Genomic DNA, 72089 nt, shown 5'->3' on the forward strand with positions numbered 1-72089 from the left:
CAAATAGTGTATTGATGACAATTACGGAAGTTTGTCGAGACGCTTTGTTGCCTGGCACCACCACTTTATAACTCGTGCTGAAGATGTAGTGGCAACATCTCAGTATTTTTCTAATGCTCTTACTGTGATGGTCACTGGGATGTGAGTCATAGGCTCCAACTACAGCGACCAAAATTAACCAGGTATCCAGACACCACAGTCTGAAATCTATTGCTACTTTTGCATCCAAACAAGGCTGTCCACTGGTTGCTCCCAGTCAGTGACTGAGTGCAGCAGGATGAAGACAGAGCTGTTCCTAGGAGATGAGGGGCTCCTGATGCTTGGCTCACAGCTCCCCGGTAACCTCGCCAACGGAAGTAGTCTAAAATGCTTCCCCCGACGTTCTTTCCTTCTGCCCTATTCATTTATCTTCTTATTCTCTCTCACAGGTATTTCCTCTAATAGAATCCTTTCACTTTTAATTTAATTCCCTTTTGGTGTCTGCTCCTCTGAGGACACAGACTAACATGATCAATGAAATAATGTTCATGTTTCCATGTCTCTGTGGCTTAAATCCATCTCTCTCTCTCTCTTCCCCGCCCTCATATTTTTGTAATATCTTCTAGTATAAAAGTAACACATGTTCATTAAAAAATGCAAAAATACCCCATTTATGCTCCATTCTGGTCTTGAGAATTCAATAATAGTGGAAAAATATTTGTGTCACAAAAAATCTGTCTTACCCTAGCATGTCTTGGGAACCACAGTTAAAAGTCCATTCTCACAGTTATTGGCAAAATAAACTCTGATACATCCATGCTATGCATCTGTGAAGAAATAAAAATTCAGTTGTATTTCTTGCAGGGGAAAATGTTCACGTGCCATTAAATTCATACATGCGAACACAGAAAGTCTGAAAAGATCAATACTAAAATGCTAATTTAACATTAGGGGTAGTTATTTTGGCATTTTTAGGTGCTTTTGTTTTCATTTTTTCTTTTTGCTTATCTCTGTTGTCTGGATAGTAAAAAGGGGAGCTATTTTCTTCCCCTCCTACTGTCAAGCACCTCCTTGGAGGTACCAATTTTAAGGCAGATACTCTATGCCAGGTACTCTGTTGATCTGGAGAACACAGCATTGATTGCTTATCAGCTAAGTCACAAAGGTAACAATTAACTAAAAGTTTTGGTTGGCATACTGTAAATATAGTATGACATATCTCAGTGTAAAATGCATTTTTCAAAAAATATTTTCCTGTTAGGAAATATGGTCTGTATTAGCACATATCAGACTAGAACCAGAAGTATTCCTCCTAATAGCATGGTTTTCTGTTCCCAAAACACCAGTACACTTCAGTCTGGTATACTAAAATTGAGTGACTCTGGGGTCCCAGACCTTTCATTAGCTAGATGTGAGACATCAGACAAGCCCTAACACAGCCTTTCTTCAGCAAGCTAGATGATGACTTAAAAGGTCCCATTCAACTTTTTTTTATTCCATGCTTTCAAATAACCATTTTTGCTATTTGAATTGGTGATAACAGCAGGTAGAGACTTGTGGTAAAATGTTCCCATCCTTTTTATTTAGGGACTTGTTCCATCAAGCAGAAGCACCCTTGAGCTAGCTGAAGTAAAGGAGTTTTATGCTAAGTTTGCAGTGCACAATCTTATAAGCATCCAAGGACAAAAACCAGAATGCATTGGTTTAGAACTGGAAAAAATTAAGGTCATTTATCTAAATTCTCATGTATCTTAAAAGAAAGCTGGAAAGAAAAAAATCTATTGGCACTTCTGCTAAATCCTCATTCTTTGGTTTCGCTAGCTGATGAGGGGTACATTATTAAATTTGATTCATTAAACAAATTGAGAAGGTTGCATTTGCTTTTCTCCAGAAGTCAAGATATCTATGTATTCATGTATGTATATATGTATGTATTATCTATCATCTATGTCTCATCTATCTATTTATCTATTACCTATCATCTATCTATCTATCATCTGTCTATCACCCATCTATCACCTATCTATCATCTACTATACGTCCCTCCAGAAGCTCAGTCATTCATTTCCCAGCTGCCTAGAGGCTGGGAGTGCTGAGAATGTTGTCAGCGTATGACTCACGGATGAAGAGTAGCTTCACCCAGGATGACATCCAGTTCCCATTTAAAACTTGGTTAGGAGGAAACAATCTTAGTGAGGATGATCGATCTAAGGTCCAAGCATATAGGAGGATAATTGACAGTATGATGAAAAACTTTCCTTTAGGGTCATATTCCACAGCCTAGCAATGCTACTTAAACAAACATCCCAAAGAACTAATTAAGAATGTGCACAGATACTAGCTAACAAGATGTTTATTCAGTTATTCAGTATGTTCAGTTAAGAAACAAAGTGAATCCCTAATAACACGACAGCTTGCTGTGTAACGCTTGCCAAGGAAGTGTTCTGAACGAGGTAGCATTAGCTATATTGACATGAGAATGATCTCAGTAAAGAGCTGAGTGAAGAAGGTAGGTTACGAAACAGTATGTATAATAGGCTCCTAGTTTTATTTTTTCAAATCATTATGTAAATACATAGGAAATAACTGGAAAATTACATACAAAAATACTAAAAGTGATTACCTCATTGTGGTGAGTGGGATTAGGTAGGATTTTAATTCCATTATTTCTTATTTTATACATTTATTGAATGCTTTATAGAAAATACGTGTTTACTGTATTATTGGAAGACCAACAAAATAATTTTCAAAATAAATGCCTTTAGTTGTTCTCTGTCATAAAATGTGTTAATAAACATTGCAAAATAAGGGTTTTTGTTGATGAGAGTAACACAACTCTCAAAATATTCCCATTTCAGAGATAGAACCTCAGCTTTTCTCTCCATATGTTTATATTTACCGCCTCTCACACGTATTTAGGTGGAGAAATCTTTTTTTTATTTCTTTTTTTAATTTATTGGGGTGACACTTGTTAATGAAATTACATAATTTCAGGTGTACAATTCTGTATTACATCATCTATAAATCCCATTGTATGTTCACCACCCAGAGTCAGTTCTCCTTCCATCACCATATATTTGATCCCCCTTACCCTCATCTCCCTCCCCCCACCCCCCTTACCTTCTGGTAACCACTAAACTATTGTCTGTGTCTATGAGTTTTTGTTTCTCATTTGTTTGTCTTGTTTTTTTGTTGTTTTTGGTTTATATACCACATATCAGTGAAATCATAGGGTTCTCTGCTTTTTCTGACTTATTTCGCTTAGCATTATACTCTCAAGATCCATCCATGTTGTCACAAATGTTCCTATATCATCTTTCCTAATGCCAAATAGTATTCCGTTGTGTATATATACCACAACTTCTTTATCCATTCATCTATCGAAGGACATTTTGGTTGTTTCCATGTCTTGGCCACCGTAAACAAAGCTGCAATGAACATTGGAGCACACGTGTCTTTATGTATAAATGATTTCAAATTCTTTGGGTAGATACCCAGGAGAGGGATTGCTGGATCATATGGTAATTCTATTTGAAATATTTTGAGGAACCTCCACACTGCCTTCCATAGCGGCTGCACCAGTCTGCATAGGTGGAGAAATCTTTAAGTGAGAAAAATAAGTTTTTAGCTCTCACACGAAGTCCACTTCCATATTTGTTATACTATGCTTAATGTGGGCTGATGTTCAGTTTCATAAACCAAACGGTGGCCTGGTTAATCCTTTATCGATTCATCAAACTGATAAATGTGCTGATTAAGTTTTTGTTTAATAATCAGTATGTGACTTCAGTTAAATCTTCAAAGTAAACAGTGTTTAAATTTGTGAAGTTGTCTCCAAATTCTTATTACATTGTTTTGCACTTTAAAAAATAGGTTTTACATAAGCATTTTTTCTCCTTTTCCATAGAGAGTTCCATTTGTAACTTCCCTCCCCCACAGAATTCCTATTATGCTAAGAAGGTAGACGAGGCTAGCAGTGCCTTTTAGTGGCTTTTCCTAGTTTCTTTAGTTTACATCTATGCTAACCATCTTAAGGGACAAAGAGGTTTGTCTTTCCTACAGCAGCAACACACCCTGCAGATTTTATTGATACCCTTGTGTGGGTGGATCTCATGGATTCCTTTCTCTGCTGCCCTGCGATAGCAGTGCAGGCAGAAACACTTTCAGGGGGAAATGGGTGCCCGTACCAACATTCTCATTAGTCCTATTCTTCCATTCTCCCCTGGCTTACCTACATACATCACTTCTGTGTCCCCATGGCTCCAGAGATGAAATTGAATTATGTGCTTAATTATCTGGATGAATGCCACATGGATATTACCCCTTCTCTGAGAAGCAGGAACAATGGTATAGCAAAAGGAGATTTAACTCTTACGCTTTATATTGTTCCTCTACATTACTGAATGGTGGGTGGACGAGTGCCCACAGTTGCCTTTTCCAGGTGCAGAGTTTGCGTGTGGCACCAGTGCATTAGCAGGCAGAGAACCAGCTGCTTGGGTCCTTCCTGATCCTCCCTCCTCAGACCCGTGGCCCTCTTCTAAGCACCACCAGCCAGCAGACAGGCTTGGCCTCAGGATCCCTCAGAAGCCCGGGAAGTGAGCCGAGTACCACACCCACAGGTGTAAAATAGTTGGTGCTGACTAATTGGTACCTAATTGGTCATAACAGGAGAAAGAAACTGTTTCTGTTGCTGCTTTAAAGGGCCCTGATGAGAAGCACCATGGCACGGTAACCAGAAAACAAAGATCCAGACATTGCCTGTCTTTCCCTTTTATTTATTTATCATTATTATGATTTATTTTTTTAGAGTTTCTAGCTAAAAACAGAGCAGAAAGTCTTCACTATTAAAAAGAACTCATTACAATTTTCCATATCCTACTTTTCTAGATTGTTCAAAAGTCCCCCTTCATCACAAAAATTCTTCTGCAAACAGTAAACATATAAAAAATCTTTTAAATACTCATTTCTTTTGCTTACCTTCTTAGAAGCATTATATTTTCAATCACATTTTTAAAAATCACTAAGATTCTAACAACAGAAGTCAAACTAAAATAAAACATATTGTGCAAAAATTAGGTGTTTTATTTGTAATATGGCATTTATTTTACAGTGCACACATTAGGTCAAATTGTAAGAACAAAAGCATAGTTCCCCACATGGAGCTCTCACAGAGTATGCACATAGGCCACTCTGAACACGGTAAACTTTTTTGGACCAGCTTTCATATACCTTCCATACCAAAGGGAATACCTACCACTATGGCTTGTCGTGGCTTAAAAAGAAAAACTGAAGCATATCATTAGGAAAAATGCTGCAAGATGTATCTATGAAGAATGCTGTAGTTGTTAAGGCAGGGGGCGTGTGCCTTCCGCAGGCTGTCTGGGCAGTGCCTGGCCTCACCCTGAGAGGAAGTCTCTGTTTTGGAAAGCAGTTAGCTCACACTCTTTTGGGGTTTGTTCTCTTTTGGGCACTCCTAGTTTTAATGTTCTTCTTGGGGCTGGCTGGCTTGGGAGCAGGGGGCTTCCCCTTTGGTTTCAGAGGATTGCTACGACTGGTGCGCCCGCTGGTTTGCTTCTTCTCCTGGATTGTCCTCTGCTGTTCGCGTAGTCTCTCTTCCCACTGCTGGGAGGCAATTTGTAAACATGACCGTCCAGTACATCTCACCCCTGTGTGCTATCAAACTAATATCAGAATTAATGAAACTGTTTTCACTGTAGCATACCAATTGTGATACCAATTATAATAGCTACTCCAAATGCTGAGTATATAATGGAGTCTTGACATGCATTTGTTTCATTGAAACTCACAACAGCCCTTCTAGGTGGACACCAGACTCATGACTAGGGAAGAAGCTCACTGAGGTTATTTGCAAAAGGTCACACAGCTGGTAAATGTCAGAACTAAATTCAAGTTCACTAGTCAGACTCCAGAGCCCAAGGCCCTAACCATGCAGCTTTTCTTATTCCTACATGACATTCCTACACAGCGAAGCCTTCTTTAAAAGGGTTGATGTGGCTAAAAGCAGAAATTTATCCAGCCCCACTGAAAATCAGAGGCCTCTGACCACACTTAGGAATTCACTTAATTCTGTTACACCCAATGGAAGACAGAAGCCCCACCTACATCTAGTAATACACTCAAGTGTTAGCTTCCCAGAGAGGATGGGAAATCTGGACAGTTAAGTTTCCTTGATAGAATAGGATTTACTATTCATAATATAAATAAATACTATTTATTTAAACAGTTGCATGTAAGAAAAAAAATGAAAGATTCCATTTGAACAGACATTGTTTTTTTATTATAACACACATCCCCACTTGTTAGAGTATATTTCAATCAACAAAGAGTTTGAGCATTGTTCTAGGCATGAGAAATACAATGAAATAAAAAAGACGGTCCCCACCCTCCTAGGATAGTCTAAAAAAGTAAACTGATTACTGCTATTGTATGGTAATATCTTCAGATACTTATTGAAATATATTGTAATATTTTCTGCTAAAGTGAATGGTCCAAACAGCTGTGACCCTTGAAAGCTTTCTTTCCCCTCAGACCCCTATGGCACTTCTAATCTACTGTAGTCTTGGAAACCAGATAACTAATGCAGCCAGAATTTTCTGTCTAGTAAGACTAAGTGTGCTCCTGAGTAGCTCGAGTTTTTAGCTCAGATGTAATAGTAGTGTTTGGATCTTTTATTCATAAATGCACTAAGTAGGAGAGGTTGTGTTGATTCTCCATAAGTCAGTATAATATAAACTCTCCCCTAACCAAGAATTTTTATTCATGCAAACCAAGAAATCATAGGCAGTAGCAGTACCTTTGTGAACTTGAAAACACAAATTCTCCTGAATGTATTTAAACATATTTTCAGGAGAGGAGATGCTTTAAAATTTTCAAGCTAATGACCTTATTTCTTTAGTTGTGGTATGACTTCACATCTCTGGGCAAACAAATTATTCTAACTCCTGTAACTGAATTACCAATATTTCTTTGATGTTACCACTAAAATCACAGATACACAAAATAAAAAATCATTACTTTTTGTATATAGTTTACTTTGATAAAGGTTTAAAATTATTTTAAATACAGGGGAAAGATTCTGCTTTGTACAGCAGTCAGTTTTAGAACTAGGTATTCACACCCCTACACATATATGTCTGTTTTAATCCCTCTGGATATTTCTTCTGCCCAAGTACCTGACTGTTTGCTAAAACAATTAAATACAATATAATAAAGAAACCAAAAAAAAATAAACAAATTTAATCTGGGAATAACCAGTAGGTCAGTATTGAATGCAACCAAATTGGTCTTTGAAGTTGAAGAGAGATTTACAATAAAAATTCCAAGTGAGAATAGCTATACTCATAACTATTTATTTGAAAGACAAATACTGCTACTACCGATGGCTCCTATGATAGCCTGGAGATGAAAGAATGAGAAAAATACCCAAATTCTACAGAATTTCTTTACATGCACTTAAATCTATATTCCTAGTATCGCTAAGTATACTTACTATGGATCTTTTACTAAGTTGATCTCTCCATTTTTCAACTAAACAATTTTCAAGAAGCATCATCCTGAAAAAGAGTAATTTATCTTAATAAGCAACTTCTGATTATGAAAGTAAAAAGTTTAGAAATACAAAAATTAAAAAAAAAAATCTTCAATAGCCATTAACCCTACAATCCGCCATTTATACTTTATGGATATATCCTTTCATTTTTCCTTGTATGTACTATATATTTATTTTTAGATCACACTGTATATTTAGATAATATCATACATTTCCTTTTATCATTGTATTATATGCATTTTCTGATGTAATTAGAATAATTCAAAAATATAAATTTAATAACCAAATAATATTACAACTATGGAGATCCATAATATATTTTACTATTTATTTACTCTTGAACCTCCCTCTTTTGCTTAGCTATTATTGTCAGTGTTGCATTGAATATCCTTGTATATATTGTGCACCGGCTTATTATTTCCTTTGGACAGATTTCTGAAAGTAGAATTACTGGGTCAAAGAGTTTATATATATATAAACTCAAATATATATATTTGACCACACTTTGTATATTAGGGTTTTCAATGCATACTGCCACATAATTTTCATGTTTAGATTTATGTACATATATTTCTATATTGCAGTCTTACTGTTTTAAATAGTAACTTTACTCTTGAAGGAGTAGTTTTCTCAATTTTTATGTCTTTTTATTTTTATTTGTGATTTTTATATACATGCTAATATGTGGTCCGATTTGTATACTGACATTTTCCCTTGGAGTTTCTTACATTACTTTTATGTTTACAAAGTATCGTGCCATTCATATAACATATATTTATTTACCTAATTTTATCCTCCTTGATTAAGTTTTTAAAATATCTCTTTAATCCATTTGAGATTTATAGTAGTATAAAGTGAAAATATGTAGCATTTTTCCAAATAAAAATATTTGCAACTTTCACTAAGTAATATTTTCATTTCCTATTGATTTGTGATGTTTCTTACATTATGTAAGTATTTTTTATGTATTAGAATCTGTTTCAAGACTTTTTCCTCTGCTTTGTTTATCTTTATGTCTACTCTTGCACCACATTGTTTTAAGAAGTGTAGCATTGTACCGATTTTGCATATCTCATAAGGCAGATTTCCTCTCATCTGTTTTATTTTCAAAATCTCATTTACATGCCCTTACTAGTTTATTCTTCCAAATGATCATTGTGTCATTTGTGAAGACATAAATCCCAGTTGTCCACAAAATTTTTTACTGGGATTTTGATCAGAATTACATTAAATTTACAAAACTTGGGAAAGATGACACGAAAGCTATTATTTAATTCATTTTTAATCCATTCTTCTGTCTAAGTAGAATTTAATCCCTAGCAACCTGGTTTATCCCCAGATCTCCACCTAGTACGGTAGCAGATAGAAACACCATGCAAGAGACAAGCCCAGAAATTCAACATTCCTCTATTCAGCTTCTTTAGAGAGGCAAGATATAAGTAGAACAGCTTTAAAACCAAGAGCACAAGTTGGTGTATGTGGTATGAGGAGGGTACCCAAGTACAGATAGAACACAGAAAGTTTTCAGGGGAGGTGAGTTTCAAAAGTTTTTTTTTTTTTTTTTTTTTTTAGAAATAGAGTTTTGAGCTGTATCTAGAAGAAACAAACATATAACCATTAGTGACAGAGAATCAAAGGGAAGACTTGTTAAATAAAAATAAGTAATTTTGCTGGAGAAGTATATTGTAGCAAGTTATGGGGCTCATCCTGGAACCTGTGCTGTAGTTTTTGATTTTTACAATATAAGGAATGTACTAATATATAAAAAATGATGCTAAGGAAAGAGATGTGGGGAGACACAAACAGCTGGAAATGTGAGTATATATGAGTGATTATGCATGTATGTGTGTATATGTAATACTATAGCAAATAAATATGCAAACTAAATGTATGTAAAGGAAATGTGGAAAACTATAGTCTCAAATGGTTTTTACTTGATCTGTAAGTTACTAAACAGCCCTTAAAAAATTCAGTATTTGCCACACTAAGATGGATTTGAATAATTTGAAAAGAATTGGTTTTACTCAAAGTAATTTATCTGCCTATAAGTTTTTGAAATCATTTAAGGAATTATGAAATTTATTTTTAAAGATTCCATTCAAAAACTCACATTTCTATATTTCCTTAATTCTATGAAGAATTCATTGATACTTAGGATATATGGACATCCCAACAAACGTATCTGTTAAAACTGCTTTTCAAAAAAGCTGGTGCTGTTTTGGTTTTCGTTTTTTAAACCATGACTGCTAAATGGGATTCATGTTTTCGTAACCTGTGTGTAGTTTCTCCTGCCCGCCATGCCTACCGTGAGCGCCACTCGTAACACATGATGAGAACGTCCTGATGGGGCAGTATGTGAGGACACTGGCAGGAAGAGTTCGTAATGAGTGGGACTTGAGTTCGCGGGATGGGTGATGAGGACTTGAAGATCTCTTTCACATCTACCACTGTTGTTACTTCATTACAGCCACTCCTCTGCACAGCTTTTATTTTGGCATGAATGACTGCAATTTAAAAATCAATATAAATGTTGTTGAAGCCTTTGGAGAAAAATAGGGATGGTGCATTCATGCCAACTCTTGAACCTCTCTTAAGGAATCACTCCTGTAATTATGGTCATGTCCGAGCTGCCCAAATGCAGGCAGAAAGCCCACACAATCATATGGTAAATGTAAGGCCTCCCATATTGTCAACATTGTCTTCAAAGTTCTGACTCATGCTGCAAGACATAAAAGTAAATTGACAAGCAGGCTTAGCCTGGCTTCTGCCTTTGAGTCAGCGACAGCTCCTCACTGGGCTACAGATAGGGTTTGATTAGAGAATTCCATAGATCCTTCTCAGGCCTAAAATTCTATAATTCTAAAATTAGCTTTCCCCCACCCCCCAAAACGTTATCAGAAAATTTAGTTACACAGAATGTCAATAAAAATTTCATAGAAACAAATATTTGTTTATACTCTGCCTTGTGATGATTTGAAGTGAGAATCATACACTCTCAGATTCAGAAGCCACTTTAAAGTTTGTGGTTTAATCACCCATCTGAGGCTTGAACTTCCTCTGTCCCAGAGGAAGTTATTAGAGCAATAACACTTTAGACTGGAAGGAGTCTCTGAAGATCACTGTTCTCAATCCTTTAATTTCTGAGACTGTCAAAGTGAGGTCTGTGGTTAGTGGATATAGAACTGTTATTACAGATGGCTGTGAACGTCACTGTGTCTGATCACACTTTACATTCTGGCTCTTTTGGTCCCTTGCTATTACTGCCTGTCATGGAGTTGTAATCAGCCTAGTAAGGATCTGTCTTGGATTCCACCCTAGGAAGCTGGTTTATGAAGGAGCCAAAGGATTTAAATAGAAATGGTTTCATCGTCAAAGTAATTTTGAGGCTATGACACCCCAGAGAACAGAGTGAGAGTAAAACTCAGATTAGTAACGAAGTCTGGATAGTGTCAGATGAGGGACTAAGTAGATCAGATTAAGATACCATATCTACATAGAATGGTTTTAAATAACAGAAAGCTGCTAGAAAAGAATGTGTATTTTTTTTTTTTGGTTGAATTACCCACATTGGCTAAGTATGATTCTCAAATCTGACAACCTAAAGAAAATATTATTTTTTCAGACTTTTATATTGTCATGATCTTCTTACTTTCATGTGTATATATAATGTAAAGATTCTTATGATATAAAATTTCAGTTTGAAATATGGAAAACTAAGTAAATAAAATGAACATTTCCCCCCAGTTTTTGTTATTTCAGCAGAAATAATTTAAGAAATGAAATGAAACATAAAATAGCCCAAATAGATATTTTAAAAGAACATATTTTAATTAAGTTTACTTTCAAGTGATGATAGTACAATTAAATTTACTTAGAACATTCAAAATAGAATGATTGACTTATTTTTTGAAGAAAGTGCTGACTGGTTTTTTCCCCCAGTAAGAGTGAAGAGGCATTTAAGCTATGTTAATACTTGTAGCCATAGTGTCTTGTGATTAACACTTTCCTATCATCTCTTTAAGATGTTAAATATTCACAGCTATTTATAAGTATAAAGATACAGGAGCAGGTCTTAATTCCTGGGCCTCTGGGTCTCAGATAATGATTCCATGGGTCACTCACCCATCCTTCCAGCAGCAATGAAATCTTAGTAAGAGAACAGGTGAGCTGTGCTGTCCTGGCAGAGCAGCACCTCTCACCAAGGCAAGCAGGGTCACGTCAGATGTGCAATGGGAGCCATATCACTGTCCTCACCTGGGTAATTTACTTTGTGTTTATTAGATTTACCCAGAAAAACAAGAAATTTTACAGTTGTTATTGTGCCATCTGAAACACATATAGTTAACTAGAAAAATCACCAACTGTCTTCTTTACTTTATGACTAGCAGACCTGGCTTTGTAATGTGCCAGGTCCCAAAGTGAATGGTCTCATCAGACTTACCATAACTGTAGTTTTTGCTCAGATATGTTGCCAGAGTTGGCTTCACCTTTTTGCACTTGCACCGGTCTACAGAAGGCAAAAGAAAGACAAAAAGTTGGAAGAGGGTTCAGAAATCACTCTAGGGAGAAGGAAACGGAGGCTTGAAGATCAACTCACCAGGGCTGAGGCGTTTACAGTCAACGTCAAGAGGCCTTTCCTGTACCATCATGTCTGGTGTGATGTCGACCCACTTGGCATCTGAAACACACACAGGGCCACATGGGTGTGGTCAGTGATTTGGTCTGTTTATCCAGCTAGAATAAGGAATCATCTGGAGACATAAACTAACAGCATCACAAAAGATAATACTAAATTGTAAAAATGGCTCGTGATTGTTGACTACTTCTTTCATACAGAAATCCCTGGGCTTAGGAAGAAGACTTTCAGGTCAGGCTGCCTATCCAGCACAAACTGATGTTAACCAGCCAACCGGGACAAATTATGTCGTTCCTTCTCAAATCCATGGTAAAATGTTGATTTTCTGAGTTGACAATTTACACTAATCAAAATAAGCAGAATTTTTTCAAATCCCACCTCACATCTTGCAGTGCAGAAACAGTCCACAGCTACATAATCCAAAACAAGCACAACCCTTTATCATTTATATTATTTAAGCAACAAATAGGTTTTCCTAGAACTCTGAACTAGAGAGGTGTTTCGATCTTTTCCTGATCTCTTCCTTCATGTTTTGGGCAATGCTCTGAGGTAGAACTTGAGAAACAACTAAAGCAACACCGTAATCTCTTTAAATGTGCAGCAACCAGGGTCAGGGATAAAAGGATGCAAAAATATTCTTAGGTTTCATTTCACCAAGTGGATTTAAAGCTGCTCCTTCTTCCTGGAAAAGCAGCAAAATGACCAAAGAGAAAAGAAGGAAATGGAAGATGAGATCCAGGTAACTAAGATGTCCCAGATGTTGACTCCTGGTCAAAGACCATAAAATACATTACAATTTTCCAGGGTGACTAAATTTACAAACTGCGCTCCTGGTGGGGAGTAATGACTGGAACTGCTTCTTCAGCAAGAGCTTTCAAGAGCAAACACTAAATGGAGAATCCTGGTGGGATTGTTTTAAGCGTTAAATGGTACGTGAAAAGTGTTTAACTCTAGCTCCCAACCACCATAAGCCCTACACTCTTCTTTGCTACTGTTGCTATTACCATTCCGTTATGACTGTAAATGAAAACGTCCCCACTGGCTCACATTGTAAGCACCACCACCACCACCATCGCCCCTCATGGGACTTGGGGGTCTTCAGCTCCTGAAATTCCTGTAGAGAAACCAGACTTTTCCGGAAGTAAAGTCACCAGCCCTTCCCCATTGCTCTAACCCTCGGAAGTGGGGGGGCGCTGACCGACCACCCGCGGGCAGCCGTGAGTGCAGCCTCTGGGTTCTCATGGACGGCCAACAACGCCCCCTCGCCACCCCTCTGTCCTTCCCCTGGCCTCACCCTCCGGGAGGTCAGTGACGATGGCCTCCGGCGAGATGCACACGCCGCGGTCGTACACGGGCAGGTCGTCGCAGGCCAGGCTCTCGGGCCAGCTGTGGTTGTACATCTTCATGAGGGGCTCGCAGTCGTCGCGCGCGCGCTGGCACACGGACTTGCAGGGCTTGATGGGGTCGTGCAGGAACTCCAGGGTGCAGATGGGCGCGTACATGGCGCAGAGGAAGAAGCGCAGCACCGCGCTGCAGTTCACGTCCACCAGCTCCTCGTACTGCTCGATGGCCAGGATGGCGTTCTCCTGCGTGCTGTGGTGCAGGTGGTTGGGCATCCGCGTGATGTTCCAGGGCATGCGCCGGCACATGGGGAGGCGCACCGCCTCGCACGGCGCGCCGCGCACGCCCCGGGCCAGGCGCAGCCACAGGCACAGCGCGGCCAGGGTGGAGAGGAGCATGGCGCTGTGCCGCAGCGCGACCCCGACCGGCGGAAAGGGCCCTTCTCGGCCCGCCTCTCCAGCCTTTCGCTGTCCCTTCTCCGGGGAGGAAGTCCTCTAGGGCACAGGACTCCCCAGGCTCCCGTCGGCGGCGACGCGGGGCCGCTGGCGCGGGCCGGGAGTGTCAGCAGCCTGCAGCGCGGAGCACGAGCGGCGCCAGCCCTCGGCCTGCGGGGCGCGAACTCACCGTGGCAGCTCCGCTCCCGGACCCCGCAGCTCGCGGCGCAGCCAGCCTCGGCCATTGCGGGAGCCTATTTATCCCGACACCTCCCCTGACGTGAGCTCAGAACGCTCCCTTGGCAGCCGGAGGCGCGGCGCGGGCTCCCCCTCGGCCGCTCCACCCCCAGCCCTCTCTTCGCAGAAGCGGTGACATCATCTCCAACGGGCCGCAGCCCAGGGCTGGAATTCTGCATTCCCCCAAAGTCCCTCCTTTTTAGTCTGGCCAGTCCTTTTCTCTTTGGACCAAGACAAAGAGCCGCTGGCAATCGTTTTCGACACCGGATCCAAGAGGGTGCAAGAAAGGGTTTCAAGAGAGGAAAAGACGCCCTTTTGAGTCAAAGTTGAACTTTGCGGCCTTCTGCCTTGCAGGTTCCCCAAGTACAGAGTTGAGGGAAATGGGAACATCTGCTGCCCTTTATTTCTGAAACATACTTGATTTCTCCAGTAGGGGGCATGAGACGAGCTGAGTAATGAGAGTAGTGCGGGACCGGGAGAAGTTGTTGGCAGAGGATGGACACATTATAAAACAAACCACTCCACCCCTGCCTCACGTTTTATGGAGTTTGTTGTTATCGTCATGGCTAGTACACATTAGTCTGGGCTCAAGTTTTTCCAGAATGACATTTGGTCTGTACCTGCACCAGGAACAGAACTACCTGAAATTGCAATAGCATCTTCTAGTTTGAGAAATGTCTTCCATCTACTAACTGTCCCCCTTCTTCTAACTCCCCATTCCTCTCTTCAACATGAATGAAACCCAGAAGAAAACGGAAAACTTTGGACACCACAGTCTGAAAGGCTTTCCCCCTCCATGCCAAATGATTTCCAGTCCAGCAGCCTAAAATCTTCATTTTTGAGGTGCTTGGAAACTGTTATTTAAATTGAGTAAGTATCTGTAGCATGGAAAGCAAGTGTGCATGTTCTCTTTTCTCTTTTCTCTTATTTTTATTAGGAAGAGGTAGTGAAAACAACCACTGGTTCAGCTATCCATAGAAAAGGGTGGCTCTATTGCTGCGAGGATACATGTCTTCAGGCAGTAAGATTGCTGTTATATGATATTTTCTTAGGGCATTAGAATATGAAAACATGTTCTCTGAAAGTTAATCTTTAAAAATTACAGTTTCATTGGCAATCTGAAGTTAAGGCAGACAAGTTTTTCTTTCTTAACGCATTTCCATCAGTAAAATCCAATGATACTAAATCCCTGGCTTAGTGAAAAAGATTTTCAGTCTGAGTTCCTATAAGGGAAGGAGATACAGTTTTGAGAAAGAGCTGAAGTTCCTGCCCTTTTCCTGTGAATTGGTTGAGTAGAGAAAACTTGGAGAGGGCTCATCGGTCTGCAGCCAGTTTGAACCTGTTGCAAGTACCAAGTCACACATCAGGTGCTTCCCTAATATTTTCCATGGCTTGTCCTTCAAGAGGGTGAGAAGTTAAAAGGCCTTCTCTGTAAAGCTTTTGGCTTACCCCATTAAGTACATTGGTAGTGTACCCCTAGTATTTAGGGGAGTGGGGTTGCAGCAGTGAGGGATTCATCAGGAGATTCTGTCAGCCCACCTCCCTCTTCATGTCCTACTTTAGCACTCAATCCATTACCCCATACTTGACACTGACTTGCCAAAAACTCGTGTGACTGAGGAAGTTGCCCTGGGTCAGTGGCTTCTCTCTGGTGGTTCATTTTCAATCTCAAGTGCCTGATTCTCTGCCTATCCTTTAAATGTCTGGAGTTCTCTAGGGCTCCATCCTCAGCCCTCTTCTCTCTCTCTCTGCTACTCCAGGTTTTCCCAGCTTCAGTATTATTGACATTGAGGTTGGATAATTCTTTACTGGGAGCGGGAAGGGCTGTCTTGTGCATTATGAGTGATAGTATCTCTGGTCTTCTCCCACTAGATGCCACTGTCACTTATCCCCCATCCTGTTGTGACAATCAAAAATGTCTCCAGATATTGCCAACTGTTCCCTGGGGGGCAAAGTCACCCTGGGTGGAGAACCATTATTCTATTCTTTGACTTCAATGACCACCCAGATGCCAATGACTTCCACATCCAGACCACTAGCCATGCTGGTCTCTGGAAGTGCTTATCCAACTGTTCCTGGGGTGTTTCCACCTGCGTATCCCACAGTCATCTCAAAACCAGTCAATCCTAAACTGAATTTATTTTCTCTAGCTCAGGACTGAATTCCTAGTGGTCCAAACCAGAAACCTCTCTGAGCCTAAATCTTTCTTTACAGTTACCAACTCTGTTCCACCCTCTGATTTCCACTACCACTGCCTTAGCTCTGACAGTCTTGTCTCTTCCTGGATTATGACAGCATCTTCCTCTGTCTTCCCCCAGCCTTCTGCCTGGCCCTGCGTGTTCTCCACACTGACATCTGAGTGAGCTCCCTAAGGCATATACACCTGTTCATGCCTCTTCCTATCTTTGAATTTATCCATGGTTCCAACCATCCTCAGTGTTAATACCAAATCCTTAAAATGTCTTTCAAGGCCCTGAGTGATCCGGCTCCAGAGTACCCTGTGCCTCCTACTTGAACCCCAACATTACACTCGTTTTCTCTTGTCCCCATGTCTTTCATCCAGGAATGTTCTCTCCCTCTTTCACGTGACTCACTTGTCCTCATCCTTTCAACACAAATCAAATGAAAGGAGCCATACACTTGAAAGCAAAGGTCTTCTTTTTAAGTTGCTCCTTTTTTTTTCTTGCTTTAAGTTGCTTCTTCCATGTTATAGATCCCAGCATTACATAACATAAACCAGAAACCCAATTAACTTTGTCCTTGAAGAAGGTAAACTCCCAGACCCACACTCCTCTAGGCTTGTGATATTGTGAGATGATGGGTGTGGGGAGCAGAGTCACTGCAGGTGTGGCGTGGAGGCAACGCCCTGAGTCCTCAGCCCAGGGCAAGGGCCTGTACTGTAGTCCCCTAGGCTCTACACTGGGAGCGGAGCCGGAAACAGAAATGATTATGATGAGTGGTTGCCATCATTTCCTCAGGAAGGGGCCCTTCTTTCCATTCTTAATTTGGAGGAAGAAGGTGGCAATTTTAGAAAAGGGGCAAGGTGTGTGGAGCATAGCAAGTACAGGAGCACTGCTTTCCTGACTGATTTTGTCCCCTGGAGTTTGGTTACCTGCTGAACACTTAGTGGAGAAACGTCCCTTCTCATCACCTCTCCTCCTCCCATTTAAAACGTGGATGCCCTTCAGGATGTTAGTGGCACCACTGCCACTGCATTTCCTGTTGGCAGCAGAGAGCAAATGAAAACAGAAGCTGCAGCGGGCAGCGACCCAGGCAGAAATAGCTCCTGCGCGGTTCACCGGAGCCTCCCCAGGCCCCTGGACTCCGCTCCAGGCCGCGCGTCCGGATCCCAACAGCTGTGGAAGCCGTGGCGCGGACCCGCGGCGACTTCGCCCAGATCACACTCGGCACAGTGCGGGACAGCGCGTGTCTGCCGTGCCTGGGCCGCTCTGCTCGGCGCCCGCTGGGACTCGGGCTAGCGCTTGCGGGGCAGCGGGCGTAACGGGCGGACCGCGATGCCAGGGCGCGCTCCCCTCCATGGCGCCCTGGGGGCCCTGGGCGCCTGGCTGCTGGGCGGCGTCTGGGTCTGGGCGCTGGGCAGCCTGTGCGGCCTCGGGGCGGCGGTGCCGCCAGCGGGGCCTTGGGGCAGCCCCGCGGGCCCGCGCCCGTGCCAGGCGCCGCAGCAGTGGGAGGGGCGCCAGGTGCTGTACCGGCAGAGCAGCGGGCGCAACAGCCGCGCCTTGCTCTCGTACGACGGCCTCCATCAGCGCGTGCGGGTGCTGGACGAGAGGAAGGCGTTGATCCCTTGCAAGAGGTACGCGGGGCGCGGGGTGGGCGGTCGTGGAGGCCGGGTCTGGGGGCGCCTCGGGGCTGCGCCGGGGCGCTCGATTCCGGTAGCTCGCGGCGCCCCCTTCCTACTAAAGAGCAACTTCCCAGGGAGGATCCCTCGGGGATAGACAGCACAGTCGGGGTGGGGGCGGTGGAGGGCTGGGCCCGCGAGGGCAGCCTGCGGGCGCGCGCTCGCTGCGACCCCGTGCGCCGTTGGCCCACGGAGAAGGAAGCGGTAGGGGCGGGATCACACTGCCGGACGCCGCGTGCCCAGGCCCGGGCTCTGGGAGCCCCCTGTCGCCCAGGGCGTGCCTTCTGCACTAGCTCCTCTCTTCCAGGAGCCAGCTGCCAGGGAGGCACCAGAACATACATTTTTTAAAAGAATGAGTCTTTACATTTTAAGCGAATACGAACGACAGCACTACAAAAGGTGTGGGGAATCCACCAAAGAAAAATATCACCCACAAATTCATAACTGTTACAACTTAAAATTTTGGTCTACTCCCTTAAATTTTTTTAAAGCAAGTTTGACATACTGTAATCAAAAAACGTTGTTTGTATCTTTTTTATGTAAAATAAAAAAGATAAGAACTCTTAAAATAAAATAAATAAGAACTCTTATGTGTTCTTATTTGCCATTTTATTAGTTGGACTCCTACCTATTTTTAATGGCTGCACAGTATTCCATTGAGGGGCTATGCTGTAATTTTTATAAACCACTGGTCTGATAATTCACCTTTCCACATCTGTTGTGACAAAGGACATCCTCTTTCTGAGACCTCATGTTGCTTCTGACCCCTTTAAGACTTGATGTCTATTTTGGGATCACCACCTGTCACTTCCACCGCCATCCTGTTTCTCTGTGTGTGTTCCTCTCAGAGTTATGCTGGTTTCTCTGTATGGCATTTGCACCATTAGGAGATGCCTCGTGAATGTCCATGAGTTAAGGCTCCAGTGGGGAGTGAGATCTGCAGCAAATCTTGATACCATTTCACCTAAAGCATTTGTTTGAGCGTTAAGCATCTTGGAGAAGATATGGAAGTGACAGATCCTATCAAAGAAGTACATTCAAGAATGCAAGATAATGCATTATGAAATGTAAAACATGCGTACTGAGGAGGCTGGTAATGGCTGAGTCATCATGGGATCTGGAAATATCTGTGAGATACTCGAGAACCTGAATGGTTTCACTTAGGTCTCTAAGGACATAGTAATAATAACAACAACCAACATTTGAATTCTTATTATATACCAAGAATGGTGCTGTGCACTTTCCACATATTATATGATTTAGTCTAAATCTCACAAGAACTTGACAGTGTAAGGTTTAGGATCTCTATTTTACTGACAGAGAAGTCTAGGGAGATGAAACAACTTTCTCAAGATCATACAGCTGGGACGTGAGGAAGCAGGTGGAGTCTGACACCTGTGATATACCAGTCTCTTATTTGTTTGTTTATTCATTCATTCATTCCACATATCTGTGTGTGTATGTGTGCGTGTGTCAAGCGACAATGTGTGTAAATAGAGTGGGTCCTGGGCTTCAGGGAGGTCATGGTCTGTGGGTGGAGTCATAAATAAAAATTTCCCCTACAGTGAGCTGAGGGATGGGCTGAATGTGATGAGACCCCTCAGATGGGTACCTAATCCAGGCTTTCTGGAGGACGTGAAACATGAGCAAGTCCCAGAACCCTTGTGTGAGCTGACTAGAGGAGGTGTGGAGGGAAGAATGGTCCAGGGGATGTGAGTGTATTCCAGGCTTGGCTTGTGTGCCATCCTGGAGTAGATGTGGCTGAGTACATTCCAAGAACTGTAGGCCAGTCACTACTAGGACTGAAGTACAGAGTATGATGAGAGGTTGGGGGTCCACTGAAAGGCTTTATACAGTGGAATAGCATGATTGGATAATATAGAGATCACTAGACATATGGTTGAAAATGTAGGAGAGCAAAAGTGGAAGTAAGAACATGCCTTAGGAGACTTGTAGAGGTCCAGGTGAAGGACAGGTAGTAGCAATGGTGACAGTGAGAAGCGGACACATTAGGGAAGTATTGAAGACGTTTACTGAAGGCTGTGCAGGTGATTAGCTGGCATGTGGCTGGGGTGGTGATGGAGAAGGAAGTGTCACTTTTGGCTTCTGCAGCTAACCATCTGATTGCTTGGACTAGATGGTGATGATGGTGATGCTCACAGAGATAGACGTGGGCTTTCTGCACTTCTGCTGAAGGGTTGGCTGCTTCTCTTTATTTGTGTTGATGTTTAGGCTGGCACAGTAGTGGTATGTTGATGAATAGTTGTGTTGAAGGTGGACTGGATGGCCCAAAGCACACTGTAGAAGCAGAGGAGTGTGGACAGGAGAAGGATGGGTTCATCCTCCAGAGGTAGTATTTTCAACACTTAAGAAATTAAACTTTAGAATCAGACAGACCTGGGTCTGATTCCAGATTCCTAATGTGGGACTTTGGGTAAGTTCCTAAAGCTTTCTGAGCCTCACGTTCCTCATTTACAAAAAGGAAATACTAATAATGCCTACTTGATTGGATTGCTGTGGGGATTAAGTGAGCTCAAGCGTGTAAAGCACACCCGTGCAGTGTCTGACACACAGAGGGTGCTCAGCAAGTGGCCGCGCTTGGCACTGTCACCACCATCATTGTCATCACCCTGGTGAATTTACCATGGCGCAGAGACTTGCTGCCAGCCCTATGGGCTCAGAAACTTGATCCCTCAGTGAACTGAAAAGCTCTTCTTTGGGGAGCTGAGTTGGAGTAAACAAACTCAAATGCTAAACTGCATATTTCAATGAGTGCTATAGCTGGCATGGGGGCCAGAATTCTCAAATCCACAAGAGTAGGTCATTCTCTCCCTGTAGGCAGAACTGTGTGAGAGCCAAATTATAATCAGGAGATTGTGAGCAGAGTTGGAGCAAATTCATTGAATCTAATGATTGCCTGCTCTAGGCTAGGCTGTATGCTCAATATTGAGCTTCCCATCCTGAATAACAGGCCAGCCCAGGCTTATCAGTCTAAGATAAAGTGATACACCCATGTTCACCATAGAAATGCCTTGTTATTAGCTCACTGCCAGTCTCGATTCCCCCCACTGTGCACAGAGTCTTGGTGGGTATTACTCAGGTCTGCCTTAGCAACCCCTACTTTTATGAATCCATTGATGTGGTCTTTAGATGTGTGTAGTATATCTTTAGTGGGGTCACAGCCAAATCTTGTGGGCCTAGAAGCTTTTTTGTCCCATGTGGATTTTTCTCATTTCCCTGTCCTGATCCACCAAGTGTTGATTTCACAGTTTAAACTTTTAGAAGACAATTTTATTCCTCTTCTTTCTGATTTCTTGGCAAGGTTTTGTCTCACATTCCCGTCTCTGGCCATAAGTCAGATGTAGAAAATAATGTTTAATGCATAAATGCATTCAACAGCTCTTTAAATGTAGATTTGTTGGAACAAACTCAGAAAGTTTTTCAGGTATTAGTAGTCTGGCCAAGAAACCAGATGTTATTTGAAGAAAATGTGGATGGGTTATCTCTGTATATCTGTTAGTAAGTTGAGAAGTAAGTTTTACAATTGGATCAACTTCTTAAGATTTTTATTTTGCATCAAGATAGTTATGGAAAATCAAACTGATAGTTACCGTGGAATAACTAGGATTTTCCAGACTCTCTTTACCCTGAGATTATTGAGAAGATTAAACAATTTTACATATTTCAGATAAGACAAGCTTTAGCAGAGAATGGGAAATGTTAGTAATTGACACTATTTTGTTTTCTGGCTCCAACTGTCTTTCCAGACTCTTTGATTAAACTCACAGGTATTACATTTGGAAGACTGGAGAAAAAGCAAGAAGATTATTTTCATAATCAGTGAACATGTTGAATTTTGTGGAAAAAATGATGTCGACACTGAATGAATTTTGTTAGGCCACCAGTAACTGACTGCTCCCACTTACAAAACAGTGGCTTGGGTATTGCAATTAATGAAGCTACTCATGTAGAGTGAGCACAGAGGCATTAAGAAAATATGCATCAGTAAGTCAGGGATATGTCTTTAGAAGATTATTCAACAACAATCCTAAAATGGGCAGAGGACCTGAATAGACATTTCTCCAAAGAGGACATACAGATGGCCAATAGATACATGAAAAGATGCTCAATGTCCCTAATCATCAGAGAAATGCAAATTAAAACCACAATGAGATGCCAATCTCACTCCTGTCAGAATGGCTACCATCAATAAATCAATAAGCAACAAGTGTTGGTGAGGATGTGAAGAAAAGGGAACCCTTTGTGCACTGTTTGTGGGATTGCAAATGGGTGCACCTGCTATGGAAAACAGTATGGAGGTTAAAATAATTAAAAATAGAACTACCTTGTGACTCAGCAATCCCACTTCTGGGTATTTTATCTGAAGAAATCCGAAACATTAATTCAAAAAGATTTGTGCACCCCTATGTTCACTGCAGCGTTATTTACAATAGCCAAGATGTGGAAGCAACCTAACTGCCCATCAATAGACAACTGGGTAAAGAAATTGTGGTACAGATATACAATGGAGTATTTCCCTGCCATAAAAAACAATGACATCTTACCATTTGTGACAACATGGATGGACCTAAAGGGTATCATGCTAAGTGAAAAAGTCAGACAGACAAAGACAAATACCATATGATGTCACTTTTATGTGGAATCTAAAAAACAAAATAAATGAACAAACAAAATAGAAACAAACTCATAGATACAGAGAACAACCTAATGGTTGCCAGATGGGAGTGCAGGTTTGGGAGTCTGGATAAAAAAGGTGAAGAGATTAAGAAGTACAAATGAATAGTTACAAAATAGTCATTCGGATGTTAAGTACAGCACAGGGGATATAGTCAATAATGTTGTAATAACTAGGTATGTTGTCAGGTAGTTACTAGGCTTATTGGGGATCACTTTGTAAATTATATAAATGTCTAACTATTATGCTGTACACCTGAAACTAATATAATATTGTATGTCAACTCTAATTAAAATAATTAAAAAACAAACAGCAACCAATCCTATCTGTTTGGGGATTTTTTCTTTGTAAAAGATGAAAAGAAAAACATGTCTTACATAGATTGGCAAGTGGGTTTTTTATTCAAATTCTGATCAGTCCATGTGTGATCAGCTTTCTCAGAGCATTTTATTTCTTGGAGAACAAAATATTATTTCTCCTCTCCATTTTTTCAGAAAACAACCTAGTGTCATGGAGAGAGCATGGGCATCCATTTAGATGGTCATGGGATGTCAAACATGGCTTCTAATTCTGGCTTCACCACAAGGTCCTTACCTTCTCAGAACATCAGTGTTTTCTCATCTTTTAATTTAATAATATCTACAATGTTGGTACTAAATAATACTAAGGCCTTCTTCCTTAAGTTAGGTACAGATAAGATTAAATGAAACCATGAGATCACTAATGGTGCTTTTCTTTTCTTTTTCTTTTTTAATTTTTATTGGGGAACAGTGTGTTTTTCCAGGACCCATCAGCTCCAAGGCAAGTCACTGTTGTTGTTTTTTCGATCTAGTTGTAGAGGGTGCAGCTCAGTGGCCCATGTGGGAATCAAACCGGCGACCTGGATATTATGAGCACTGAGCTCTGACCAACTGAGCAAACCAGCTGCCCCTAATCATGCTTTTCTTATATCAGGCTGATTTCTGTTTTTGCCATGATGCAATGGACTTGACATAGATTCTAGAATTTTTCTCTATTTGTCCCTTTATGCAGATAAATTCAGAGGAGTTATTTTTATTCCTTCTCCTTTTCACCTAAGCTTGTGTTCGTGGGTAAAGAATAGAGGTTACCCTCAAATGTTTTGGACCCAAACTCAGAAGGCTCTCCTCTGTCTATGAAGCCTCCTGTGTACCCAATGGAACTGAATGGAACCGCTCACAGAAATGTTTCCTCCAAGTACCTGATGGGGCAGATTCGTTCTAAGGAATGTTGTTATCACATTGGGAAACTTTAATAATCATATGTGTTTGAGAATCAGGAGAAGAGTCTTTTGTCTCCAAATATGTAATTTTATTTTATTTTGAAACTATCTCACACTTACAGAAAAGTTGCAGTTATAGTCCACAGCCACCATTTCCCCCTTGAAACATTTGAGAGTGAGTTGCCAACTTGATATCGCCACAACCCCCAAATTCTTCAGTAAGTGTTTTCTGTGACCAACAAGGACACTCTCCTGAAACACAACCATCAAAAAAAAGTAACATGGTTTTATTTCTACCATTTCAAATTTCAGGTCTTATTCAAGTTTTGCCGGTTGTTCTTTTTATGTTGTTTATAGAAAGAACCCAGTTTATATTCAAGCATTGCATTTAGGTGTTGTGTCTTTTGGTCTCTTTCTGTCTGGAGCAGTATCTCAATCTTTCTTGCACTTCGATACTTTTGAATATTATAGGCCAATTTTTTAGTAAGATGTTCCTCAATTTGGGTTTGCTTGATGTTTCCTCATAAGTTAGATTCAAGTTGTTTACCTATGGTAGGAATATTACAGAGGTAATATTCTTTTTACATCCTGATGTTACTTTGATCACTTGATTAAATCATGTCTGCAAAATTTCTTCAGTGTGAAGTGACATTTTTTACTTTGTAGATGGTAGGTATTTTGTTGGGAGATATTTTTAAACTATGAACACATCCCATTCTTCATTAAATTTTCAATTTATCCTTTTATATCAGCATGGACTCAAGGATTCTCATTGTATTTCATTTGCTCTCATTTTTTATTTTGATGTTCAAATTGTTTGAGATTTAGCCAGCGGGACCCTCTTCAAGTTGGCTTCCATGTTCTTTTGACATGTCTCTCTTATTCTTTGAGCACTTCCTTGCTTTCTGGCACCACAAGATATTTCAAGATTATCTGTGTTGTTTTGTTGTTTTTGGTTTATATACCACATATCAATTTCACTAACAATTGTCACCCCAATAAAAAAAATATAATAATAAAAAAAGATTATCTGTGTTTTCCCTGCCACAGTGTTTGAATAATCCATTTCTCAAGAAGCTCTAATTACTGTTACTGGAAGATAACATTTGGAAGCCAAGATCTCTGTTCTAGTTGTGCTCATAGCTATTATTGGGTGGGGCTGCTCCCAGGCCCTCTCAGTGGACAGCAAGGGGATGTAGGTTTGCATTCTCTCTCTCTTCCTCTCTCTCTCTCTCACTCACACACATATGCACATTTACGTCTACATTTATTTCTACACTTCCAATTCTAATTCATAGAGGTGTTTATACCAATACCTCCAATTCTAATCTACCACCACATGGTTCATTCTAGTTTTCTCCTGTTCATTCTTGTAAGTCCCTGCTCAGAGAAAAAGAGCTCCCATAATTCAGCTGCAGTAGGTAACCACTTGTGCTTCGCCATGATGCCCCACCCTATAGGGAAGTCCTCCTGTCCGCCCTTGGACTCTGCGCCCCAGAAACAGGCATGCAGATGCCTACCTCACTCGGCCCTATCTAGTGGGTCTAAATTGTTCAACGAGAGGAAGGGGGAGATCACATTATTTCTTCTGTATGTTTGTTTCCTTTTGGATTTTTCAGAGTAACATCATTGTAAATGCTCAGAATGTGTCTGTGGCAGAGGGAGGTAAATTAGTATGAAGGGTTCAACAAATATATTTGATCACAAACCCTGTTCTGCATGGATTTGGCTTTCATTTTATGAAATCAAAATTTTCAGAATTTCAGGAGAATGACTCCTTTTGACTTTATTCCCTCCCCTTGATCCCTGGTGGCTGAAGCCAGCATTTTCTATTAGTTCAGATGTATGACTGCTTGTGGCCTTTTGATCCTAGAAAAATAAACCATGCTGATTTGCAATATTGAGTTTTTCTTCAAGAAAAAGATTTTCTTGGAAGCACATAAAGTTTACTTTAAGACTTAATTCGATGGGTCTACTGACCCTGGATTTCAGAGGATTGATGCTGGGAGATGGAAGGAGAAGCAGATAGTGAGGAACAAGAAGTTCCAAGGAAGATAAGCCCAGGAGAGTAAAGGACCAGCCGGTATAAGTCCAACTTATAAATAGAAAACAGAGGTCATTGCCATTCTTCTCTGAAAAGATCTTTACTTCTCTCCATTAACCTTGAGCTCTTGAGCTCTTTCTTCCTGATTCTGACCTCAGAGATGATGGTCAGGGGCAAAGTGCCCAAAGATCTGAAAATATTCCACCAATTAGTGGTTTGTTTTTCCTGGAATAAATGTGATATTTTTATATTTCTCCAATTCCAGTAAAAGTCTTCTATTTTCCTTTATAATTTCTTTTTATTTTATCCATCTTTAAAGACAAAAAGTCTTCTCTTGATCCTACCAGCTGAAACTCCATTCTCCCCTTCTACAGATTTAAAGCCAATCTCATGCCAACTCCAATTTCTTTCCTCCCTTGCTCTATTGAAACACCCCCCGACCCCCCACACCCACCCAAATCACACTTTCACCATCACAACTCTACTGAAACCGCTCTGGTCAAGAGCAACGTGCTCCACATTACTAATCAAGTGACCTCTTATCAGTTCTCATTTTACTGTTGGTCATTTCTTCCATCTTGATATACTTTCTTCACGTGACTTTCAGGACACTACACTTTTCTGGTTTCCTCTTCTACCTCACTTCCTCTCCATTTCAGTCTCCTTTGCTCTTCCTCCTTTTCTCTTGTAGAATTAATAATGGTAGAATGTTCCAGGGCACAGGCTTTCCAGCCCTTTACTTTTTGTCTATTCTCCGCTGTTGATCTCATGTAGGTCATGGCTTTAAATGCCATCTTTACGTGGTGGACTCTCACATGTGTATCTCTAGCTGATAGCTCTCTCCTGAATGCTACACTCAGATATCCAAATGCTTTGTTGCATTCATTTGAATCTCTCGTGGTCCTCTCAAACTCAGCATGTCCAAAACTGATGCCTCCCCTGCAAACAAACAAACAGAAGTTTTCCTCTTGAAGTTTTCTTTATCTCAGCCGATAGCAACTCCAGTTGCTTAAGATCAACCCTTGGAGTCATCATTGATTTCTTTTTCTCCCCTCGCCACAAGTAATCCATAAACTAACCCTATTGACTCTAATTTTGATCTATACCCAGAATCTGACCACAACTTCACCATCATCATGGTCTAAACCTTCATCATTGTTGCCTAGATTTTTTGTGGTAGCCTCTTAATGAGTTACTCTACTTTTGCCCCTGCCTCCTTTGGTCTGTTCTCAACACAGGAGCCCAAGTGTTACTGCTAAAAAATGTATCATGTCACTTGTCTGCTCAAAATCCTCCAACGCCTTGCTGTCTTTCAGAGTAAATATCCTTATGAGGACCCGATCACCCTATGGGTTCTGCTCCCCTCCCCTCTCCTGCCTTGTCTCTGACCTCATCACTCCGTCATCCATCCATTATCACATCAGCAGCTCACCCACCCCAGCCCATGGCCTCAGCATGTTTACCCCTTTGGCATTTGTGTTGTTGTTCTTTCTGTTTAGAAAAGCTTTTCCCTAAAAAGCTGCATCGCCCACTCCCAAATTAGACTATCTCTCCTCTCCACATTCTTACATATCAGACCTCACTGCCTTATGTGTTCAAGATACGTACCACTATCTAACATACTATTTAATATTTTTTCAGTCTGCTCCCTCATCTCCCCTGCCTCTCCTGGCCCAAAGTAAGGCTCCGTAACTCAGGGACTTTGGTCTGGTTGTTGTATCTCCAGAGCCATAGAACAGAGCTGGATTACATTTCTTTTTAAAATAAGTGAATGAGGGAATGAGTAATAATGGTAACATACTAATTGTAGAAGGACATCTGAAATACAGATATACGAAGAATGAAGTAAAAATGGTCTATAACAGCCCAACTAATATGACTACTGTTGACACGTTTTGAATAGCCTAGGTAATTTTTAGATGCACAGTATACATACTATAACACATACTGGCTCATAATGTTTTTTTGTTTGTTTGTTTGTTTGTTTTTTCCCCCACTTAACAAAACATTCTGTAAGCTCATCCATACAGACTACTCGATTTCTGTCATCTTTGAACTCTTGGCTTCTCCTCTTTCAGGTCTCAGCTTGTTATCCTCTCAGACAGGCCGTCTGTGGCCATCCAACAAAGTTCTTCTCACAAGTCATTCTCCATCATATCTCATTCTGTTTTCCTCAGGACACTACCACTGTGTGACATTGTCTTGTCAGTTCAGTAGTCTGGTGTTTATTGTCTGTCTTTCTTCTCCATAGTGGGAGAATGTTACCAATCTGGTTTACAAGCAAATCCCCAGCACCTAGATGTTCTTGGCACATAGAAAATCTCAATAAATGTGTGTTGAGTGAAGAAATTCAATTTTTTGTATTTTAAATTTTTATTTTTCAGTTGCAGTTGACATTCAATATTGTATTAGTTTCAGGTGTACAGCATAGTGGTTGGACATTCATGTAACTTACAAAGTGATTCCCCCAGTAAGTCTTGCACCCACCTGACATCATGTCTAGTTATATATTTGATTGTATTCCCTAAGCTCTACTGAATATCCTCCCTGTGATTATTTTGTAACTGTCAATTTGTACTTAATCCCTTCACCTTTTTCACTCAGCCCTCCAGCCCACCCCCCAAGAAAATCTGGCAACCAACAGTTTGTTCTCTGTATCTATGAGACTGTTTCTGTTTTGTTTGTTTGTTTATTTTGTTCTTTAGATTCCACATATAAGTGAAATCATATTGTATTTACCTTTCTTTGTTCAACCGATTTCTCTTAGTACAATACCTTCCAGGTCTATCCTTGTCACAAATAGTTAGACTTCATTCTTTTTACGGCTGAGTAATGTTCCATTGTATATACGTACAATTTATGCCTTTTGATTAGAGCATTTAATCCATTTATGTTTAAAGTAATTATTGATAAGGATATAGTTATTGCCATTTTATTAATTGTTTTCTAATTTGTTTTGTAGTTCTTTTCATTCCTTTCTTATTCTCTCGCTTTCTTCCCTTGTATGTTCATGACTTTCTATAGTGTTGTGTTTGCATTCCTCTCTTTATTTCTTACATATTTTTGATTGGTGGTTACCATGCACTTCATATGTACCAAGCTATGTTTACAGTAGTCTATGTTAGGGTGATGTTCACTTAAGTTTGAACACATTCTATAATCACTACCATTTTTACTCACCCCCTCTTTGCTTATGATTTTGTCATTATATTTTACTTCTTTTCTGCGTGTTTGTGTGTATCCCTTAATTTACCTTTGTAATTACACATGATCATCCTACATTTGCTTTTTAACTTTTGTACTAGATTTAGTGTTGGTAGATCCACTGCTTTTATTATGCATTTGCCTTTGTCAATGAGGATATTTTTCTTTGTGATATTTTCTTATTCATATTTTATTTTATTTTTTTCTTCCTCTTAAAGAAGTCCCTTTATATTTCTTGTAATACTGGTTTGGTAGTGATGAACTCCTGCAGCTTTTTTTTGTCTGGGAAGTCTTTTATCTCTCCTTTGTTTCTAAATGATAGCTTTGCTGGGTAGAGTAATCTTGGTTGTAGATCGTTACTTTTCATCACTTTGAATATTTTGTGCCAATCCCTCCTGGCTTGCAAAGTTACTGTTGAGAAATCAGCTGACGGTCTTATAGGAGCTCCCTTGTAGGTAAATAACTGCTTTTCTCTTGCTGCTTTTAAGATTCTCTCTTTGTCTTTAAACTTCGGCATTTTAATTATCATATGTTTTTGTGTGGGCCTCTTTGGGTTCATCCTGTTTGGGACTCTGTTCTGTCTGGGCTTGTATGTCTATTTCCTTTGCCAGGTTAGGGAAGTTTTCTGTCATTATTTCTTGAAACAGGGTCTCAATCCCTAGCTCTCTCTCTTCTTCTTCTGGTACCCCTATGATGCAAATGTTGTTATGCTTGATGTTGTCCCAGAGGGTTCTTAACCTATCCTCATTTTTTTGGATTCTTTTTCCTCTTTGGTGTTCTGTGTGGGTGTTTTCTGCTACATTGTCTTCAGAATCATTGATTCAATCTTCGGCTTCACCTGATTTGCTGTTGATTCTGTCTAATGTATTCTTCATTTCAATTATTGTAGTCTTCATTCCTGATTGGTTCTTTTTGTGTTTTCTATCTCCTTTTTCTATGTTTTCTATCTCTTTGTTGAAGTTCTCACTGAAATAATCTGTTCTTCCCCCCAAGTTCATTGAGCACATCCTTTAAACCAGTGTTTTGAACTCTTTATTTGTTAGATTGCTTACTTCCATTTTGTTTAGTTTTATTTTTTTTTTTCTGGAGTTTTGTCCTGTTCTTTTATTTAGGACATGTTTCTTTATTTCCTCGTTTTGGCTGCCTCCCTGGTTTTGCTTCTCTGTACTAGGTAGATCTGCTACATCTCCCAGTCTTGGCAGAGAGGCTTTATGTAGCAGATGTCCTATGGGGCCCAGTGGTACAGTATCCCTGTTCAGCTGTGCTGGGTGCTCCAGAAGTGTCTTTTGTGTGGGTTGTGTGTGCTTTCCTGTTGTGGTTGAGCCTTAATTGCCCTTGGCATGTCAGTGGGTAGGATTGAACCTCAAGCTGACTGGCTGTGAGGACGGGCCATAACTTCAGTGGGATTTGCTTTAGTGGGGCTGAGGTGCTTGCCATGTGCACCCTTTTGGTGTGTCATTTGTGATGCTAATTGAGTGGTGCTCTGGTGTGGTCTGAAGCTGGCCACCTGGTGTGTTGGTTCTGGGGCCTCTTGAGAGGGGCTCCAGTGCAGGCCAAGTTTGCTGTCTGATAGGACCTATGAAATGATCTTTGGCTGGTAGCTGCCTGTGCTGGGCTTGTAGGCACTTGGGAGTAGTTATGCTGTGAACTGAGACAGGATGCCACTAGTGCCAGCATTGAGATTGCTTAGCAAGAGGTACAGGGCATGCCAAGGTCAGCTGCTGCTTGTTTGAGGCTTGTGGACCTTTGAAAGATTTTAAGAAAGTCCACAGTGTGGCTCAGGCTTGCCCCTTGTGTGGGTTAGCCTCTGAAAGAGGCTCCTGCCATATGCGTGAATTGGGTGGTGCAGGGGCTCAGAGAATCACCAGGGTGGGGCAAGAGTGGTATTAGCTGGGTTAATGGATACTCAGACTTGGCACCTGCCTCCACTTGCCAGCTATGTGGAGGGAGAGCTCAAAAAAGGAGCAAGGCTGTCAGCCAGCACTGGAGAAAGCTGCCCCTCCAGACCTTGCCCTAAAGCCAGACAATTCAGTTCCTCCTTGTATGTTGCTGGTGGTTTTTGAGCTGCTATCCCTTCTCAGGAGCTTAGGGTGAGTGTGAGTGAGTCTGTGCTCAGGTCCTTTAAAAGGATGCCAGACTGAGTCCCTGCTGATATTCCCAGCCAGATATTCTGAGCACTTCTCTTCCCAGCACTGGTGCTCTGGGCTGGGGAGCCCAGTGTGGGGCTGGGACCCCTCACTCTTCAATGGGGACCTCTGCAACCAAGAAATCCCTCTGGATTCTTAACCGCCATGTGTGAGTATAGGGCCAGCCCATTCTGTGTCTCCACCCTTTCTACCAGTCTCCAGGTGACTTATTCTATATATCCTAGTTACAGGAGTTCTGTTTGGCTAGTCTTCAGGTAGTTCCCAAGAGTGGTTCACTGACTTCATCGTAATTTTGATATAGTCATGGAAGGAGGTAAGCGCAGCATTTACCTACTCCATCATCTTGACTGATAGTTAAATAAATTCCATTTTTATCATTATGTATAATTTTTAATAGTCTTCTATCATTTTACTTAAGTTTTTTTAATCCACAATTTAGCTTAGTTTTTATTTTTATGCTTTATATATTTTAGTGTCATGCTTTTTATAACTTTGTAAAAGAATTGGCAAGCTCTCTATATTTCTCTATGCTCTAAAGCCTTGAGGTTGGAAAAGACTAATTTATGAAACCATTTGGACACAATGGTTTTAAAGAAGTAACTTTTGAAGAGGTAACTCTTTGACCTATTTTTAAGTTCAAAGATCAAAGATGAAAGAGCTCATTAGGCCATTGTAAGGATTTTTCCTCTGGTTATTTAGCCACTTAACTTTCTGCTTCATTCTGAGTCATTTTATTTATTCACATTTTCCTAGGAAATCTTCCATTTCATCAAGATTCTATTTATTGTACATGTTTCTACATTTGTTTCTATTGTACATGATTCTATGTTTGTACATGATATTTTATTAACTCGTAAACAACTCCACCATCTCTATATTGATACCCTGTTTTCTTCCTAATATTCTATATTTCCATTTTCTTTTTTCCTCATAATTATATTTTTAACTATACACTCATGGATTTGTGCAATGGTGATATGGTGTATTATTCATTTATATTTTACATTATATTTCCTTTGTGAAGAATAATTTTTGACATCAAATTACACTGCCTACCCATATTTCCAAATATTTTTAAGTGGGGTTGTAGTGGAGCTCCCCCATGGGATGGTCTTACATTGAAGTCTTTAACCCATTTTAAGTTTATTCTTGTATACTGCATAAGAAGGTGGTTCAGTTTCTTTTTCTTTCTTTCTTTTTTTTTTTTTGCATCTATCTGTCCCGTTTTCCCAGCACCATTTATTGAATAGACTGTATTTACCCAATGTATATTCTTGCTTCCTTTGTCATAGATTAAATGACCTGATAGGCATGGATTCATTTCTGGGTTCTCTATTTTCTTACATTGATCTATGTATCTTTTTTTTTTTTTTTTTGTCAGTACCATGCTATTTAGATTACTATGAGCTGTAGTATTCTTTGATATCAGGTAGCATGATACCTCCAGCTTTTCTCTTCTTTCTCAAGATTATCATGGCTATTTGGGGTCTTTTATGGTTCTCTATACATTTTAGGATTATTTGTTTTAGGTCTGTGAAAAATGCCATGGTATTTTGATAGAAATTGCATCGAATCTATAGATTGCTTTGTGTAGTATGAACATTTTAACTATATTAATTCTTCCTATCCATAAGCATGATTTATTCTTCCATTTATTTATATCTTCTTTAATTTCTCTTTTCAATGTCTTATAATTTTCTGAGTACAGGTCTTTTACTTCTTTGGTTAAATTTATTCTTAGGTATTTTATTGTTTTTGATGCAATTGTTTTCTTAATTTCTCTTTTTGATAGTTTATTTTTGGTGCATAAAAATGCAACCAATTTCTGAATATTGTTTTTGTATCCTGCTACTTTACTAAATTTATTAATCAGTTCTAATAGTTTTTTTGTGGAATCTTTGATCTTCCGTATATATGGTATTATGTCATCTGCAAATAATGACAGTTTTACTTCTTTCCAATTTTGATGCCTTTTATTTCTTTCTCTTGTCTGATTTCTGTGCTAGGACTTTCAATACTATGCTGAATAAAAGCAGTGAAGTAGACATCCTTGTCTTGTTCCTGATTGTAAAGAAAATGCTTTTAGCTTTTTTTTCATTGAGTATGTTATTAACTATGGTTTTGTCATATATGGCCTTTATTATTTTGAGATATATTCCCTCTATTCCCACTTTGCTGAGAGTTTTTACCATAAATGGATGCTGGATTTTGTCAAACATTTTTTTTCTGCATCCATTGATATAATCATATGATTTTTATTTCCTTTACATGGTGTATCACCTTAATTGATTTGCAGATATTGAACCAACCTTGCATACCAGGAATGAATCCCACTTGATCATGGTTTTTTAATATATTGCTGAATTCAGTTTGCTAATATTTTGTTGAAGATTTTTTTATCTATCAGGGATATTGGCCAATAATTTTCTTTCTTCCTTTCTTTCTTGTTTCTTTCCTTCCTTCCTTCCTTCCTTCCTTCCTTCCTTCCTTCCTTCCTTCCTTGCTTCTTTCCTTCCTTCCTTCCTTCCTTCCTGTCTTCCTTCCTTCCTTCCTTTTTTTTATTTTTAATAATGTCTTTGGTTTTAGAATCAGAGTAATGGTAGCCTCATAGAATGAGCTTAAGAGCCTTATTTCCTCTTGAATTTTTAGGAATAGTTTGAGAAGAATACGTGTTAATTCTTTGAATGTTTGGTAAAATTCACCTGTGAAGCCATTAGTTGAGGACTTTTGTTTGTTGTGAACTTGTTGATTATTGATTCAATTTCATTTGTAGTAATTAGGTCGGTTCAGATTTTCTGTTCCTTCTTGATTCAGCCTTGGAAGAGTGTATGTTTCTAAGAATTTATCCATTTCTTCCAGATTGTCCAATTTGCTGGCATATAATTGCTCATAGTATTTTCTTAAAATTTTTTGTATTTCTGTGGAGTCCGTTGTCACTTCTCTTTCATTTCTGATTTCATTTATTTGGGGCTTCTCTCTCTCTCTCTCTCTCTCTCTCTCTTTCTCTTTCTCTTTTTATGAGTCTGGTTAAAGTTTTGTCAGTTTTGTTTATCTTAAAAAAAACAGTTCTTGTTTTCATTGCTCTTGTGTATTGTTGTTTTAGCCTCTATTTTGTTTATTTCCTCTCTGACCTTTATTATTTCCCTCCTCCTACTCACTTCAGGCTTTGTTTGCTGTTCGTTTTTCAGTTCCCTTAAATGTAAGGGTAGATTGTTTATTTGAGATTTTTCTTATTTCTTGAGGTAGGCCTGCATTGCAATGAATTTCCCTCTTAGAACTGCTTTCACTGTGTCCTATAGTTTCTGAGTCATTTTGTTTTATTTTCATTTGTCTCAGGTGTCTTGATATATTCCTTTATCTCACTGTTCACCCATTCATTGTTTAATAGCGTGTTATTTAGCCTTCATGTGTTTGCGTATTTTTCATTTTCTTTCCTTGTAATTGGTTTCTAGTTTCATGCCATTTTGGTCAGAGAAGACATTTGATATGATTTCAGTCTTCTTAAACTTATTGAGAACTGCTTTGTGGCCTAACGTGATCTATCTTGGAAAATGTTCCATGTGCACTTGAAAAGAATGTATATTCTACTGCTTTAAGGTGAAATGATCTAAAAACATCAATTAAATCTATCTGGTCTAGTATGTCATTTAAGGCCACTGATATTTTTTGCTTTTCTGTCTGGAAAATTGTCTACTGGTGTCAAAGGGGTGTTAAATTCCCCTAGTATGATTGTGTTACTGTCGATTGCTCCTTTTATATTGCTCAATATTTGCTTTATATATTTAGATGCTCCTATGGTGGGTACATACATGTTTAGTAGGGTTATACCCTCTTGTTGGATTGATTCCTTTATAATTATGTAATGTGCTTCTTTGTCTCTTATTATTGTCTTCATTTTAATGTCTCTTTTATCTGATACAAGTATTGCTACCCCAGCTTATTTTCATTTGCATTTGAGTGAAATATCTCTTTCTATCCCTTTACTTTCAGTCTATATGTGTCTTTAGATCTGAGGTGGATCTCTTGTAGGCAGCATATGTATGGGTGTTGCTTTCTTATTCATTCAGCTATCCTATGAATTTCGATTGGAACATTTAATCCATCTACATTTAAAATGATTATTTATAGATACATAGTTATTGCCATTTTATTATTCATATTTTTTATCTTCTTTAGTTGGTTTGTTTCCCCCTTTTTGAAAAATATTTCTTATAATACTGGCTTGGTTGTAATGAATTCCTTTAACTTTTACTTGTCTGGAAAACCCTTTATCTCTCCTTCAGTTTTAAGTGATAGCCATGCTGGGTTGTAGACCCTTGTTCTTCATCACTTTGGGAAACAAAAAATATATATAGCAAATATGTATTTTTATGTATAAATTTTACATACCATGTTCCCCCGAAAATAAGACCTAGCAAAACAATCAGCTCTAATGCATCTTTTGGAGCAAAAATTAATATAAGACCCGGTATTATAGTTTATTATATTGTATTATATTATTATATACCCGGTCTTATATTATAGTAAAATAAGAGTGGGTCTTATATTAATTTTTGCTCCAAAAGACGCATTAGAGTTGATTTTCTGGCTAGGTCTTATTTTCGGGGAAACATTGTATATATATTATTGTAGAAGTATTTTATTTAGGTCCCACTCGGTGTGTTGAAAAATATCTTAAGTGCTTAAGTGCTTGGGTGGTTTCTAGTTTTCCCTTCTTTCATCATGCTGAGTCAGACCTCTAAAAGGTCAACTTCTTGTTAAAACACAGATTTTTTTAGTGTTTGTATTTGTACAAACTTCTATGTAGTTTTACCACAAAGTCTTTTATTAAAAAAGAAATATGTATTATTCTACTCATGTTATTATTCACTGCAATTTCCTTTATACTAATATTCTTATTTACCTGAATCCTTTATTTTGATTTATGTTTTAGTCAGTTAAACAATGTATTCAATGAATTTTCTTGAGAGAGGTTACTGTTACAGTGGTATACTTTCAGAGACTTTGAATATCTGAGAACAACTACTTATTGCTGTCTTATGTAATGATGGCTTTGGGGGCATTCTATTCATTGGGTAATAATAGCATTTTTGCTTAAAATTTTTATGGCATTTAGAGCTTTAGAAGAGAAGTCTGGTAACTACAGTAATTTTGATTTAGTTTCAATAATTTTTTTCAACTCAAGTTTTTACAGGTTGTTTTCATTATCTTTGAACTTTATTAATTAATGTCTTCAGGTTATGTCTAGCTCTAGGGAAATTTTATCTCCTATTTCGGGAAGTTTGATATCCTATCTTCTCTCTTTGTTCCTTGTAGAATATTTCTCTACTTCCACATATTGGTTCTCTTACATCTGTCCTCAAACTTTTTATCTTTTCATTACCCTTTTCATCACTTTACATGTTTTTTTTTTCTCTCCTGAGTTCTAAAATAATAGCTTTAAATTCACTGCTTCTGTTTTTTTGTTTGTTTTCCATAGACAGTGTGTTCTACACTGCCTCCACTGCATTTTCTATTTTGATAATCGTATTTTCACTAGAAAGCTATTCTTCTTTTTTTCTTAAATGCAGCATCATCCTAAATTCCAGTGAATCTAAAAAAAAATAAGATTTATATTTTAGTTGTATTAACTATTAGCTGGAAGAGAGTATATGTGTTTATATTCCAACATGGAGGGAAATGATATATTTCTACTGAAAATGATATATTTTTACTGAAAAGCATAGTGCTGACTCTATGAACATTACTCTTCTTGTACCCTCCCCACCTCATTAACACTCCCTGATACATGGTTGTAGAAATCATGGAGTACCATGGCAACAAGGGTATCTCAGTATTAATGCGGCTGTTTCTTTTAGTGGTGGTGAAAAAATAGTCATCTTGAACTATTGGCTGATGAACAGTTTTTTATCTTCCATCAGATGAAAGAATATATGCCTGCATATTGCCAATATTCATCCAGATGAATTTTGGGGGAAAAAATCTCTTCAATATTTCTTGAGCACCATTTTCCTCTTTTGAACTAGAATCCAAGTAGTGGAGGTCCATCACCTTACAGTTTCTTAAATTGCACACATAATCATTCTTTCATTTTACTTTTCTTAGGGTTGCATTCTCAAGTAATTTAATTTTCCTTTTGTTGTATGTGGCTGGCATCAGCCTGCACAATGAGTTTGGGTCTAACACAACAATTTCAAAATAGTGTTTTTCTTTTATGTCTCATAATTACTGTAGGGTGTAACTCGGGCTTGGTATATGCCAGAATGGCAAGAGGCTGCAGCTCAAGTCTTCCTGCTAAGTCAGAAAGCCAGTATGCATTACTAATCTATCCTATTGCATATTACACAAATCCAAAGTTTGTCCAATTTCTTCTACAAAGCCAAAATCCTTTTGTAATCACAATATAATATTTGTCTACTCCCTTTTTTTTGGTAATTTAATATATCTTGGAGGGCCAAGCAGTTCTACATGGATGGGAAGATTCAGTCTTTCCCCAGTGGAAGGAGGGAAGGAGCATAGTGTTAGTGAATTAGAATGAGTCTGGTTGTAAATCAGACCTTGGGTCAAATCCTGGCACCATTATTTACTATGCTGTGAGCCTCCTATTTTCTCATCTGTTAAAAAGGAAGGAAGGAAGGAAGGAAGGAAGGAAGGAAGGAAGGAAGGAAGGAAGGAAGGAAGGAAGGAAGGAAGGAAGGAAGGAAGGAAGGAAGGAAGGAAGGAAGGAAGGAAGGAAGGAAGGAAGGAAGGAAGGAAGGAAAAGATAATTTCAGTCAGCTGAATTTTCTAGTTCTTAGACTTTTTTTGCTTGTTTGTTTTTTTTCCTTACTACCCTAACTCAGGACAGAAAAACAATTGTTTCTTGGCTGTAAAGGAAGTAACTATTCAGAGTCATCTCTGCCTTGGCCAGGCTCTGGTATTTGGGTTCCAGGATTAGCCAAATCTTGGGTTCTGCTCATTCTGGAAGGGAAGGCTCTCATAGACTTGTCACAAAGAACCCAACAGGTAATACCTTGTAAAGCAGTGGTTTTTACTCATTTCATTTAAGGTGCTTCTAGCTGCAGCAAATCTGACTATCAGAGGCTTAAACTATAAGGATGTTTGTTTTTTATCTCAGAATTCTGGTGATACATGTTTCTAGGTTTTGACTCAATAGTTTCATTAAGGCCCCAGATTCTTCTCCATCTATCTACTCTGCTATTCTTAGAATGTTGGCTCTTGCAAGCTGGCTGTTGCTTCATTGCTTCAAGGTGGTTACCTCCTTGGTAACTACAAGCATTACATCCTTACCCAGCTATGTTCAAAGACAGGAAATAAAGGACGTGGGATAGGACAGAGATTGTCTTCCTTTTTATTGCATTGAATTTTTTTAAATTGAATTTTTAAATTAAATGTATTGGGGTAACATTGGTTAATAACATTATATAAATTTCACGTGTACAGCTTTATAACACAATATCTGTACACCCCATTGTGTGCTCACCCCCCTAGGTCTAGTCTCCTTTCATCACCATATATTTGACTCCCTTTACCATCTTTGTCCTCCCCCCAACCCCCTTCTCCTTTGGAATCACCATTCTGTTGTCTGTATCTATGAGTTTGTTTTATTTGCTAGTTCACTGCTTTCTGTTTCATATCCCACATATGAGTGAACTCATATGGTTCTTGTCCTTTTCCATCTGATGTATTTCACTTAGTGTGATACTCTCAAGATCCATTCTTTTTGTCACAAATGGCAATGTTTCATGATTTTTGTGGCTTGATAGTATTCCATTGTATATATGTACCACATGCTCTTTATTCTCCTTTTCTTCTTTGAAAGAAGAGAAATTTCCAAAGGATTCCCTCTCCCCACAGACTTTTCTTTAGGTGTTCAATGCTAGAACCAATTATACCCTTAGCTACAAAGGAGACTAGGAAACGAGTATATGATGATACTATCTCAGTCTTTATATTGAGAGGCAGGAAAGGGAGGAGGGGAAGTAATCCCTTCAGGTCTTGTACAAAAGGATCCACTATAGCACTCAGGAATTTACTCTCCTTATCTCTCTACCTCACCTGGATGAATTAACCCTTCTTTGTGCCATAGTAGATCAAGTATTATGTGTACAAGTTAAATTTATCCTTTTAAAATACTGATTATAATAAGCACAACTATAAACAGACTTTCCTACAAGGCTGTAATCCTTGCATTTGTGTGACACTTTTGTGCTTACTTCAGCAGCAATATCTTAAGATATATAACAATTATATATCCATCATCTCAAATGATCTTCAAAATAATGCTGTAAGCTTCAAAATTCGATCTCTCTTTACATATGAGAAATAGGGGGATTAAAATTATGATCATATAGCTCACCAGTGGTATACTTGGAACCTTGGTTTTTCTATCTGAGCTTCTTTACAGTGCTTTTCATGATGTCTATAAACTTCATCCTGAAGTAAGAAAACTACACAGAAATATTTTCTCCTGCCTTATCACAATAAGGTAAACTTTTGGTATCTTTTCTAGTAGAAATAAATTGATGAAATTCTGCATCCAGTTAAAAATTCCACTATTCCTTTGTGAGAAACAGTAGTATCTAGTAAAATATAAAATGGGAATTTCCTTTGACTCAACTATACCAGTCTATAAATTTTCTATTTAATGTAAAACAAAGAAAGGCAAAATGGTTTATATCCAGTTTATATTCAAGATTTTTAATATTAATGAATTTTAAATAATAATAAGTGGTCATGAGTAGGGACTACTGAAGAAAATAGACACAGAAACCCAGGAAGTGCAGAGTCCCAAACAAGATGAACCCAAAGAGAGGCCCACACCAAAACACATAATAATTAGAATGCCAAAGGGTAAAGACAAAAAGAGAATCTTAAAAGCAGCAAGAAAAAAGCAGCTAGTTACCTACAAGGGAGCTCCTACATGACTGTCAGTTGATTTCTCAACAGAAACATTACAGGCCAGAAGGGATTGGCACAAAATATTCAAAGTGATGAAAACCAAGGACCTACAATTAAAGGTATTCTACCCAGCAAACTTATAATTTAAAATTGAAGGAGAATTAAAGTGTTTCCCAAAAAAGCTAAAGGAGTTCAATACCACAAAACCAATATTACAAGAAATGTTAAAAGGACTTCTTTAAGAAGAATTTTAAAAAGATAAAAATTGTGAATAATAAAGTGACAATAACTACATAGCTATCAACAATTACTTTAAATGTAAATGGATTAAATGCTCCAATGAAAAGACATAGGGTTGCTCAATGGATTAGAAAACAAGACCCTTACTTATGCTGCCTACAGGAGACTCACCTCAGATCGAAAGACACACACAGACTGAAAGTAAAGGGATGGAAAAAGATATTTCATGAAAATGGAAACAAAACAAAACAAAAAAAAGCTGGAGTAGCAATACTTATACCAGAAAAAAATAGACCTTAATAACAAGAGGAAAAGACCCAGTAATCCCACTTCTCGGTATTTTTCTGAAGAAACTCAAAACACTACTTTGAAGGGACATGTACACCCATATGTTTATTAAAACATTATTTACAATAGCCAAGATATGAAGGCAATCTGGGTTTTCATCAATGGATGAATGGATAAAGAAGAGGTGGTATATATATGTATACAATGGAATATTACTCAGTCTTAAAAAAGAATGGAATCTTGCCATCTGCAACAACATGGATGGACCTAGAGGGTATTATACTGAGTGGAGTAAGTAAGACAAAGAAAAACAAATATCGTATGACTTCACTTATAAATTGAATCTAAAGAACAAAATAAATAAACAAAACAAAAACAAATTCATGGATACAGGGAACATTTTGATGGTGGCCAGATGGGAAGGAGGTTGGAGGATGGGTGAAAAAGGTGAAAGGGTTAATAAGTACAAATTGGTAGCTACAAAATAGTCATGGGGATATAAAGTATAGCATAAGGAATTTAGTCAATAATATTGTAATAATTGTGTATGGTGTCAGATGGGTACTAGATTTATCGAGGTGATCACTTTGTAATTTATATAAATGTCTAATCACTATGTTGTACTCCTGAAACTAATATAATATTGCATGTCAACTGTAATTGAAAAATGAAAAGTTATTAAAAAATAAAAATTCCCAATTTTCTTTTTTTTTACTTTTTAAAAAAATTTATTGGGGTGACAATTTTTAGTAAAATTATATAGCAAACTGAATCTAACAGCACATTAAAAACAAAGACTACATTATGATCAAGTGAAGCTTATTCAGGAATGCAAGGATAATTCAATTTTAGGAAATCCATAAACATCTACGAAAATAAACATGTTATCATCTCCTTAGTCTCCAGATAAAATTCAATAAACTTTTTATATAAAGCATTCGATAGGAATTGATGGATGCTTCCTTAATATGATAAAATCTGTACAGTTCTTAATTTACTTAATATTGAAACCATAGTCTCTTTCCCCTACTAAACCCCGGAAAGAGGCAAATATATCCATTATCTTTATTTTACTTGATATTGTGTTGATTTATTGGCCAAAATAATCAGACAGATAAAATAATTAGGGGTACAAGAATTAGAAAAGAAGAAATAAACACTGTCTCTGTCAATGATATGGATGCAGTATACTTGGAAAATACTAAAGATCTAAAAAATGAAACTGATTCAAACAAGATAATTTAGTAAGGTAGCTGTAAAATTAACATGAAAAGTCAATAGCCTTAATATATACAAACAATAATCTGCTAGAAATTTCAATGGAAGAGAAGGTTTTATTTAAAAAACAAACAACAGCAACAACAGAAGATAAACTACTTAGGAATAAATTTAAAGGAAATGTGCAAAATATAGGAAAAATTTTAAACACTCCTGAAATATACAAAAAGACATAAGATGAGATTTTAAAAATGGAAAGATTTTTTTTTTGGTAGTGATAGGGTGACTCAAAATCATAAAGATATCCAATCTTCCTACATTAATATGTAAATTTAATGTTTGGGGTTTTTTGGAGCTAAATAAGTCGGTTCTAAACTTTGTATGGAAAAATCAAAATGCCCAAATATCTAGGAAAACCTAGAATGGAAGGAGTAGTTCATCTACCAGATTATGAAAAACACTATTAAGTCTCTGTAATTAAAGCGAGACTCAGGTGCGTGGCTAGATAGACTACCCAATGGAATAAAATGAAATATTCCATTACCCAATGGAATAAAATGAAATATTCCATTGAATACTGAAGTAGACCCACATGCATCTTGAATTGGTGTAGGATAATGTGTCATCATAAATCACTGGATAAAAAGGTAGACTTTTTAATCAGTGGTGTTAGAATAATTGGGAAAAGATAAAATTGCATCCATATCTCACACTATACACCATACACCAGAATAAACTCCAAATGGGTTAAAGATCTAAATGTTAACAAAATAAAACCATACAGGGATAATATAAAATGTGCATGAATTAATTTATAACCTGGGAATATGGGAAGTTTTCTCTAAATATCACAAAATCGATAAAGCAATTTGAAAAAAATGCAAAATACTCTGCATTGTAGAAAAAGATTTTAAAGAAAGTCAACAAATGACAGAGAAAAAATATCTACAACTTATATCAGACACAAAGGTTACTTAATGAGCAGTAGAAAACTGAGAAGAAGAAAAAGTCATGTGTGCAGAAATGTAAAGTTATTTCACAGCAAAAGAAAGTCAAATGGTTTTTAAACATATGAAAAGATGCTCAACGGAGTCTAACAGGTGAAGGCACCGTCAGAACCACACTGCTGCAGGAGGGGGAGGCTTCTGGAGTGCCTCCCAGGTGTTCACTCTAAAATTGCTCAAGCTCTACACTTTAGATTTTTGCAGTCTATTGTATGTAGGTTACACTTACCAAAAAAAAAAAAAAAAAGTTCTTAAAAAAAAATACCTGACATAACATTTTGTGCTTATCAGATTGGCACAAATCCAAATCTGACAACATACTCTGTTGGAAAGATTAAAGAAGACAAGTACTGTCGCTTAGCATGTTAATCTCAAGATCCATTTATGTTGTCCCAAATAGCACTGTTTCATCTTTTCTTATGGCAAAATAGTATTCCATTGTATATATATGCCACAACTTTTTTATCCAATCATCTATCAAAGGACACTTTGGTTGTTTCCATGTCTTGGCCACCGTAAATAAAACCACAATGAACAACCCAATAAACTTTAATTTTTTTAAAAAATAGAAGACAGACACTCATATATTATTGATGGGAGTGCAAAATGTGCAACCGTAGGGAGAGAAATCTGATAATATTTAACAAAATACCTTCTGACCTAGTAGTGTCACACCTCGTAACTCACACCTCCAAAACAGCACAAGGTTATATTTACTGTGCCTTTTTGGGCAATCTCCTAGGAAGAGAAACAAACCAGTGTTTACTAGTAGGAGACTGACTAAATAAGCAATGGTACTTACACACAATAAACTATTATACTGCCATAAAGAATGATAAGGACAGCCTCTAATGGGGAAGTAACAAGGTGCAGAGAAGTGTACATAGCATGCTACCTTTTCAGTAAAGAAGAGAGGGAAATAAGAATGTGTACGAGTATTTGTTTCTTTTGTGTCAAAAGACATGCAAGAAAATAACATGGAAGCCAGTGAAGAGTGTTATCCAGAGGAAGAATGAGGGATTGGGGAGGGGATTGGAATAGGAGTGAGACTTCCCTGAATATGCCTTTTTATATTGTTTGAGTTTGAAACACGAACAACTTTACATATTTAAATAATACATAAATCAAAAAGGAAACATGTCAAATTAAGACATGTTAATCCCTGAATTAAGAAAAAACAAACAAATGAACCTAACAATATATTAAACATGACCACATGAAAAATAGCCTATTCCAAGTAAATTTTTAACATAGTACTGACTCTACATCTTAGTGAGTTATATCTGAGGACAGAAAGTGCTGCAGTGAAATCTTAAACTTCACTCAGCAGTTCTATTTTTTTGCAACAGTTTTGAAATTATCATTTCATTACCATTGTAGCATAAAGCAAATAATTAAATTTGTCAACGTTTTTAGGAAGCATGATTTTTATTTTAGGAGAAGAAAGATACAAATATAAAAACAAAAACAGTAGGGGAAAATCCATAATGTTAAATTTAAATTGGAAATAGCGATATAAATTCATGATTTTTTTTTTAATCTAGGAGACTGATCATAGCAAGTTCCTCAAAACAATGATATCCCAATGACTATAAGCAAACCTACAGCCCTGACATCAGTTTCTAAGTTGTTTACCACTAAGCTCCAGCGTTCCTAGATAGCAGATTTGGTGCAGGCAAATTCTAAGGTGAGCGTGAGACTTCTTGTATCACAGAAAGCCAGAAGCACTCAAAGACTAATGGGATTATGTCAGAGGCCACAAACGCCAGATGGAAGGAACTTCCAGTGACTGAACTTACAACGATTTGAGCATCATAAGGAATAATTACTTTAATTGTTTGTCTTACATTGAATAAACAAAAACACAAGAGTACAGAGTTCTACCTAGATAGATAGATAGATAGATAGATAGATAGATAGATAGATAGATACATGCATACATACATGCATACATATAGATACACAGATAGATAGATAGATGTCATTTGCTATAACATTGGTACTGTTATGCCAATCTCCAGTGAAATAATTGATTCAGAAAATGCTTTTATCTGAAACCATTAGGTGACAATGATAAGGTAACAGAATATCCCCAGCATCGCAAAGTATCACCCACAGATTACTTGGGAATTGCCAAATGAAACACCTTTATGAGTGACACATCTGGAGTAACCACATAACTTGATGATCAAAGTTAATAGCATTAATAGTGGAGTGGGACATACCTGTCTTCTTTTTTTTTATTAAAATTTATTGGGTGACAATGGTTAGTAAAATTACATAGATTTCAAGTGTACAATTCTGTATTACATCATCTATAAATCCCATTGTGTATTCACCACCCAAAGTCAGTTCTCCTTCCATCACCATATATTTGATATTTTAATTTCTTAAGTGTGATAATGGTATCATGGCCACAAGGCAGAAAGTCCTTGTTTCTAAGAAATATTTAGAAAATAGGCATAACAAATATGACATAATGTAACAATTTTTGAATATAGGTGGTAGATATAAAGGTAATTATTTACTAAGCCTTTAGCTCTTCTGCATATTTAGAATAGTTCATAATAAATTAGGGGAAAAATGATTCCATAGAGCTGTGTGTGACTTGGAAGGATATCAAGGACAAATTGTTGAATTTAAAATGCAAGTTAGAAAACAAATAAATAGTATTCACTCATTTTTGTAAAATGTGTGTAGTACACATGAAAAATCAATGTGGTATTTGCATACTCATATTCATAGCAACATTATACACAATGGCCAAAAGTTGGAAACAACCCAGTGTCCATCTATGGATGAATGGATAAAAAAGTGTGATATGTACATTCAATAGAATATTACTGAGCCTTAAAAAAGAAGGAAATTCTGACACATGCTACAACATGGATGAACCTTGAGGATATTATGTTAAATGAAATAAGCCAGTCACAAAACACAACTACTGTATGATTCCTCTTATATGAGGTACATGGAGTAGTCAAATTCATAGAGAAAGAAAGTAGAATGGTGGTTGCTAGGAGTTTGAGGTAGAGGAAATGGGGAGTTGTTTAATGGGTATAGAGTTTCAGTTTTGCAAGGTAAAGAGTTCTGGAGATCAGTTGCACAACTTAGTACTCTTGAACTGTACACTTAAAAATGGTTAAGATGGGAAATTTTATGTTCTATGTATTTTACAACAATTAAAACTAAAAATTTAAATTAAATAAATCAATGTATATTTAGACATGTGCACAGAGTTATTTCTGTAAATTAGAGTTTCTGGGCAATTTTTATTTCCTTTTCCGTTTCCTTATTGTTCGCATTTTTTACATTAAACGTGAATCAGTTTTATAAAAACCAGAAACCTATTTTCAAAATAAACAGAACTTCTGCAGGTTTTCAATGTTTTGGAAGACATGGGGATGGTAGAGCTTAATCTCTAGGAAAACAGATTTTCAGAAAATAATAGAAATTGTCGATGCAGACTGAGAATTTTGTCAAAAGCAATAGGAATTCATTGTCCCAGAGGTGAGAAGCAAAATGGGGCTCTGGCCACCTCCTCTGCACTGAAGTTGCCGTGGACAGCCTGGCCTACTGACCCTTGCTCACACCTGAGGCCTGGAGGTGGGGCCCTCCCCGGAACCGAGCTTTGCTTGGTGTCTGGCCCGCAAGGAGGAGTTTGCAGGCTGTTGTTGACTCAGGCTGGCCTGCCTGGCTTTTCCTGCACATCCATTCCAGCACCTCACCGTGCTTGACTGCACCCCAGGGGTATGGTTTGTGACAACTTCACTTCAGAGCCAGGCTTTGATCTCACCTCCCAGGATCCAGTTGCTGTTGAAACCGCTCAGTCCTTTGAGTTTACAGTTATTACCCGCACAGCGTCCCAGGCCGATGACTCATTTCAACCCTGGCTGACCTCTGCGTTCTGACCTTCTGGCTCTGCCGGGCTCCAGGCTCTGTATCCTATTTTCGATGGAGAGCCTTACATCTTAACTTCACATAAACATACACAACACTACAGCATCATGAAAAACTTCTTTTCCAAAACTTTGTACAGAGCAATATTCACCTTTGTATCCACAGGGTATTTTGAAAAACAAATTATTACAGTTCTATTTTGTTTCTCATTAAATTAATGTTTTCTGTTTTACTTAAGGTACTGTCAACAGAGCTCCATATCAGAGTATGCCGTCATTTAAAAAAAATATTTTGAAAACAGAAAAGAACACCATAGCAAACACCTGTGCTCAGACCACCCAGAATTAACAAACGTTAGCATTTTGTAATGGTTGTTTCAAGTCTAGAATTCTTATTTTAAAATTAAATTGCGCTTCTTTGTATGGGCAGAACTGGCCTCAGGAAAACAGTGAAGGTGGCCGAACTCCTTTCCTGCTGTCCCCTGCCCTTCCCTGGCAGGCGACTTACCGGGTGCTGGTGGCCATTGGTTCTGCAGGGGGTTATGTTCTACGTCTCCCAGAAAAGCTGCACTAGCAGCTATTACCCAGGCTCTAGATGGAACAGTGAGTGGAGTCTTCAACTCTATTAGAAACGAGTCCTGGTTATGAGTCACACAAAAAGTTTCAAGCAGAAAAGGAAAGTTTATTAGAACAAAGGAAACATATCATAATTTTGCAAGGGGATCTCAGGCACTTGACCTCAGAAAACAAATGCATCCAGGAGCTGAACAGCTGTTGGAATCCTAGCTTGCTTATGCTTTTCTCTGCTTCATTCTTTGTTCTTACTCAATTCACATGTTGGAAAATAGCATCCCACAGCTTCTGTGTTTATGTGACACATCCAGCCACATAAAGTGATGGACTGGCAGAACTTCTGTCATAATTCCACATGAGGGAGAGAAGCTGATTGTTCTATCCTGGGTCAGATGTCCATCTCTGGTCCAGCAAGCTCTGTGAAGCATGACCAAGTCATGTACACAAACATGGCTGCCAGGCCCTCACTTCTGTGATCTTGTGATTCACAGGGCTGAGGGCTATTTTCAAGAAGGAACCTCCCTCTCCTGAACATGGCAGCATATTTTCCAGGGGACAATCATGGCAGTTTGAGAAGCACACAATTGGAGTTTCAGCAAAAGCTATGAATGATTCTCTAGGCTAACCACCTTAAACTTGGGAAAGCACGAGAGGATATTGCTGATGGTGGGGAGAAGAATGCTGTAGACCAGCCCTGAGAGCAAACAGTACAGGTGTTTTTTGGGGAGGCCTTCTGTCACTAAAGGGACCAGTGCTCTTCCAGTTCTCAGAGGCAGTCAGTGTCCAGCATTTTATCAGAAGAGTTCTTAAAGCTGCCGCCCCTTGTCCACCCCCTCAGCCACCATCCAGGTGCAGGCTGGAACAGTACGTATTTGGTATGCACAGAGATTCCTGTGTTTACGAATGGACTATGCTTTACAGATGATGCTGTTTCTGTAGCCCTTCTGTGAATATTTAGACTCTGATGTACCAGGGACATACTGAGAAAACAGTGATAGTCTAACCCCAAACTCCTCCAAAGGGCTTATAGTTTGATGTGAACTTCGCATGTATACTTGCATATGGCTGACTCTATTTTTGAGCAATATGGCATAACAGGAACACTTCCTGTTCTGTCTACATACTCTCTCATTTCTAAAGGTCTGTGCTTGGTTTTGGCCTTGTAAGCCATTTCCAGTATTTTCTGGAATAAACAGGATCGATATATCTAAATATATATACGAGTATAATGAGATCATGTATATATTTCTATACCAGCTTATAAAAATGGAAGCTTAATCCTAACAGTAATACTATTTTGACCATATGGAAAATGATCATTTATAATACTTTTACCTAAAAAATAATTGTGAAACTCAGACTTGGGATGGAGAATAGGCGTCCTCCATGGGGGCTATGATGTGGAGTATCACAGATAATTTACGTTGGCTATCTTTATGTGCTCAGGAAAAGCCATTTCTCTAGGCTCTTCCAGCCGCCGGTGCTGTGTGTTTCACTTTTTGAGGTCAGGGCTACAACCTCACTCTGCCCAACCAGGAGCATTTTGGATGGACAGTCAGATGCATAGAAACACAGTGGCTTCACCCAACCTCAAGAGGGCTTAGCTCTAAGAATGACACAGGACTGTTAACAGCACAGCCTGCAACGTAATAATGGGCAGTCTGAGGACCCCAGGCACAGCCTGGGAATAAGGTGTGCATGTGGGTATGAGACAAGAGGCAGAGAACATGTAGACAGACTGCACGGGGAGCCTTTCACTCTAGGGTCCCCTCAGCTTTTGTCCTTCTTCGTTTCAGCCTCCTACCTGAGGTTATGTGAGGGTCATCCATTCTCAGTGCTGATATGCCTCCTCGCCAAAGCCGTTTACTCATGACTGATGGTTGAGAGATTGGGGCACAGGGGCCTGGTCTATCCTCAGTGAGTTCTTGTCCTACATACAGTATGCGTACCCCCGTAATTCCTTGTCCTGCTTTCAGTACACATACCCCGGTAATTCCTTGACTTACTGCTGCAAGGAGAACTCAGCCAAGCCAAGGGTCAAATCCTCCTGTGTCCCGATTTCTGAGACAGGTTACAAGCCATCTGTTAACCCAGGGCCGGGTCTTCCTGTTTGTATCCCAAGCACAATGTCTGGCATTTGGTACTTGATAAGTAATTGTCTAGTGAATATTCAGTTTTGAGCTCTGAACTTTAATTATTTCATATTCAGGTGGTTCATATATTGAGTGTTTATAAATAAGTAAATGATTGCCTGCAAACAAAACTATTAATTTCCCATTTTAAGAGTAATTTGTATCAAAGGCTTTTGGCCCTTGTGCTGATAAAAGGCATGATGAATGTAACTTAAAGTCCTTAGCTATTCTCTTTTAATCTGTCTTTCAGATTATTTGAATATATTTTGCTCTACAAAGACGGAGTGATGTTTCAGATTGAACAAGCCACCAAGCAGTGCTCCAAGATCACTCTGACGGACCCCTGGGACCCTCTTGACATTCCTCAGAACTCCACCTTTGAGGACCAGTACTCCATAGGAGGGCCTCAGGAGCAGATCATGGTCCAGGAGTGGTCTGACAGAAAGTCAGCTAGATCGTGTAAGGGTTCAAAAAAGTATGGGAGGGTTGCAACGCAGGAAGCATGATGGGGAAGAAATGTGTAAGTCCATAAGGAGGGTAGTTGTTAAGGAAGTTTACAAGCTTAATTGAATTGTTTAACCTCCCCCCCCCACACACACACCCATTGTACCCTGCTAGCTGTGTAGCACCAGGAGCTAAGCATCATATTTGAAACACCTCAGCCTTCTAGCACCACCTGTATCTTTCTGCCACATGGACTTAGCCTTGACTCTGACATTTAATGCTCCCCCTCCTCCCTAAGACCAGTGGATATGGAAGGGTGCCTCCTTTTCCTCCCCCTGCATCTCTTCCTAAAGTTCCAGTGACCAGATTTACTCCCATTATTTTGAGTGTCTGCTTTTATACATACTAGATGTGAAGCTCTGCTCTGCTCTGGTCTGCTGCCAACACACCTACCCCAAACTGTGTCAAAAACACAGGCCTTTATGCTGCGAGAAACAGTATGGCAGTTCACCAAAAAATTAAGCATAGAATTACCATATGACCCAGCAATTCCTCTTCTGGGCATATACTCCCCAAAATTGAAAGCAAGGACTCAGATATTTGAACGTCCATGTTCATAGCAGAATTATTCATAATCATCGGAAGGAGGAAACACCCCAAGTGCCCATCAACAGAGGAATGGATAAACAAAATGTGATGTATTATTAATTATAATTGTATTATATTAATTATAATTGTGTAATATTAATAATATTCAGCTTAAAATAGAAGGACATTCTGACAGCATGGATTAACCTAGAGGACATTACCCTAAGTGAAATAAGCGAGTCACTAAAGGACAAATATTATATAATTCCACTGATATAAGATAATGGAGTAGTCAAGTTCATAGAGACAGGAAGCAGTAGTAATTGCCAGGGGTTGGAGGCTGGGGTGGGGATAGGGGACGGGCTTAACAGGTACAGAGTTTCAATTGGGGAAGGTGAGAAAGTTCTGGAGAGGGTGGTGGTGATGGTTACACGACAATGTGAATGTACTTAATGCCACAGAAATGTGCTTAAAAATGGTTAAAATGGTAAGCTATACATATTTTACCACAATAAAAACAATACAGGTGTTTTGCCTGTTTTCTATATTAAAAAGTCAACTTCCCTTCCTCTTATAGATGAAACCTGGATTGGCATTTATACAGTCAAGGATTGTTATCCCGTCCAGGAAACCTTCACCAAAAATTATAGTGTGATATTGTCCACGCGGTTTTTCGACATCCAGCTGGGCATTAAAGACCCCACAGTGTTTATTCCCCCGAGCACGTGCCAGACGGCCCAGCAGGAGAGGATGAGTGAGGACTGCTCCTAGTAAGCCTGCCCACACGGAAGTGACAGCACACGACAGCAGGCGCCACGGCCGCCGTTCAGAACGGATTTGAGACTTGAGAGATGAGAATCTTCTTTGGAGACCTACCATCATTGTAGGAAGATAAACATTGATGTGGGATTTTGGTACAGATGATGTTGACTACTCACGCTGTGTTTAAAAGAGGGAATAGGATGGAGACTGGTGGTAGGAACTAAAGAGATGAACATGGGGGCTTTGTGTAATCTCTCTGGGGCTGTGCTATCTGCGTGTGCAGGTCTATATGAAGTGCTGTGGCTTACACAGGGCTGGGAGTCAGCCGGAGCAGTCTGCCTCAGCAGGGAGGAATGTTTCGTTACTGACATTACTGAAAATTGCCAGATTGCACCTGGTGATAGTAAAAAGCAGAACAATTTTGGTCAGTTTTATTATGAATTTTGAAGTTCTCTACAGATAATGAGCCCTGGATTGCCTGCACCAGGGTGGTGACTGCTCCGTCTGCCCCACCCCCACCATGCTCCCTTAGCTACTGACTGAAAAAGTGATCCCTTACATCCCTTCCAGACTTAACAGCTTTATGGCATGAGCCAATTGATGTCAACAATTTGGGAGGAAATGCAAGGCTATAAATCAAAGTAGTTATTCCTCTCAAGAGACATTTTAAACAAAAGAGTTTGAAAATCTTAATGCCTATCCCTGGGTAAGCATGAGCCATGTATGCTTTTTCTATGTAGGAGTATTGATGCTTGTGCTGAATCATCACAGACTTGTCAGGAAACCTACAGACACAGGTAGTATTTCCAAAAATAGCACTGACCTGGGAGTCAGAGGACTACGGCCTCCAAAGCCCAGGACTAGCATCTCCTGTACTCGAACTCCTTGAGTTAGCTAAATGCACTATGCTTTCCCTCACCTTAGCCTTCCTGGGACATTGCTTCACAGCCTCCTTGTCTAGGTGACTTCTGCTCATCCTTCCCAGGTCAGCTCACACTTGGCCTTCAGAGAGCTGCTCCCAAGCCTGGACTGAGTGCACCTTGCAGCTTAAGCCTGCTGTTCTCACAGTACATATTTATGCTGTGAGTTCATTTCCTGCATACCGGACACTATCATACGCTAGCCTGGCTATGAGCTCCTTGAGTACGGGTTCCTTTACTTTTATATGCCCAGCACCAAGTAAGTGCCTGGCACATGGTCAGTGCCCTACAGGTTTGTAGAATGGAGAATGCCAGCCTCTCTGGTCCTTAGATTCCACACCTGTTAATGGGGTTGGATTTGCTGATCCCTAGCGAGACTCCTAGTCATAAAATTTAGTATTCTAAATTATTCTACAACTGTGTTTCTTCTGTACATCTATTTATCACCCATTAGAAGGCGAAATGTGTGACACCTATATTATGCTGAAAACAATCTGTATTACTCACAGTTTACATTATTTCAATAAACAAATTTAATTGAGTTTTGAAGTGTTCTTTGATATGTTTGCTTTTGTAATAAATATGAATTATCTTGGTTATGAGGGAGTTTAAACTCCTCTCTAATGAATAAAGTGCTGCATGTGATCTAAACCACATTCATTTTGCTCTCTCAAAATCTTGCTCTTCCACTTCAAGTCCATTTGCCTCGGTCAGAAGCCTTCAGGTCATTTTTGACCTATTTTTCTCCTCCCGTGCTCACAGGCAGTCGGTGTCCAGCATCCTATCAGAAGAGTTCCTAAAGCTGCTGCCCCTTGCCCACCCCCTCAGCCACCATCTAGGTGCAGGCTCTTCACACTGCAGGCCTGCACAAGATCTTCATACTCTCTGTCCTTGCCCTGGTCTTTTCTTCTAGATACCCTCCTCTGCTCATTCATTCATTCCTAAGCCAACCCTGAAGCCTTGTTATCGCCAGTGCCCATGCTGGTTCTTAGAGTCACAGAGCAGGGTGAAACCCCACTAAGGAATGAACAGACAGGGGACTGTCACAGAGGCCTTCGGGTGGGCCAGCCTGATAACGCCTTTGTGACAGTGTTTGCCCTACTTCCTGTCTCTGCATCCACAGGATGGCCCACTGCTCTCCAGACCGCACATCTCCCTTAGCTGTGGATCTCTGTCTGTGCTCGTGCCAATGGGCACTCAAAGGAGAAAGAAAAGGAACTCCTTCTGTTTTATTCAGGGGTATGCAAAGTGGATGCCTTTTCATTTTTTAGTTAGTCTGTTTTAGTAGTTAAGCCATTTCACAGAAATGAATACAAAGTCCCCCTTCCAGAAGGATTCTATATCTTGTGGGACCTCCATATACACACCTGGCGGTGCCCAGCTCCTGTGGTTCTCTACTGTCTAAAGTAAAGCAGAGTTTTCTTAGCACGGTGTCCAAGGCCCCTTAGATCAGCCCCTTTTCCAAATCAGCCCCTTTTGATTTCTTTTTCAGTCTCGGCACTCAGTGCTGCTCTTTCCCAACTGCCGCAGAGCCTGAGAAGTGAGGCCTGTGTCACCTCTGGGTAGCAGGGGGCTTTCCTTAGTCACCAATCTTATGTAAAACTCGCTAGTGACCATCCTCATGAAAAAGAAGAGGGTCCCTAAAAAGGGCAGGGACTAACCCTATTGATGGAGAGGGACATGCAGGGTCTCACCTGCAGCCATAGTCTTCCTGACAATGGGCCTGAACTAGGCGTGGGTACAACTCTGTGGATACCCTGCCTCATGTGTCTCTGAGCCGTTAAGCTACATCACAACTTACCTCCACTTCTCCCAAGGCAAATAGACAGGATCCTTGCAAGCGCTGAGGTGTTCACTAAACTCTGCCTTCAGTTCTGAAGACGCAGCCCTGGGACAGCCACCCTCCCCTCTCTCCCGTTACGCATGCGAATCAAAGGGGCCTGGCCTTTCTGCCCCTGTTGCTCTATCAGCAGGATGACTTTCTTACAAGAAGCTTTGCTAACAAAGATCATGCTGCATTTCTCAAATTTGGAACACATTTTAAAATTATTTAAAAATTTTAAAAGGCCAAAAAGTTTAGGGCTCTGAGGAAATATCCCATGAAATACACTTAATTTCCTACCAAGCTAAATTCCGCATCATTGGAAAACCCAACCCTCACATCTTGCTCATCTTGCTGGATTTTCTTTGCAAATTCCATCTTTCCAATATTCCCTCTGTTATTTTAAATCATTTTCCCTATGTATTCACCTGTACAATATGAGGGCATTTTTTTCAGTTTTTCCAAGTGTGTAGATCCTATCTTCCTGCATCTATGCAAAACACCTCAAATGCAGGAAAGGTGTCCTTGCCACACTTGTTGAGTCAAAATGACTACGATTTGAGGAGAGAATGAGCCTCCTCAGCTAAAGTCTTGTGAATAATTTATGAGATATAAAGGCCTTGTAATTAAACATCTCTTTAAAGGACAAACTTAACTTTCCATATTGATATTTTAGTGTAAATATTTTCTTTTAAGAACTATGCTAGGATAATTACAATTGAAATATATTTTTATTTGTTGTAAAGCAGAATTTTTAACTCAGCTGCATGTATAAAAATATATGGAGCCTCTAAATTGTTGCATATTTTATTCAGGAAGAGTGATACTTACTTTTATGATACCCCAAATTAAAAATTCATATTGTTTTCATTAGAGCAAAAATTAACTCAGTATCATTACAATATCATTTTCATATTTAAAGGTAGAAAATGTAATGTAGCCTCAGCAATCAATGACTTGGCTATCATTAATCTATCATTTAGGAATATTTGCATTGAATACCACATACAGAACATTTAGGTAATCTGAGTATATTTCTCTGTTCTATGCTACAATTGCAGCTATATCATTCACAGTGGTACACTGTATAATTATTTTAATGAACATTTGTTCAAATCCCACAGCCCAGTCTTCTTTTGCTTTATCAGGAGAATTTTTGATGGCAAAATATGTACTCTTCTTACTAAACCATGATGGCTAACATTGTAATTTCAGTTGAGTGTTAATAAAGAAAATTATCAAAAAGCACAAATAAGTCAAAGGGTTATCTTGTGAAGCCAAGTTTACCATTAAATTCCATTATAAAATGTGGAATTCTCTTCAAGGAAAATAAAGTTGTGTAAAAACAAAATTGAAAACATTTTTTCTTTCAGATTTTTATTAAAAATTTAGCAAACATACAATATTATATTAGTTTCAGGGGTACACCGTAGTTATACATTTATGTACCTAAAGAAGTGATCACCACAATAAGTCCAGCAACCATGAGACACTGTACCTACATGTTATCACAATATTGTTTACTATATTCCGTGTGCTGTACATTACATCCCATGACTTGTTTGTTTTATCCCTGGAAATTAGAACCTTTTATTCCCCTTCAGCTTTTCCCCCCTTTTTAATTTTTTTCAATTACAGTGACATTCAGTATTATTTTCAGGTATGTAGTATAGTGATTAGACATTTATATAATTAAAGAAGTGATCCCCCTGATTAATCTAGTACCCACCTGGCACTATACATAATTTTTACCATATTATTGACTATATTGCCAGTGCTTTATTTTACATCCTGATGACTCTTTTGCAACTACCAATTTGTACTTCTTGATCCCTTCACCTTTTTCACCCTGTTCCCCAACCCCCTGTCATCTATCACCCCAACACATCTAGCACTCATCTGACACCATATATAGTTATTACAATATTATTGACTATATTTTTTATGCTATGCCCTACATTCCATAACTACTTTGTAACAACCAATTTGTACTTCTTGATCCCTTCACCTTTTTCACCGTGTCCCCCAAACCCCTGTCATCTATCACCCCAACACATCTAGCACTCATCTGACACCATATGTAGTTATTACAATATTATTGACTATATTTTTTATGCTATGCCCTACATTTCATAACTACTTTGTAACAACCAATTTGTACTTCTTTTTTTTTTTTAATTAATTTTATTGGGGTGACAATTGTTAGTAAATTTACATAGATTTCAGGTGTACAATTCTGTATTACATCGTCTATAAATCCCAATTTGTACTTCTTAATCCCTTCATCTTTTTTTCACTTGCACCCCTAACTCCCCACCCATTTTGACAACTATCAAAATGGTCTTTGTATCTATGAGTTTGTTTCTGTTTTGTTTGTTACTTTTGTTCTTAGATTCCACATATAAGCAAAATCGCATTATATATGTCTTTCTCTGTCTGATAAACTCTACTCAGCACAACAACCGCCAGGTCCATCCATGCCACTACGGATGGCAAGAACACATTCCCTTTCCTGGCCGAGCAATATTCTGTTGTGTATATGTACCACTTCCTCTTTATCCATTCATCCATTGATGGACACCCAGGCTGCCTCTGCATCTTGGCCGTTGTAAATAATGCTGCAATGAACATATGGGTGCACATGTCCCTTCAAAGTAGTGTTTTGAATTTCTTCAGATAAATACTCTGAAGTGGGATTGCTGGGTCCTTCATTGTCTCTTGTTACGGCCATTGTTTTAAAGCCTATGTTGTCTAATATAAGTATTGACATGCCAGCTTTTGTTTGTTCCTTTGTTTCCATTTTCATGAAATATCTTTTTCCATCCTTTTAATTTCTGTCTGTGTGTGTATTTCAATCTGAAGTGAGTCTCTTGTAGGCAGGGTTTGGTTTTCGTATTCATTCATCCCTCCTATGTCTTTTCATTGCTGTATTTAATTCATTTACATTGAAAGTAATTGTTGATAGATATGTAGTTATTGCCATTTTATTATTCATATTTTTGGATTTTTATTCCATCTTAAAGAAATCCCTCTAAGATTCCTTGCAATACTGGTTTGGTGATGATAAACTCATTTTGCTTTTTCTTGTCTGGGAAACTCTTTATCTGTCCTTCAATTTTAAATGTTAGCCTTGCTGGGTAGGTCCTGGCTAGCCTTGGTTGTAGTTCCTTGCTTTTCATCACTTTGACTATTTTGTGTCAATACCTTCTGGCCTGCAAACTTTCTATTGAGAAATCAGCTAACAGTCTTATGGAAGCTCCCTTATAAGTTACTAGTTGCCTTTCTCCTGCTCCTTTTAGGATTCTCTCTTTGTCTCAACCTTTGCCATTTTAATTATAATGTGTCTAGGTGTGGAGCTGTTTGGTTCATCTCATTTGGGACTCTATGCACTTTCTGGGCCTGTATGTCTATTTGCTTTGCCAGGTAAGGAAATATTTCAGTCGTTTTTTCTTCAAGTAAGTTCTCAATCTCTTGCATCTCTCTTCTCCTTCTGGGACTCTTGTGACGCAAATGTTGTTATGCTTGATGTTGTCCCAGAGGTCTCTCAAACTCTCCTCATTTTTTTGGATTCTTTTTTCTTTTTGCTGTTCTGCTTAGGTGTTTTCTTCTACCTTATCTTCCAAATTGCTGATTTGATCCTCTGTGTCATCTTGTCTGCTGGTGATTCCTTCTAGTGCATTCTTTATTTCAGTTACTGTATTCTTCACTTCTTATTAGTTCCTTTTATGATTTCTATGTCTTTTTTGATGCTTGTTATGTCTTTATAGGAAATTCTCACTATGTTCCTTGAGCATCTTTACAACCATTGCTTTGAACTCTGTCTCTGGTAGATTGATTGCCGCCATTTTGTTTAGTTCCTTTTCTGGAATTGTCTCCTGTTCTTTTGTTTGGGATATATTTCTTTGTTTCCCATTTTGGCCGCCTGTTTGTGTTTGTTTCTAGGTATTGCATAGATCTGCTATGTCTCCCAGTCTTGGCTGGGGGAGTCTTATGCAGTAGGTGTCCTGTGGGGTCCAGTGGCACAGTCTCCCTGAACACCTGCTCTGGGTGCTCCAGGAGTGTCCCTTGTGTAGGTTGTGTGTGCCCTCCTGTTGTAGTTGAGCCTTGATTGCTACTGGCATGTCAGAGGTGGGATTGACCCTTAGAATGAATGGTTGTAGGGTTTTGGCCCCATACACAGCTTATGGGATGCTGTGTGGGGGGCTTATCTCATTGAATGGGATTTGCCCCAGTGGGCTCTTGAGCCTGTTGAGACGACCCTTTGTGTGTGCCACTTGTGGGGCTAATTGGGCTGTGTTCTGCTGTGGTTTGAAGCCAAACTCTTAAGTATGTTGGTTCTGGGGCCTCTTATGAGGGACCCCAATGCAGGCTCAGGTCATCCACTGCCTGTGACCAGCTAATAGGAACTACAAAGCAATCTGTGGTTGTACACTTCCTTTGCTAAACATGGAGGCATGTGAGAACTGAAGAATAAGAATAAAAATAAAATAATAAGAATAGGGAGAGGAAGAGGAAGAGCAAGGGGAAGGGAAAGAGAGCAGAAAGAGCAGAAGAGACGGAAGAGGAGGAGGTGTTATTTGCTTTATGTCATAAATTCTCAATCCAAAGTTATTGATGTGCATTGACGAATTAACATAAGAACAATTCTATCCAACTGTAGCAGCACCTTAGAGATATTTCAGTTCAGATATTTCCCCTTTAAGTTACCCTAACATAGAGCATTTCCAAACTGAATGTTCTTCCCTAAACCACAAACATTTGGTCCCTTCTACCAGAAATTTAGAATTATTCCCATGCCTGTGGATCAATATACCTCATAGTAGATATTGTCATTTAATGAGAAAGGAAAATAGCCTGCGTGAAAAAGACTACCAGTTTTGGGAATACTGTCCCTGCTCTTTCAGTTCAATAAATTTGAAACAATTTTTATTTTGTCTACTCAAAACAAGTAAAGCTTGGTGTTCTGGTGTGTTTAAGTGTGTATAAATTGAACCTTGGAGAACATATTTTAATTTAATTTTGTACGGAATTTATACTATTATGTACATAATCTTTGGATAATAATAGGTTTCCGTGTGATTTTGAAAACTTGCTAGTCTATCTTACTCTTCCTAAACCCCTTACTTGCCAGTTCAGTCATGAGAACTTTGTATTTCCTGGGTCAAGGGTTAGAAAAAGGGAGAAATAATTTTTTTCAGATAATTCAGATAGTTCAGTTAATACAAGAATGATAGAATTTATTATGATGTTTACAGTGGATGCTCCTGGAAGGGAGATAAATTTTTCCTCAGATTCTTGCGATATATAAACATTCAGTACACCAGTCCATTAAAAAATAACTTTTTCAATAAATTTTCCATTTAGATGAATCCATGTGTTTCCAGAAAAGTGTTAGTAACAAATTTATTTCATCAAGGGGACCCCTCACATTGTCATATTTCTGATGTCACAAATTTACTTGATGAAGTCAGACGTAAATGGGCTAAACTTAGTTGCCCCAGACTTGGATATAAGGTTAAGCTCTGTGACTGAAAGATAAGGAACAATACATAATGAATGGATAAATGAGCTATTTAGGTATTTAAACCATAGAAAAAGAAGGTTGCCTATTAAGGGCAAAAAAGTGGCAGAATCATGAAGACCTAATAAAGCGAGATTGTCACTGGACAATCTAATTGTCACTGGAGATTGTCACTGGAGCATCAAGGTGCTGTCAGAATGGGGCTGATATGAAATAACACTGGAATATTATTGTTTTGTCTGAAGGACAAAATGTTTTAGCAGAAAGAGGTTGGTTTACATGAAATTTAGACAGGGAACCTAAGACTAAGGGTTTGGCAATATTTATTTAACCATGTCCAGGAGAGAAAATTACGGAATTGGCAGATAGAGAAAGTTGAGGATAATTTTAAGATTAACATTACTTGTTGATACTTTGGCCAAGATCCAGGAATACCGAGATTTTACTTTCCTCTTTCTGTCAAGCATCCATAAAGGAGCAAGCTCAGAAAATAGAGCCAAGCAAACCATCACCGTATTTAGCTGAAGATTTGGCTGCAGGTACTTCCGTAGAACTCTGGTGAACAAGGCTTGACCACGTGGAGGAAATAGGGGCCAAAGTAGCCACAGGCCAGCACAGGCTGAGTTACTAGGTCTATCCATTCTACTATGAATCCCAACTCTAGTAGATCTTATTACTTCCAGCTCAGCAAAATTGCCCACAGAGCAGACCAGCTGGCTGCAGAGGAAAGGACCAAGGTCACAGGAAGAAAGATTTCACCTCAGTGCCTTATGTTGCCTTCACTATACCTTAGCTGGTCAGTGCAATAGCTAATCTGCACGAAGAAGAATGCTCAAAACCAAGAGAAAGATTCAGCTAGGCCTATGGGTCAGGCAGAACTCAATATACTCCGTAGCCTGGAAGCATTATTCCTCCAAACTAGGTGGATTACCTTCTGATAAGAAATTTTGCTTCTCAAGTGATTTATCACAGGTGAATGTTTTAAATGTCAGATTTCACTATTCCACTCTCTGGAAAGGTTAAAGACACCATTGTAAAACAATGCATTGTCATTCTGGTTTATATACCAGTCTCTTATCAAAGTTGCTTAGTATATGAGTATGTCAGTTTCTGAGGGAGGCTATGCGGTGCAATAGAAAGGACGAGTGCTTGAAATTATACATACCTGAGGTCAAATGTGGATTTGGTTACTTACTACCTTGGACAAGTTATTAGAACAATCTATGAGCCTAAGTTTTCTCTACTTCCTACTTTAAAAGGTTTTGATAGGATTAAATGAAATAGCATTCATAAAGTATGTGGCAGATGGCTTTTGCAAGTATTAGGCACCAAAAATATTGGATACTTCCTACCTTTATTGTCTTTCCTAAGAGAGCCTGACCAATCCACCATGGGCCAACAAAATCAAACTTTTTATGACTGTAAATATGCTAAGGATTAGTTGTACCCTGGAAGGCAGTGCACTCTGTGAGCTCCCCTTGGCCCATAGCTGGCCTGCCCTCTGAGATGTTTTTCATTGCTTCACACCCAAAGGCAGAAATGTGTACTTAGCCCTAGCCACACTCAGGTACTATCGGGGATAATATAAGCTTAATTTTTAAAATAACAGTGACTTGCTCTTCATAAATATTGATCTTATGGTTCTTACCATTTTGCACACAACATCTTAAGGATAGAGAAAATAAAATAATATCAGCCTCAATCTTAGAGAATATCAAGCAGCATTTACTTTGTGTCAGGGTGTTATTCAACGTTTTATGCTGATTATTTCATTTAATCTCTATAACAACCTTTAAACTAGATACTATTATTATTATTCCATCTTACAAATGAGAAGAGTGAAGTTTATATCAAATGCTCATGACTTGAGAGGATAATTGATAACAATTTTCAACTATTATTTTACCTTCTAAGTATATGATATTAGGATGTTACTTATAAGAGTCACATTTATTAAATAAAAAAATGGCTAATGAATACATTAAAACACAATTCTCTACAGCCAATTTTGAAAATGGACGGAATATAAAACTATTGTTAAAATCACCCTTGTGACGGCAGTGCTTGGTGGACTTCTGGGTTGTGGTGACACCTTCTTATCTTTTCCCAAACTTCATGGTGAAATGCACAGTTAAACAAACAAACAAACAAACAAACAAAAAAAGATATAAAGTCACAGTAGTGCTGGAAACAAGAAGTAACCATCTACAGTTTGCCAATTTGTGCGACAGTTATCACTAACTAGCCATCAGAGGGGTCAGCTGAGCAGGGGCCACAGCTAGGTTTTGAAAAGCACCACAGCAAGCAGGAATAAGGTACAAAGATGTTCCCATACGCTGTTACCACTTTTGCTAAAGGTTTGGGTTGAGCAGTCAGAAAGCCAGCTTGTACCTTTTCTACTGGGAGAGAGAATTTCTGGCACAGCTGAAGCCATCCCTTCACCCTCTGTTTTCACCCTACTCCTCAATACCATCACTTTACAAAGAAATTCCGGGTAATCCTATTTCTAGCAGCAGCCATAGGACAGGGAGTAGTCTATTGTTCACAGTATGTGAAGTTCCCCACAGAGAGAAAAGAATACTGGGAATTGTAGTTTTCAGGCTGAAGAAGAACTATCACCTGTCCAAATAATCAGAAACCCATTCATTCATTAAGCTTGTCTGAGCCCCTCCTGTGTATGAGACTTTCTTCTAAGCACTAAAATACAGTGGCAGACAAAACAGAAAAGGTTCTGCCCTCAGGGAGCTTCCATTCTGGTGTGTGTGTGTGGGGGGGGGGCAGGCAACAGATCGATCCTTTCAAAAACCAGAGAGTGACCAGAACTAAACAGAATGAAAAGAGGTTGATGGAGTAGAGTGAATAAATAACTGTTTTAGATGGAGATGGTAGGGGAAGGCCTTTCTGAGGAGGTGCTCTTTAACTAGAGAAGCAGCTAGTTGTTAAAAGGTCCAACATCAGTATGCAATGAGTTCATTCTGTTTGAGGAAATGTACAGGCCCAAGTGGAAGGAGCTTTGTGGTCAAGACCTTCAAAAAGAGTGATTCCAGATGAAATGAACAGGCCGACAATGGTTGAAATCCCAGGAGCTGGGGCACCAGAGCTAGGAGTCTGGACTTTATTTTAAAGACAATGTGGAGCTGATGGAAAGTTTTCAGCAGAGGAATCACAAAATCTGACTTATAATTTAGAAAGAGCCTCTGCCTGCTGTGTGGAAATGGATTTTAGGGGAGTGGGAGGGAAAGCAAAAACAATGGCTGCTACTGCCATTGCCCAGGGAGAGATGATGGCAGCTTGCATTAGGGTGGCAGCAGTGGGCTGGGAAGAAGGGGACAGGTCAGCATATGTTCAGAAATAGAGTCAGTGAGATGCGTTAGATGTGGAAAGTGAGGAGAAAGGAGGAGTCGAGGAAATCCCAGTCAGTGTAAATCATGATTAAATCTACCTCGGATTCAGAGAATTAGATAATGGCAGCACAAGAAAATCTTCCTTCAGTGTAGTATCTAGGTGTGTGTGTGTGTGTGTGTGTGTGTGTGTGTGTCTGTGTACTATTAAAACTATAGAGAACATTTTATTATTTATGAATAATGTGTACATATTCATGAACATGTCTGTGATGCTGTGTAATAGGATATCAATTAGAATTTTTCCTATTTCCATGGAATCACATTAATGCTAAAAGCTGAGGACGAAGTTCAGAGAGCCACCAGCAGTTGAGACCAGACATCTCCTTCTTTTACTAATGAAGAATTGGCCTGCTTCTCTTACTAATGAAGATTGAATGTTTGCTTCCCTCCCTTCAAATTTATATGTTGAAATCCTTACCCACAGGTAATGGTATTAGGAGGTGGGTCCTTTGGGAGGTGATTAGGTCATGAGGGTGAAGCCCTCGTGAATGGGATTGTGCCTTGTTAGAAGCGGTTGGAGAAAGCCCCTTTACCCCTCCTGCCATGTGAGGACACAGTGAGAAGACTGCTGTCCAAGAACCAGGAAGCAGTCCGTCACCAGACTCCAGCCGGTCCTTGGTCTTGGGCTTGCCATCCTCTAGAGCTGTGAGAAGTAAATTTCTGTTTTTAAGCTACCCAATGTGTGGTATTTTGTTATAGCAGTGCAAAGGGACTAAAACAACCTCCTCCCCCCACTAACTTGTCACATAAGATGAGGACCGTGTTCAACAGTGCTGTGGGGAGAGCACAACTTCTGCCTGGAGACGCGGCCTCCCTGCCCACACCACCCATAAGCGTGGACATGTCTGACCGCTGGGGAGACAGGCCTCTTGTTATTCAGCTGAACAACTGTTTAGATAGAAGACATTTTAATGGGAAATGTTTTTAAAATACCCGTCATAAGCAGAAATAAAATGAAAACAAAAACTATATCCACACTAGCATCAGAAAAACAAAGACCCTTACAAGGAATCTGTGGAACTTATATTCTAAAGAATGTAAATAAACAAACATAAACTTCATAAATGTACATCAGTGTATAATGATTTTTAAAATCAACTTCTGAATTTACCTACTAAATCATTTTTCCACTTAATATAAAGGCTCCAAATATCTAATTCCTGTCCCAAAAGGATTTCCTTTGCAATTTGACAAAACAATTTAGAAACTTATCTGGAAAAACAAACAACTGGACTAGAGATGAAGAGAAAGCATAGTTTTGGACTCTATGAGATGTCACTTATAAAATGAACTGCTAAATAAACAGTTGGGCAGAATTCAGAGTTCACAGATAATTCATTGGGTACATAGTTTTGAAACAGAACATAAATTTAACATTTCATAATAAAGCATCATAAATCCACATAAGGGATGGGTTTTCTTACCAAAAAAGTGTTTGGAAAATCATCAATTTCTTTTAGAAACCAAATCTATTTGTAGTTTTACCCAGATCGTGCATTGAAATAAATTGTACTACATTAAAGAGATAGATGTAAAAACAGTGTAGAACCACTCCAGGACTTTTTTAAGGCTACTAAAATAAAACACAGGAAAACGTATCCTGATTTTGGATTGAAAAAAATAAAGAAAAAAAAATTAAAGAAAAAAAAAGATTGTAGCTAAACATTAATGAATGCCAACTATAATTTTATATATATAATGTGATGGCTGGGTGTGAGGTCGGAGGGATAATGGATGGGGGGAGGGGGGTTCACAGTGTGAGGGATATAAATGATGAACGTCTAAGTATTACCTTGTCTTGTACACCTGAAACTAAAAAAAAAAAAAAAAAAAGATTGAAAGAAACCATACAGGAGAAACAGAACTGACTACATAAAGTTGTCTATATAAAAATATATATGAACTATATAATATCACATATGTGAAATATATGATATATAATATCACATTATATAATATCATACTATCATATATATATAATATAAAGAAGATTAAAAGACAATTGACAACCGGAGGAAAACATTTTAAATGTACTTCCTACATAATGACACTTTACTAATCAATATTTATAGTTCATTAGAAAATAAGCAAAGGACACAACTTCAGTGGTAATTAAAGATATGACAGTTAAATAACAAATAATGCCATTTTCACCTTCTTTGACTTGCAAATATTGAAAAGTTTATAACCCCCAGTGATGTTGATGATGAAATAAGTACTTTCATCGAAAGCTGCTGATTTGTACTTTGGAGTATTTCTGGAAAATGTTTTGGTAACATGGAATTAAGAGCCTTATAAAATTTCTTATGTCACCAACATGCACTCCCACCCCCGGATGACTGAAATAAGCATTTAGCATCATCAACTTTAAACGTAATTCCAGCTACATTCTTGCATTCTGGGAGTGTGCTGTAGAACTTTTGAGTTTTAATGAATCATTTGACCATTTCTTTGCATAAGCTCCACACTATTTTTTAAAGAAGATATTGGTACTCTCTCAACTCATCTTTGAGACTTGGGGCAATTTTCTATCCATCAGTTTTCTATTTTGTATCAGAGTGTTAATTCAACCTGATGGGCTATTAAAATCTTGGGGTCTTCCAATTATTGGCCATAGACTCTTTGGATCCTCCATTCTCCAAAACACACATATTCAGGCCAAAACACCTGTGTCCTCCACAGCCCTTTAACCCAATTTGGGGTGGGAGATTAGAGTAAAATTCTTAGAACATGGTTCTCAAATTGTAGCATGAATTGGAATCACTGGAAAGAGTTGATAAAGCAGATTGTTGGTCCCCACCCCCAGAGTTTCAGATTCAATAGAGCTGGAGTCAGGCCTGAGAATGTGCATTTCTAACATGTTTCCAAGTGATGCTGATGCTGTTGGAGAACCACGGGCCTAGGAAAGTATTCCTAAGGTGAGCAAGACACATAATCATCTGATGTATTGGGGGACTCATGGGGGCAACATTGTGAGTTAAAAAAATGAAATTATGGTGGGATAGTTTCAATCATGCTTCAGCCAGTGTATGGGAGATGTTTTGGTACCATCCTACTATCCCAGCCAGATTCCAAGGGTCACTTAACTTTTAATGTAAGATTGGTTCATGATTTCCCAGCTAGACTTTATTTTCCTCAAGAACAAGACCCCATCTTCAACTTTTCTTGAACTCCCCATTGTTATTTGCACAGTGATCAATATAGATTTGCTGACTGAACTGGATTCATAAACCACCAAACTCTGAGAAAAAAGAGCCTATAGAAAGTTCTGGGCCTATAACCACAGCTACAATTTAGGATTCATGCTTAGGCCCATTAAGGAAAGTCACAAAATCCCTATCTTCCTTTTATCCCACTTGTAGCTGAGGATAAGCTGAATAAACTTTGAGGTTGAAGATTTTAATGACGGTAAAGCTCCTCTAAAATTCCCTGGATGGATTCTACTTGCCGATGCCAATAATAATGGTAGATAATCATGGGACAAAGATGGTATTATTCAGTTCATCCAGATCCTTAATGAAGTTGAGGGGAAACTGGAGGGGATGTAAGAGACGTAAATAAAGGAATTAGCTCTTACTGGAAAATAATTTTTAAAAACCAGCATTTCTCATTTCTCATGTATCTGCTCTAGAGGTTTCTTTTCCTTTTTTTTTCTTTCTTTCTTTTCTTTTTTTTTTTTTTAGGGAGGATTTCTTGGAATGAGCTGTTGAGTTTGGTATTGAATGCTCTTTTTAAATATATTTATTTGGTTATAGATGTATTTATTTCTATCCCAGAGACCTTGGGCAATATCCTATTTTGTCCTGCTCTTTTCACTTATAATAATAGTAATGGATAACTTGTTTATAGCACCAGGCACCATCCTGGGTATTTCACAAGTTCTAATTCATCTAACTGCTAATGGTCTTATTAGATGAATATTTTCATTACCTATTTTATAGTTGAGGAATTGGAAGCATAACAAGATAGATAGCTTGTCCAAGGTCATGGAGCCAGGTGGTGATGCAGCTGGCATTCACACAGGTCAGGCTCTAATTATAATGGAATACAGAGAACCCACAGGCTTTTGAGTCAAACTGCTTAGGTGAAATTCTGGTGTGATCTATGGATCTTTCTGGGCTGTATTTTCCATACCCATAAAAATGAGAATGCTAATAATTGCATCACAAGTTTAATAGAGTAAAAGACAATGTTTTAGCAATGCCAAAATAGTTCCCTGAGCATGGTGGGTACTCAGCATATATGAGATTCTATCTTTAATAAGAAGAAATACTCACAACAGAGAGAGTCTGCTTTCTCTTGTACTCATATTTCTATAGGTTCTGTCCTCAACCTCAGAGGCCCGGTGGCTGGTGATTAGAACAGTGTGAAATAAACCTTAACATTTGTACCCTATGGCATTGCATGTTTGGAAGAGCTGTCACTCACACTCACACATAATTTGATCAAGTCGCTAAAATTGCACATTAAGGAGACAAGAGGGAAGCCTTCAACTGAACTGAATTTTCTGGAAGTTTTCTATGGTGGTGAAGCAGAGTGATATTTTTAAGTTTGACCTCTCCCAGGTCGAACTGAAGCAAACCCAAAAACCCTTTAAGCTTTTTCAAAGCTGTCAAATGAAGTATATGGCGTATGGTTCTGATGCATGCCTCTGTATTCCTAAGGTGTCTATGCCAGTCTGCCATCCCACAGCAACCCTGAATGAGACAAGCCTTGGTGATCTCTAAGCTGAGACAGAGTGTGGGCTCCCAGGGCCACTGGCCGACAATGCACCATTGAATACCCCACGCCATGGACCAAGCCTACTGCCCCTCCCACATGCAGTGCCTGTGGACAGCCAGGCTTTGTGGACAGACAGACCTGGAGACGTGTAGACCTTGCCTGAGCACGGTGGAAAGAGAAACCTCACACTCTGATCAAGGTGGAATAGGACAAATCTGTTGGAAGCTTCTGGATGATCCAAGGGGGCGGTAGGAAAGTGTCACGACTGCACTAGCCACGAAGGAGCCGTTCTCAGGAGACAGGTGGAATGAAGGTATGGTGTTTAGAATACTGCACCTGATACTAGTAACACAGGCCTCCGCCATGTCTGCATGCATTGCTGTTATGCTGTAAGAGCTGATGATGCCTGGGGCACTGTTCTAAGAGAATCGCATGAAATGATTCATTTTGTCTTCACAATGGCCTTTATTATCTCTTACTGTGAGGCAACTAAGACTCAGAGAGATGAATTCACTTGCTTGATTCCCACAGCCAGAACTCCTCTCTCCCATCCTCCCTCCTCTGTTGCCCGTCTTTAAGTCTCCCCACTGCTCCTCAGAGGAAACTCAGTCTCTATCACACAGCTACCTGCACGGCCCTTCGTGGGGCAGCTCCTGCACACCTCTCCTGAGCCGTCACCTGCTATCCTTCCCCATTCCACGCTCAGGGTGTGAAGACTGCATTCCGGCCTTCGAGTGTATTATATTCTCGGTTGCCTCACGGTCTTTGCATATGTTTCCTCTGCCTGGAACAATCCCTCTCTCACCCCTGGTGCCAAGATAGTCACTACTCAGACTTCAGTAAACTTAGACACAACCTTCTCCCCAACGAGAAATGGGTAGTTGCCCCCTCTATTTGCTATATTGTATACTATTTTTTGGTTATCGTACAACATTCTACTTTATTGTATTGACTGATATAACTTGATTTCCTCCTCTATACTCAATGTTTTGTGTGGTCAGACTTTGTCCACAGAACATGGAGCTTCCCATCAAGTCAGGGGCCAATCAGTGTTTTTTGATGAATGAGAGATTGACTTTCCTTTGCTTTGCTATCTCATCCATACTACTCTCGATCCCTAAAAATTCTTAAAAGTCTATTGATAATTATCATCGGTATAATCTAATTAATCCTTTGTTGTCTCTATCTTTGCTTAGCAAAAGCAAAAATCCTTCTGTACCAAAATCCTTATTCAAAAGAAATTATAATGCCAAACAATGAAAGGAAAGCAGTCAAAAGAAATGGCCTTTCTTTAACTTTATTCTAACTTAAAAAAAAAAAAAATAGCTATTCTCCTGTTTCCCTCGAAGCCACTGACACATGCATAACCCTGGTCTCTCTGTACCCTCACAGCTCCGGAAACCACACATCATGTGCTTTGCATCTCACATATCACTCATGCATAGAAGCAGTGTAAGAATGGAAAAAGCATTGGTTTCAGGGTAAAAGAAACTCAGGCCACATTCCCAGCACAACCACTCTCTAGATGTATGAATTTGTGTGCTCTGTTAAATCTCTCAGGGTCCCGATTTCCTCCACTTGAAATGGGGATGCTACTATTTACTAATGGAGTGGTTATGAGGACTCAACAAGATAATGAATGTCAAGTATGTAGCCAAGGTCAGGCAGGTAGCAAACAGTTGCTGGTGCCCGTTTTCTTCTCTCTCTTCTTTCTTTGCCCTTATCCCACGGGATATTAGTCCAGGAATTTTATAGCATCTGTTCAGGAATTACTTACCTGGCTTTAGTGGATCTGTGAACACCTTAAATTACATGCGGAGTTGTGTATGTCCATAAGAGCTTTTATTTCTAGATAGAGTTACTGTATTAGTTTCCTGGGGCTGCCTTAACATAGTACCACAAACTTAGTGGCTCATACTGTAGAAATGTATTGTCTCACAGACCTGAAGGCTAGACATCTGAAATCAAGGTGTCGGCAGGGTTGGTTCCTTCTGTGGCCTATGAGGGAGAATCTGTTCCAAGCTTTTCTCTTAGCTTCTGGTAGCCTCAGGCATTCTTTGGCTTATAGATGGCATTCTTGCTGTGTCTTCATATTGTCTCCCTCTGTACATGTCTGTCTCTGTGTCCAGATTTCCCCTTTATATAAGGACATTGGTTATACTGTGTTATGCCCCATCCTAATGGCCTCATCTTAAACTTCGTGATCATCAAAGACTCTATTTCCAAATGAGATCACAGGTACTGGGGCTTAGGATTCCAATATATCTTTTTGGAGGGAACAAAACTCAATCCATAACAATATTCATAGCTTTCACTGGACTCTTAAAGGAGTCTGTAGCCCTTCCAAAGATTAAGAACTAATAGCTAGAAAGCCTGCTTTATGGCTTATTTTATATCAGCCTAACTAGCAAGTGTATAGGCTTGAAATGTGCCAGGCTACGAGTATATCTTGAGTGCCAAATCATGGAGAGACACCAAGGTGCTTTTGTTGTTTAGACATGTACTAATGGGCAGAGAGGACAGAAAGTCTCTTTTCACACCAGACTTGATCCTGGTTGGCAACCATTGCTGTTTGGTTAAAATCCTAATGGCTATGTTAAGAATTTCTTGAGTCCCACTCTTAAAGGTTACAGTCCAGTGAGTGAGGCATTTTTATGAAATAACATACATGAATATATAATTATAAATTGAGATTAATGCAGGATAGAAAGAAACACGATTCTATAAAAGCATAAAATTCAGGAATTTGACTTGGTCTGGATCAGTCAGGGAAGTCTTCACTGAGGAAATGATACTTCATTTGCGATCAGAAAGACAAATAAGGTGCATTTAAGGGTAAGTGTAATTCAGACAGAATAAGAGTATATACCAAGGCCTTGTGGTAGGAAGGAACATAGTATATTAGAGGAACTAAAAGAAAGCCAGTGAGTCTGGAGCAGAGATTTGGAATTGGGAGAATGAGAGAATGGTGTAAGATGAGGCTGAAAGGCATTTGTGCATTGTGAAGAATTTGGGATCTTATCCTAGGCAAAATGGGAAACCATTGAAAGGCTTCTGCATCTTACTCAGCCTGTCATCAGCCCCTACCTTTCTTGATGTCTTGAAACTCTTGGCTTTGATACTTTAGAGATACTGCTGTATTCTGGTGCATTCCTATTGCTATGGCTATGCCTTTTCAATGTCATTTTTCTCAGTCTGCTCATTAAATGCTGCTTTCCACTCTCTCCCTGAGTGATGTCATTCTGTTGCATGGTTTCAGCTACCACCCTTTTGCAGATGCCTTCAAAATGTTTTCCCTGGACTGCAGTTGCCTTTTCCATTTGCTGACAAAATAAATACTGCACAGTTTTGGTCACATGAATATCAATATGGTCTGCTTGAACCCTGTTTTGTAACTCTACGGGTAGCTTCTTTTTAGAGGATGTTACCAAATCCATACTATTTGGACTACTAACATGGATTTGCCAAAGGGCAAAGAAGAATGAATAACCTTTAGGAAGGCTTGAACAGTAACTGCTGGGATGTTCCCAACAAGGCCTCCCTAGTCAGCAGTGGAAATAGTTGACAGATACTTTGCCCTTGTGCTTGCTCCTGATATATAAAACACATGCTTTGAGTTTTCTGAGGTTTCTGCTCATCTTCCCTGAGGGACCCTGACTCAGGGTTGCAATCACCCTCTGCTTACGTCCGTGTGGGCATACAGCATCACCCTAGCTGAAACGGCGTGGGAGGAAGCCAGCAGATTAAGGCATTTGAAGGTCACTGTGGCAAGGTCTACGTGAGTACTGAGAAACAGACTTAATCAGAAGTTTTGGTGGGTTGGACATTCGGGGAGTGATGCTTCTAAGGTATCTACTGGGGAACATAAACAGGAGAAAGAAAGGAACAAAGGGAAAGAGAGGGAAGAAGGGAGGGAGGGAGAAAAAGGTTGAAACTAGTACTTATTGAACACTGCAGGATTTACTTTCACAGACCTACTTTATTTGATCCTCATAAACAGCCTGGCAAGGTGAGTATTTGGGTTGGGAATCAATCATTTTTCTTTTGTAGTTGATGTTCTTTCAAGGGTACCACAAAGCCTAGGTCATGAATATGGTGAATTAACCAGAATGTTTGAGTCATACTGTTTTCTGCCCCTCCCATGAGGACTCAGTTACCATGGATTTCTCAGAGCTCTTTGTTACATACACCTTCTCCTGAACCTATACAATTATTGAAGTTGGATCAGCTCAGCTGAAACCTAAACCTCATGGCTGACAGCAAG

General features: G+C 39.1%; 2 protein-coding genes across 2 annotated transcripts; one reads left to right on the plus strand and one right to left on the minus strand.

Moving 5' to 3' along the window:
- Window positions 1-5038: 5038 nt before the first annotated feature.
- SFRP4 (secreted frizzled related protein 4) lies at window positions 5039-14317 on the minus strand. The gene is made up of 6 exons (XM_081079301.1): window positions 13480-14317; window positions 12147-12227; window positions 11991-12056; window positions 9855-10053; window positions 7490-7553; window positions 5039-5601 (listed from the first exon to the last, which is right to left on the minus strand). Exons 1-6 carry the CDS (start codon window positions 13922-13924, stop codon window positions 5416-5418), a joined length of 1041 nt encoding a protein of 346 aa, XP_080935427.1. The 5' UTR covers window positions 13925-14317; the 3' UTR covers window positions 5039-5415.
- A 3110-nt stretch (window positions 14318-17427) lies between these two features.
- Window positions 17428-53028, plus strand: EPDR1 (ependymin related 1). Its single transcript, XM_081079302.1, has 3 exons — window positions 17428-18011; window positions 49893-50101; window positions 51252-53028. Exons 1-3 carry the CDS (start codon window positions 17713-17715, stop codon window positions 51443-51445), a joined length of 702 nt encoding a protein of 233 aa, XP_080935428.1. The 5' UTR covers window positions 17428-17712; the 3' UTR covers window positions 51446-53028.
- The last annotated feature ends 19061 nt before the right edge of the window (window positions 53029-72089 follow it).

The sequence above is a fragment of the Rhinolophus hipposideros genome (assembly GCF_964194185.1).
Source record: "Rhinolophus hipposideros genome assembly, chromosome: 18".
Taxonomy (NCBI): domain Eukaryota; kingdom Metazoa; phylum Chordata; class Mammalia; order Chiroptera; family Rhinolophidae; genus Rhinolophus; species Rhinolophus hipposideros.

Excerpts from the sequence above, each read along its gene's own strand:
- SFRP4 (XM_081079301.1), bottom strand. The coding sequence starts at position 13,924 with ATGCTCCTCTCCACCCTGGCCGCGCTGTGCCTGTGGCTGCGCCTGGCC. Across the intron at positions 12,228-13,479 it reads CGTCACTGACCTCCCGGAGG|ATGCCAAGTGGGTCGACATC; the intron begins GTGAGGCCAGGG and ends TGTGTGTTTCAG. Across the intron at positions 5,602-7,489 it reads AACTTAGTAAAAGATCCATA|CAGTGGGAAGAGAGACTACG; the intron begins GTAAGTATACTT and ends ATTGCCTCCCAG.
- EPDR1 (XM_081079302.1), top strand. The coding sequence starts at position 17,713 with ATGCCAGGGCGCGCTCCCCTCCATGGCGCCCTGGGGGCCCTGGGCGCC. Across the intron at positions 18,012-49,892 it reads GCGTTGATCCCTTGCAAGAG|ATTATTTGAATATATTTTGC; the intron begins GTACGCGGGGCG and ends TCTGTCTTTCAG. Across the intron at positions 50,102-51,251 it reads CAGAAAGTCAGCTAGATCGT|ATGAAACCTGGATTGGCATT; the intron begins GTAAGGGTTCAA and ends TTCCTCTTATAG.